The sequence below is a fragment of the Mus musculus genome, chromosome 17, assembly GCF_000001635.26.
Source record: "Mus musculus strain C57BL/6J chromosome 17, GRCm38.p6 C57BL/6J".
NCBI classification, from domain to species: domain Eukaryota; kingdom Metazoa; phylum Chordata; class Mammalia; order Rodentia; family Muridae; genus Mus; species Mus musculus.
This window is the reverse complement of record NC_000083.6, coordinates 17,150,146-17,219,385: the sequence shown is the minus strand read 5'-3', so window position 1 is coordinate 17,219,385 and position 69,240 is coordinate 17,150,146. Positions and strand designations below refer to the sequence as shown.

The 69,240-nt window shown below is 39.3% G+C and overlaps 1 protein-coding gene across 2 annotated transcripts; it reads right to left on the bottom strand.

Moving 5' to 3' along the window:
* Positions 1 to 12,988: 12,988 nt before the first annotated feature.
* Positions 12,989 to 40,475, bottom strand: Gm38396 (predicted gene, 38396). 2 transcript variants are annotated; one of them, XM_030249939.1, is made up of 4 exons: positions 40,387 to 40,475; positions 16,565 to 16,691; positions 16,262 to 16,322; positions 12,989 to 14,968 (listed from the first exon to the last, which is right to left on the bottom strand). In XM_030249939.1, the coding sequence occupies exons 2-4, from the start codon at positions 16,596 to 16,598 to the stop codon at positions 13,282 to 13,284; spliced, it is 1,782 nt and encodes a 593-aa protein (XP_030105799.1). In that variant the 5' UTR covers positions 16,599 to 16,691; positions 40,387 to 40,475; the 3' UTR covers positions 12,989 to 13,281. The 2 variants fall into 2 exon arrangements, with proteins under 2 accessions (XP_030105799.1, NP_001344917.1); NM_001357988.1 differs by lacking the exon at positions 40,387 to 40,475 and adding an exon at positions 39,935 to 40,081 and having other exon boundaries at positions 13,163 to 14,968.
* Positions 40,476 to 69,240: the final 28,765 nt, after the last annotated feature.

The following is a 69,240-nucleotide window of genomic DNA, read 5'->3' as shown; positions in this document are numbered from 1 at the left end:
TATGGATCGATTCGCATTCTTCTACACAATAACAACTAGTTGTGCCAGCACCAATTGTTGAAAATGCTGTCTTTCTTCCACTGGATGGTTTTAGCTCCCTTGTCGAAGATCAAGTGACCATAGGTGTGTGGGTTCATTTCTGGGTCTTCAATTCTATTCCATTGGTCTACTTGTCTGTCTCTATACCAGTACCATGCAGTTTTTATCACAATTGCTCTGTAGTAAAGCTTTAGGTCTGGCATGGTGATTCCACCAGAAGTTCTTTTATCCTTGAGAAGACCTTTTGCTATCCTAGGTTTTTTGTTATTCCAGACGAATTTGCAAATTGCTCCTTCTAATTCGTTGAAGAATTGAGTTGGAATTTTGATGGGGATTGCATTGAATCTGTAGATTGCTTTTGGCAAGACAGCCATTTTTACAATGTTGATCCTGCCAATCCATGAGCATGGGAGATCTTTCCATCTTCTGAGATCTTCTTTAATTTCTTTTCAGAGATTTGAAGTTTTTATCATACAGATCTTTCACTTCCTTAGTTAGAGTCACGCCAAGATATTTTATATTATTTGTGACTATTGAGAAGGGTGTTGTTTCCCTAATTTCTTTCTCAGCCTGTTTATTCTTTGTATAGAGAAAGGCCATTGACTTGTTTGAGTTTATTTTATATCCAGCTACTTCACCGAAGCTGTTTATCAGGTTTAGGAGTTCTCTGGTAGAATTTTTAGGGTCACTTATATATACTATCATATCATCTGCAAAAAGTGATATTTTGACTTCCTCTTTTCCAATTTGTATCCCCTTGATCTCCTTTTGTTGTCGAATTGCTCTGGCTAATACTTCAAGTACTATGTTGAAAAGGTAGGGAGAAAGTGGGCAGCCTTGTCTAGTCCCTGATTTTAGTGGGATTGCTTCCAGCTTCCCTCCATTTACTTTGATGTTGGCTACTGGTTTGCTGTAGATTGCTTTTATCATATTTAGGTATGGGCCTTGAATTCCTGATCTTTCCAGAACTTTTATCATGAATGGGTGTTGGATCTTGTCAAATGCTTTTTCTGCATCTAACGAGATGATCATGTGGTTTTTGTCTTTGAGTTTGTTTATATAATGGATTACATTGATGGATTTTCGTATATTAAACCATCCCTGCATCCCTGGAATAAAACCTACTTGGTCAGGATGGATGATTGCTTTAATGTGTTCTTGGATTCGGTTAGCGAGAATTTTATTGAGGATTTTTGCATCGATATTCATAAGAGAAATTGGTCTGAAGTTCTCTATCTTTGTTGGATTTTTCTGTGGTTTAGGTATCAGAGTAATAGTGGCTTCATAAAATGAGTTGGGTAGAGTACCTTCTACTTCTACTTTGTGAAATAGTTTGTGCAGAACTGGAATTAGATCTTCTTTGAAGGTCTGATAGAACTCTGCACTAAACCCGTCTGGTCCTGGGCTTTTTTTGGTTGGGAGACTATTAATAACTGCTTCTATTTCTTTAGGTGATATGGGACTGTTTAGATGGTCAACTTGATCCTGATTCAACTTTGGTACCTGGTATCTGTCCAGAAATTTGTCCATTTCGTCCAGGTTTTCCAGTTTTGTTGAGTATAGCCTTTTGTAGAAGAATCTGATGGTGTTTTGGATTTCTTCAGGATCTGTTGTTATGTCTCCCTTTTCCTTTCTGATTTTGTTAATTAGGATTTTGTCCCTGTGCCCTTTAGTGAGTCTAGCTAAGGGTTTATCTATCTTGTTGATTTTCTCAAAGAACCAACTCCTCGTTTGGTTAATTCTTTGAATAGTTCTTCTTGTTTCCACTTGGTTGATTTCACCCCTGAGTTTGTTTATTTCCTGCCGTCTACTCCTCTTGGGTGAATTTGCTTCCTTTTTTTCTAGGGCTTTTAGATGTGTTGTCAAGCTGCTAGTATGTGCTCTCTCTTCCGTTTCTTCTTGGAGGCACTCAGAGCTATGAGTTTCCCTCTTAGAAATGCTTTCATTGTGTCCCACAGGTTTGTGTACGTTGTGGCTTCATTTTCATTAAACTCTAAAAAGTCTTTAATTTCTTTCTTTATTCCTTCCTTGACCAAGGTATCATTGAGAAGAGTGTTATTCAGTTTCCACGTGAATGTTGACTTTCCATTATTTATGTTGTTATTGAAGATCAGTCTTAGGCCATGGTGGTCTGATAGGATACATGGGACAATTTCAATATTTTTGTATCTGTTGAGGCCTGTTTTGTGACCAATTATATGGTCAATTTTGGAGAAGGTCCCGTGAGGTGCTGAGAAGAAGGTATATCCTTTTGTTTTAGGATAAAATGTTCTGTAGATATCTGTCAGGTCCATTTGTTTCATAACTTCTATTAGTTTCACTGTGTCCCTGTTTAGTTTCTGTTTCCACGATCTGTCCATTGAAGAAAGTGGTGTGTTGAAGTCTCCCACTATTATTGTGTGAGGTGCAATGTGTGCTTTGAGCTTTACTAAAGTGTCTTTAATGAATGTGGCTGCCCTTGCATTTGGTGCGTAGATATTCAGAATTGAGAGTTCCTCTTGGAGGATTTTACCTTTGATGAGTATGAAGTGTCCCTTCTTGTCTTTTTTGATAACTTTGGGTTGGAAGTCGATTTTATCCGATATTAAAATGGCTACTCCAGCTTGTTTCTTCAGTCCATTTGCTTGGAAAATTGTTTTCCAGCCTTTCACTCTGAGGTAGTGTCTGTCTTTTTCCCTGAGATGGGTTTCCTGTAAGCAGCAGAATGTTGGGTCCTGTTTGTGTAGCCAGTCTGTTAGTCTATGTCTTTTTATTGGGGAATTGAGTCCATTGATATTAAGAGATATTAAGGAAAAGTAATTGTTGCTTCCTTTTATTTTTGTTGTTAGAGTTGGCATTCTGTTCTTGTGGCTGTCTTCTTTTTGGTTTGTTGAATGATTACTTTCTTGGTTGTTCTAGGCGTGATTTCCGTCCTTGTATTGCTTCTTTTCTGTTATTATCCTTTGAAGGGCTGGATTCGTGGAAAGATATTGTGTGAATTTTGTTTTGTCGTGGAATACTTTGGTTTCTCCATCTATGGTAATTGAGAGTTTGGCCGGGTATAGTAGCCTGGGCTGGCATTTGTATTCTCTTAGTGTCTGTATAACATCTGTCCAGGCTCTTCTGGCTTTCATAGTCTCTGGTGAAAAGTCTGGTGTAATTCTGATAGGCCTTCCTTTATATGTTACTTGACCTTTCTCCCTTACTGCTTTTAATATTCTTTCTTTATTTAGTGCATTTGATGTTCTGATTATTTTGTGTCGGGAGGAATTTCTTTTCTGGTCCAGTCTATTTGGAGTTCTGTAGGCTTCTTGTATGATCATGGGCATCTCTTTTTTTATGTTTGGGAAGTTTTCTTCTATTATTTTGTTGAAGATATTAGCTGACCCTTTAAGTTGAAAATCTTCATTCTCATCAATTCCTATTATCCGTAGGTTTGGTCTTCTCATTGTGTCCTGGATTACCTGGATGTTTTGAGTTAGGATCCTTTTGCATTTTGTATTTTCTTTGACTGTTGTGTCGATGTTCTCTATGGAATCTTCTGCACCTGAGATTCTCTCTTCCATTTCTTGTATTCTGTTGCTGATGCTTGCATCTATGGTTCCAGATCTCTTTCCTAGGGTTTCTATCTCCAGCGTTGCCTCGCTTTGGGTTTTCTTTATTGTGTCTACTTCCCCTTTTAGTTCTAGTATGGTTTTGTTCATTTCCATCACCTGTTTGGATGTGTTTTCCTGTTTTTCTTTAATGATTTCTACCTGTTTGTCTCTGTTTTCCTGCTTTTCTTTAAGGGCCGTAACTCTTTAGCAGTGCTCTCCTGTAATTCTTTAAGTGACTTATGAAAGTCCTTCTTGATGTCTTCTATCATCATCATGAGAAATGTTTTAAAATCTGTGTCTAGATTTTCGGTTGTGTTGGGGTGCCCAGGACTAGGTGGGGTGGGAGTGCTGCATTCTGATGATGGTGAGTGGTCTTGATTTCTGTTAGTAGGAGTCTTACGTTTGCCTTTCGCCATCTGGTAATCTCTGAAGCTAGCTGTTTTAGTTGTCACTGTTAAGAGCTTGTTCTTCAGGTGACTCTGTTAGCCTCTATAAGCAGACCTGGAGGGTAGCACTCTTCTTAGTTTCAGTGGGCAGAGTATTCTCTGCAGGCAAGCTCTCTTCTTGCAGGGCAGTTACCCAGATATCTGGTGTTTGAACCGGACTCCTGGCAGAAGTTGTGTTCCACTCACCAGAGGTCTTAGGATCCCGTGGGGAGTTCTGTGTGGGCCCTTGCAGGTGTTGGGCGAGACTCCGCTGGCAAGGTAGCCCGGGGCTCGAGTGGAGGGGAAGGGGCTTGTGCCCCAGATCAGGCCCGGGTAGCCTGCTTCCCTATGTACCGCAGTCTCAGGTTCCGCGCGATTGGATTGGGGCAGGCGCTGTGTTCCACTCACCAGAGGTCTTAGGATCCCGTGGGGAATCCTGTGTGGGCCCTTGCGGGTGTTGGGCGAGACTCTGCTGGCAAGGTAGCCCGGGGCTCGAGTGGAGCGGAAGGGGCTCTAGTGGATTCTTGCCCAACATGTTGATGTTGGTTTGCTACCTGTTTTGGGAAATATTAAAAAAGCTGAGGTGACAAACTCTTGCAGTCTTATGTTAAGTAGGGTTCTTAAGGGAAAATAGACTCTTGAAAATTAAGTACAAAGGAGATGGAAAGACATGGGAGTGACCTATGAAGTTAACAAAAACTATCATAACATCGAAGAATTTAGACCCTGTGATAATACCAGTCACATATGGCAATCTGGTGTGCTCTAAGATATTTACATGGATATGCAGAGAAAAAAAAAAGTGGTACCAAGGACCAGCCTAGGGTAAAACAGGGGCTCTGAAAGAAGGACTGTCTGGGAGCAGCGGAAAGAAGGACTTGAAGTCAAATTGTGAATTCAAGTTGACTAACTGGGTTCTGCTTGATACAGGTTTTCCAGTTTGCTTCTATGTTCTGCTTTTTCCGTCTCTGTGTATATTCTGCTTGCTTACTATTCTAAGAGATTTCTCTGCCCTTGCCCCCTCCCTCTCTCTATCTCTGTGTGTGTGAGTTCTCCAAACATTTCTGGATTTTTAGCCTAATACATTTTTTGGAAATCTCATATGTTGTAGAACACTGGTCCAGGTTTTAATGTTACATAAAAATCTAATCTTTTATTCCAGGTTTCTGTTTGAGTATCTTATTAATCAGCATCTCTTAAGATTTCAAAAGAGCTCACAGATCGGTCTGTATTTGTAAAGGACCCATGATAAGCTAATTGTGTAGATGCTGTCCTGAAAGTACCATTTCTTCCATACCTGCTCCAGTACCTGCTGTGTCCCAGGCTGACCTTGAACTGGGAAATCATCCTGTCTTTGTTTCTTCCTGCCTTGAATCTTTCTGACAAGGTGGGTCATAGTGTAGCTGCGTATGTTCCCTTAGATTCTTGAAGAAACCCCTCATTTATTCAATTATTATATCCTTAGTTTTTCCATAGTTGAGAAATTATATATTTTCAAACTCACATATTTACAGCTCTTCCCCACAGCACGAAATGCTGTTCTGAAATTCCCAGTGTTTATCATTTTGATGAGAAATAGTCACACCCTCAACTTATGTGCTCCTGCTATTTCTAATCATCTTGTAGTCAATAACAATAACAGGGAGGATATTTCTTAGAAGGAAAGAGTATTCCACTGCTAGGGTGTCCAGGAAATATGTACATTTTTACACAAACATTGACACTCCTGGAGGATCACACCTGGCCCTGTCCTGGGGCAGATAAAATGTCACTCTGGCCCCACCAAGGCCATGCCATGCTCAGCAACTCATGGAGGTTCAAACCTGGGTCCTGTCTCAGGTGCAAGAATCATGGGCCACAGCCTACCAACTAACTCCACATAGCTATAACTTGTGGGAAGCCACATGTGCCGTTGCAGGGTGGCGCTAACTACCGCTGGCCACCACACATACATAGGCAGTAAAGTTTTTCTTGCCAAGATGAGGTTTTGAGAATTAACCAATCAGATGAGAGAGAACTTAACCAATCAGATGAGAGAGAACTTAACCAATCAGATGTAGGCATGCAAATGAGGTGGTAAGCATAACCCATGCACAACCAATCCAGGTGTGAGACACACCTCTCCTAGGCCTATATAAGCAGCACCAGTTCTGGGCTTGGGGTCTCTTCGCCTCTGCAATCAAGCTCTCCCAATAAATGTGTGTAGAAGGATCCTGTTGCAGCATCTTTCTTGCTGGCGAGTTGGGCGTGCGCAAGAATAACTAAGCTGTAAGTGATAAGCTAACTTCATATAGCTTATTAAACTGTAGCTCTACATGCAAAAGAATGCAAGTATACCTATATTACTCACCCTGCACAAAACTCAAGTCCAAGTGGATTAAAGACTTAAAGTCAGACAACAGCAAACCTGAGTGAACCCTATGGGGAGAACATCCCCAGCAGCACTGTCACAGCAGACAGCCTTCTGAAAAACACTAATATCGCTGGCATTAAGATCAGCAATTAATAAATTGGAACTCAAGAAATAGTGATGTTTCTGTAAGGCAAAAGCCAAGTTGATTAGAAAATGAAAGAGGGAAATTACGGAATGAGGATACTTTTTTTCTACCGAGCCCTACATGATAGAGTTGTAATATACAAAAATATACAAAGACCTCAAGTAACTACATGTTTTAAAAATATACAAAACAAACAAAAGAACAGATAAAAATTTATGAACACATTTAAACAAAGAATTCAATTCCCAGCAGACAACTTTAAATGGCTGAGAAACACTTGAAGAAATGTTCTCCATCCTTAGCCAATATGGAAATGCAAATAAATACTTCATTATAATTCCATAGTACACATGTCAGAATAAGTAAGATCACACCAATGATTGTTCATATTTGTGAGAAAAAGTAAGTTTGCATCCACTGTTCTGCTTGTAGGTATGCAAATTAATACAAATGTTATGGCAATCAATATCATGATGTCTTAGGAAAGTGGGAGTTTATATACAAGATCCATCTATATCAGTCTTTGGCAAAAACACAGAGGGAACTCCATCCACAAAATGAAAAGACACATGGTCAACTATGTACATAGCAGCTTTATTTGTACTAGCCAGAAGCTAAAGACAACATAGATGTCTTAAAGCTGAAGAATGAATAAAAAAAATGTGCTACGATTATATAATGGAAGTATCATTAACCTACTAAAATAAAACAACATGAAATGAATGCATGAAAACAGGCTAATGAATGCAACTAGAAGAAATATCACACTAAATCAGGTAACCCAAAATGACAGAAATGGTATATATTTACTGATACTAGGCCTTAGGTAAACTATATTAAGCTATCCTCCAGAGATTCAGAGAGGTCATGTAAAGAGAAGAGATACATAGGGGATGCATGGATCTTGTTGGAAAAGGGAACGAGAGTAGACTCTCCAGGTAGACTGAGGTGAATGGGAAATGGATGGGGAGGGAACATTTGGAGGGTGGTATATAAGGAAATAGTATGATACAGGGAGAAAGACCTGGAAGTAGAGGCCATTTGGAGGTTAGTATAGGAAATTAGCGCAGTAGATACCTTTAGGGAAATATGAGGGTGATCCTAGTGACCACTCCTACTAATGAAGGGCAACAGGCTGAACTTGCCAGCCTTTATAGCGAGTAAGGCTTCAGTATTGTGAACAGACCACATTTCCTTGATGAGGTAGCTAGCCAAGAGGCCTCTAAACAATGCATGCTGAGTTCAGGAAAAACATTTTGCTCTATGGACACTGACCAAATGGTTCCATTGCTTTGGACAACTTCCACACAGCTTACTAAATGTGAAAATCAAGTGGATGCAGCCTTGGAGCCTTCACCCCTATCTTCTAGTCTCTCTGTGGAGAGAAGCTGTTCCACAAGCCATAAAAGAAAAACCCAGAAAGAATGCAACCTAGAAAATCAACCTACAATCTCCTGCCTTGTGCTGAGCCTGGGTAGTAACAAATCTTGTTGAGTGCCAACAAATATTTGGTTTGACTTGAGGTGCTGCACTTGAGAGAGAACACTATCCTTACACTGCCTGTATTCTAGGAATCTCACAGAGATGTAAATACCAAAAATGGGGTTTCAATTAGTCTCAGTCAGGTCTGTTGCTTGTATGTTATGGCTATTATCTTTCGATCTGAATAATGCCTTACTCTGGGAACAGATGTAGCTCTGATTCTTTTCCTTGATCTTACTGCTCTTTTCTTCCTATTGTCTTGCCATGTACAGCCTCAAAATGAGGGCTTTCTACCTGTCTTTACTATCTTGTCTTGTTTTGTTTGAATCTCCTCTCTTTGCAATCACCTTTTTCAAAAAGACAAAACAGAAGGTGGGGTGGCATGTCAAGGGAAGGAGAATAGAAGAGGTGGGGGTTATGTAACTGGAACAAGCGAAGGGAGGAGCAACTGTGGTCATGCTATATTGTACAAAAGGAGCAGCTATTTTCACAGTTATTCAGTATTTCTTAAATGAAAATGCAAGGAAGAAGGGAAAGTAAAATGAACAAAGAAAAGCAAAATAGTGAAGACAAGGAAAGCATGATTTGACAGAGAGAGTTCTCATTCTTTTGTGAAGAGGATCACCATCACACAGGACTTCATGACTAGATCATTTCTAGGTCCTGTGTAGGTCTCTGAAATCACAAGTTTTGCACTCTGCAATTTCTCTCTCTCTCTCTCTGTCTCTCTGTCTCTCTGTCTCTCTCTCTCTCTCTCTCTCTCTCTCTCACACACACACACACACAATGTCCTCATTTTGTGGAGAGAAGGAAATCCATAGGACACAGAAAGACAACTTAACTGCTCATTTAATTATAAAAATATCTATCCTTCCCTCTAAGAAAAACTAATATTTAAATGTGTTCCAAAAATAAAAATACATGTGTAAGGCTACCCAGCATTGATGCATTACTTATATATCAAACATTAAATGCTATGTAAAAGACGTTCAGTGTTTAAAAACATTCTCCAAATCAAAAATGAATGGGTTACCATCTAAGACTGGCTATGTACTCAAAAGAAAGAGGTGAGTCACTTGTCTAAAGCTATTGCATTGTTTTTCATCTATCATTTACAGTCATTATTTAGGTTCAAACAAAATAATTCTATCTACTTCTTTTTTCTTTTTAAAAAATTTTTTAAAGATTTATTTATTTATTATATGTAAGTGCAGTGTAGCTGTCTTCAGACACTCCAGAAGAAGGCGCCAGATCTCATTAAGAATAGTTGTGAGCCACCATGTGGTTGCTGTGAAATTAATTCAGGACCTTTGGAAGATCAGTCAGTGCTCTTAACTGCTGAAACATCTCTCCAGCGCCTTCTGTCTATTTCTTAATGTCCTTTCCAGTTTTTCATTCACTCCGACTTATTATCAGAAAAATTCTCATTACACTCAAATAAAACAAATTTCTGGGTTTTTATACTATAGTATAAAAGCTATTTGCTTTTCATCTATCTGAAAACTGTGACTGTAAAAAGCTTAATACCTACATTTTCTACCTCACATACAAAATAAAAGAATATTATAAGAAACCTATGATGTAAATGCTTCAGCTAGATTCTGTGCTTCCTGCCCTTCATTTTCTATTTCAACCTGTAATGCAGACAAGTCGGATGAAGACTCACTTTCATCTGAGAGTGCAATGAGAGTACCATTAGAGATATAAGATGAGAGAGTCAGCTTGACAATGCTTAAGCTGTCATTGTGTTATGAAGTTTCATGACCAATAGGGCATAGAATGTAGGGATCCTTTTTAAGTGTATATTTCTTGAAATATGAACTTGATGAATTTTTAATATCTCTATGTACACAGAAATCAAACAAACAGAAACCTAAAAAGTCTCGCAAAAATAACTCAAAGTGACCTTGAAAATTGTTACACTTCTGTCTTTATATTACTTATCTCTTGTCCCAGTACAGAGGTCCCAGTGTACACATATCACTGCGGTAGCAGAAATTGTAAAAGGTTTCTAATAAAATATTGCTGACGTTAGATCCCTATCATCTTTTTTCTAACAGTTTCTAAACTCTTACTAAAATTTACCATACAAAACTGATTTTGACCTGGTAGTGGTAGTGCATGCCCTTAATGACAGCATTTGGGAGGCAGGGGCAGGAGGATTTCTGAGTTTGAGACCAGCCTGGTGTATGGTGTACAGAGAGAGTTCCAGAACAGCCAGGGCTATACAGAGAATCCCAGTCTTGACAAACAAAACAAAAAGTCCAAAAAAACCCAAAACAACAAAAAGATTGTGGAATGCAATATTAAAGAACTTCTAGAAAACACACATTCAATTTTTAAATCTTTCTTCCCAGGGTGTTTTATTCCCAATTCTAAGAATGGGTGAAGTGCCCACATTTTGATCTTCATTCTTCTTGAGTTTCATGTGTTGTGCAAATTGTATCTTGGGTATTCTAAGTTTCTGCGCTAATATCCACTTATCAGTGAGTATATATCATGTGAGTTCTTTTGTCATTGTGTTACCTCACTCAGGATGATACCCTCCAGATCCATCTATCTGCCTAGGAATTTCACAAATTCATTGTTTTTTTAAAATAATTTTTATTACATATTTTCCTCAATTATATTTCCAATGCTATCCCAAAAGTCCCCCATACCCTCCCCCCTACTTCCCTACCCACCCATTCCCATTTTTTTTAATAGCTTAGTAGTAGTGTAAATGTACCACATTTTCTGTATCCATTCCTCTGTTGAGGGACATCTGGGTTCTTTCCAGCTTCTGGCTATTATAAATAAGGCTGCTATGAACACAGTGGAGCATGTGTTATTACCCATTGGAGCTCAGATGAAAGGATGGACCATCTCGAGACAGCTGCACCCGGGGATCCATCCTACAATCAGCCTCCAAATGCAGACACCATTGCATATGCCAGCAAGATTTTGCTGAACGGACCCTGATATAGCTGTCTCTTGTGAGGCTATGCCGGGGCCTAGCAAACACAGAAGTGGAGGCTCACAGTCAGCTATTGGATGGAACACAGTGCCCCCAATGGAGGAGCTAGAGAAAGTACCCAAGGAGCTAAAGGGGTCTGCAACCCTATAGGTGGAACAACAATATGATCTAACCAGTACCCCCAGAACTAGTGTCTCTAGCTGCCTATGTAGCAGAAGATGGCCTATTCGGCCATCATTGGGAAGAGAGGCCACTTGATCTTGAAAACTTTATATGCCCCAGTAGAGGGGAACAGCAGGTCCAAGAAGTCGGTGTGTGTGGGTAGGGAAGGGGTGAAGGAGGGCATGGAGGACTTTCGGGACTGCATTTGAAATGTAAATGAAGAAAATACCTAATAAAATATTGAAAAAAACCTTTCTTCCTAATGCATACCAAAAGTTACATCTGTTATGTATACTGGGCAGTGATATAATAAGCAACACAGCTTTCTATGATCAGAGCTGTAGAGTCTCTTGTTCTCCAGGGGAAATCCACATTAAATGACCTTCAATGGTTAAGGCCAGGTTTGTATATCTACCAATAGAACCACAGTGATGGTCAACCTAAGTCCTGTCAGAAGGAACTTAGCCATCCTATGTTTCCTGGTGGGGCTCTCTCACACATGACACAGTTTATGGCCTACCTAACACCTCCCTCCAAGTGGATCAGAGGAGAATCCTGGAAAGAACCTGTGAGCTTCTTGTCCAGGTGCTCCTAATTTCTATATCTTTCCAGAACCTTCTCTACCTGTGACCATCCAGCTTGGAAACAGCACAATATCCCCTCACTACTGGAGGATTAGAACCCAAATGAGTCAGACAGAACAGGCCTCCACAGATCTGCCCTTCCACATTATGGGCAGATACAGCCCTTCTCTTGTAAATTTTTAGTTTCATAGAACATCCAAGTATTCATCATCCAATGAGCAGGAATTCTCTGCATTCATAAAATTGAGCAAGTGTCCTAGTGCTAAGATGTAGTATCTGTTGGATTTGTGCCTAAGAATGGATTAGTTGGGTCCTGAGGTAGATAGGTTCACAGACTTCTGAGAAAGCAATAAATAGTACCTCATATGTAAATTTATCTGCCCCCCATTTTAAAAGTACTTGTGTCTAAGATATTACTATTTAATAGTCTTAAAATATTTACCTCTAAAATGCATGTGGTCTTCAACAAATATGTCTTTCGAGTATGCTGAAACTCTTCACATTTGTAAGTGGGGAAACTCTGCTTATTAAGGTTACAGTCCACCAATGTCTAACTAGCCTTTTCTGTCAACACATAATGGAAAATGGCCTTCATTTTTGGGGCTTCTACTTTTCTGACCTTGTCTAGGGAATTTAAAGCCCTTGCAGAGAACTCACCCTGAGGAATGTCACAGTGACTCAACTGGAATATAGGATGAACTAACTTCATCCTGATTAAGAAACCCATACTCCTAGATTCTCAGATTCCTGAAATGCTTGCCCCTGCCAATGAGGCATTTTGGTATTCTCAGCATTCAGCTTTACCCATTCTGGAAGTTCCTATGCCCAGTCCTGCAAATTATATAAGCCTCCAATCACCAAAAAGGTGTTCAGACTCCCTGCCGCTGGTACTGCATTGATCATTCATTGTCCATTTGCACTGGGCTTGTGAACCTCAAGTTTGCTGTGTGCTCCCATTGACCCGATGAACCAATATCACCTTATGATCCTTGAGGGCATGGAGGACATACACTGAAAATTCTATACCTAGGTTATCTTAGCTTGTTACAACTTATTATATACTTAATTCATACCTTGTTTAAAAGGTGTGTGTGTGTGTGTGTGTAAATATGTACAGTTACATTCTTTGTATTTTTTTTTTACCTTGTTCTCATCTCCCACTTTATATCTGGACCACAGTACACATCCCTCCACTTCTCTATATCCCTCCCAAACTAACATCACACCCATATATTCTACCATTTCCCCTGAAAAAAGAGCAGCATACTTGGGGATATCAAATGAACAAGGCATACCATATTTTAATAAAAATAGGCACAAACCCTCATATCAAACCTAGCAAAGCAAATAATTAAGACAAGAACCATCTTGAGAGTAGGCAAAAGAATCAGACACACCCACCCACTATATTCCCATAAACTATGTTGCATCCCTTAGAAGGTGACTGTTAACAAATGGCTTTATTAGATTGATTACATTTACATAGTTCTCACAAGAATTTGTTCTTCAAAGTCCTTTTCAGACCACTATAACAACAACTTTACCACATTCACTGCATTATCAGGGTTTCTCTTCAATATGTATTCTTTTATGTGTTTGAAGCTGACTGTGTCGTGCAAAGGTTTTACCACACTGGTTACATTCATAGGGTTTCTCTCCAGTATGTGTTCTTTTATGATTTCGTAGAGTACTGTGACATGCAAATGCTTTGCCACATTGTTTACATACACAGGGTTTCTCTCCAGTATGGGTTCTTTTATGGATTTGAAGATAGCTGTGACATACAAAGGCTTTGCCACATTGGTTACATTCATAGGGTTTCTCTCCGGTATGTGTTCTTTTATGGACTTGAAGAGTACTGTGAAATGCAAAGGCTTTGCCACATTGTTTACATTCATAGGGTTTCTCTCCAGTATGGGTTCTTTTATGGATTTGAAGATAGCTGTGACATGCAAAGGCTTTGCCACATTGTTTACATTCATAGGGTTTCTCTCCAGTATGTATTCTTTGATGACATTGAAGATTACACACTTGTGTAAAGGTTTTGCCACACTGGTTACATTCATAGGGTTTTTCTCCAGTATGTATTCTTTTATGATTTCGAAGAGTACTGTGACCTTCAAAGGCTTTGCCACATTGATTACATTCATACGGTTTTTCTCCACTATGTGTTCTTTTATGGATTTGAAGATAGCTGTGTCCTGCAAAGGCTTTGCCACATTGTTTACATTCATAGGGTTTCTCTTCAGTATGTGTTATTTCATGACATTGAAGATGAGCAAATTGTGCAAAGGCTTTGCCACATTGGTTACATTCATAGGGTTTCTCTCCAGTATGTGTTATTTTATGCTTTCGAAGTGTACTGTGACATGCAAAGGCTTTGCCACATTGATTACATTCATAGGGTTTCTCTCCAGTATGCGTTCTTCTATGGATTTGAAGATATCTGTGACAGGCAAAGGCTTTGTCACATTGATTACACTGATAGGGTTTCTCTCCAGTATGTGTTCTTTTATGGACTTGAAGAGTACTGTGACATGTAAAGGCTTTGCCACATTGTTTACATTCATAGGGTTTCTCTCCAGTATGGCTCCTTTCATGGATTTGAAGATATTTGTGACATGTAAAGGCTTTACCACATTGTTTACATTCATAGAGTTTCTCTCCAGTATGTGTTCTTTTATGTCTTTGAAGATTGCTGTGTCGTGTATATGCTTTGCCACATTGTTTACATTCATAGGGTTTCTCTGCATTATGTGTTATTTCATGACATTGAAGATGACCAAATTGTGCAAAGGTTTTGCCACACTGGATACATTCATAGGGTTTCTCTCCAGTATGTGTTCTTTTATGATTTCGAAGAGTACTGTGACATGCAAAGGCTTTGCCACATTGTTTACATTCATAGGGTTTCTCTCCAGTATGTGTTCTTTTATGGATTTGAAGATTGCTGTGACCTGCAAAGGTTTTCCCACATTGATTACATTCATAGGGTTTTTCTCCAGTATATGTTCCTTTACGGATTTCAAAATGGGTGTGACATGAAAAGGTTTTACCACATTGGTTACCATCATAGACTTTTTCTTCAGTGTGTTCTCTTCCATGTATTTGATGATCAGTATAAGACATGAAAGATCCAGTGCTCTTATATAACTGATGATGATGGTTTCTTGCAAAGGCTCCATCATATTGAATACATTCAAAGGGTTTCTCTCCAGTATTACTTGGTCCATCCCTTTGAAGATGCCTGTGATATAAATAGAGTTTAACACATTAGATATTTTCAGAGTGTTTCTCTATAGTAAGATTTTATTTAAGACTGTGTATGCAATTGGTAAATGTATAAGTTTTACCCCATTTATTATACCAATGAATCATTCATCTGTATGAATTAGGTTAACAATCTATTCTAACTGTAAAGAGGAATCAGATATAATAAGGTTCTGTCATGGTGTTTTTATCCATGTTGGTTTGATTCATTATGGTTATTATTTACATCTTTAAAAGTACCTGTGATGGAAAGAACATTTATTACATGGCTCAAAGTTAAAATATCTTTTCCTTTATGAGGTTTTTCATATATATGATAAAATGTGCAAGCATTCACAGCTTTACCACAATGATTGGATTCATGAATTTTCCTATAATAAGAGCCATACAACATTTTGGAAGTTAAACAGAGAAACAGAACATTTCTACATTACTAATACTCATAGGGATTTTCTGCAGTCTGAGGTTTTTGATGTATTCACAAAGAAGTTGTGAATTCAATTAATTGTACGCCTTAATAATTTTCAACAAATTTATTCTATGTTGGGAAAATTAACCAATCTTGTAATTGTCCTGAGCGAGCTATATAGGTTTTATGTCAAAATGCCTTAGGCAGAGTATTATATCATTTATGTTCAATGAATAGATGATAGACAGATTAGAAAGACAGACACATAGACAGATATACAGACAAATAAACAGATATATCTGTCCTATATAATACAACTACATAAGGAAGAATAACAAAATATATATACCTTGTATTCACTTAGTTTTAATTTTTGTTCCTCCTAGACATGTGGCATTCAGATTAAGGTTTCACAACAAACTTTTTCACTTCCATGAACTTCCACACTCAATAATAGAAGCAACCTTGCCACAAGTATATGAGTAACATCAGTATACTATGGACTGTTTGCATATCAGACAGTTTTGGATATAAACTGATTTCATACTCAGTGTGTACAGTTTTTATACTAGCTGAGTGGCATGAGACTAAACAGACTGGCAGATCTACACCATAGAATGAATGGGGCTGTGCTTGATAAGGTACTGTCTGTTAAGGCAGTGTTTCCGTGTTTTCTGTCTTAAAGGAAAGCCTTGCAAACACAATCAAATACCTGACACTGAGTTGTCCTTTTTGTGAGTATTTAATAATCAGTATCCATAAAACTGTGCTTATTTACACCCCTGATTTTAACTAAAACTTCAAGAACAAACTAAGATTTCTTCAAAGGCATATTTGGATCAGCATGCACAAGAAAATTACCTAGTGGGTCTTCCAGAATTTTCACAATCTTCTTCAATATTATCTTCTTCCCAGTTATAGCCTAGAAGACAGTACAAGGAAATACATGATATATTTGTGGAATTCAGGCAAAATTTAAGAAACTATCTTCAGTGATCCTCACAAACAAGGCTAATTTATTCTCATCATTCTTCCTCCTTCTCAAATAAAAGTGTAGATGTACATCAATAACAAAAAGAAAAACAAGCAACCACACATACTACCACACAACTAAAATACAGTTGCCCCCTCTTTCAAAAGGAGAAACAACATTCACAATCTTACCTATGGCAGTGAGGTTCCTATAGGTTTCGAGCATCACATCTTTGTAGAGACTCTTCTGGGAAGGATCCAGCAAAGCCCATTCTTCCTGAGTAAAGCTCACCAGTACATCATTGTACGTCACTGCGTTCTAAAACATCCCACATATATGTACAAAAGTAGCATGAGAATGAAATATTAGACATGTACATTTCATTGACAATATTTTCAAATAATGTTGGGAGTTCGCCCACTTGTTTCCTGACACAGAAGATATAATGTATTCATGATCACCAAGTCATTTTTGAAGGAAACCAAATAATGAGTTCTCATCTGTCATTTCTTCACCCTTTGAGTTGGAGAAAGTCTTGGAGGACAAATGCCAATGAATGCACATAAAGAGACAAGCAAAAAGATCAATAGTAGTAAGCACACAGAGATATTGTATGAAATATTCTCATTACAAAAGTAATGAACAAGATGCTTAGATTCGTGAATGCATTTAATTACAGCACTGAGGATACAGAGGCACAAATATCTCATTGTTCTTGCTGCCAGCTTGGTATAGGCAATGAGTTCTAGGATAGTCAGAGTTGTATACTATGATACAGTATCCCTTACCAAAAACAAAATAAAACAAAACAAAAAAAAACAAAAAAAATAATTAAAGAATCAAACCACCTCTAGCCTAGAGACAAAGATCGGTGAAAAAAATGCAAGTATGATTGGATTTTTGACTAAAAATAGGTCAGATTAACTTAGAAGATGTAAATAGAAGAAATCTGCTTAGTTATTGTTCCCTGAAAACTTGATAAATAAATAAATATAATGGTCCAGTTTCAATTATTTAGGAGCTAGCTTTGTTACTACAGGCACTGACATTTGGCATACCAATGCCTGACAAGAATTCCCTTAGAGTAGAAACTCTAAGGGGAGGCTCTGAGGCCCAAATGTGGGTAACCTTAGTCAAATGTGTAACAGAGTGAATATAGAATCTGAAGAGACCACCTCCAGTACATGGACAGGGCCCCAGTGGAGGCTCTCACATCCAACATTTTCACCTCAAAGTTGTTCCTTACTAAAAGGAATGTGGGGACAATCATGGAGCTGAGCATGAACAAATGGCTCAACATTGACTGACCCAACTTGGAATCCATCCCCTGGGTGGTCACCAAACCCTAACTTTATTACTGATGCTATGTTGTAACTGCAGACATGAGCTTAGCATGGGTGTTCTCTGAGAGGCTCTACCAATAGCTGAATGAGACAGTTGCAGATACTCACAGGCAAGCACTGGATAGATAGGATTAACATAGTAAAAATGACCACACCCAGATACCCCTTCTCTCAGAACATCTCTGTAAGCCCAGCCTGGTCTTTTGGCACCTATGAACACATACCTGTAACATATACCATAAAACCCACATGAGACAACAGATACTGAAGAAAAATATCAGATCCTATTACAAAACACTATACTCAACAAAAGTTGAGGAAATGTAGATGAAATGGACGGTTTTCTAGACAGTTACCAATACCAAAGTTAAATCAGAATTAGATAAACCTTCTAAACAGTCGTATATCCCCCTAAAGAAATACAACCAGTCATTAAAAGTCTCTGTTAGCACCCGGACATTCCAAACCTAGGTGCTAAAGATGTGACCCATGTCCTGTGTTGCCAAGCCAACAACCTCAATCTCAGAACCCACTCGGCTCACCTCCCACCCTTACTTGTGTGATGTCATTTTCCATATAAATTAGGAGATCACCCTCTCCTCACTCTCTTTCTTTTCTACCCCTCTACTTGCCTTGCTGCCCGCTTTGTACACAATAATCCTCTCTCATGTGGAACCCCTTGGAGTGGTGTGCTGTTTGGTATATCTGGTAAATATATATGTTAATATTAATATCAATAATATATGAGTCTCCCAACCAGAAAATAATAATAATAAAGCCCAGAACAAGATGGTTTTAATGTAGAATTCTATTAGATCTACAAAGAAGAATACCAATACTCTTCAAACTATTCCACAAACTAGAAACAGAAGGAACACAACCCAGTTTATTCTAGGAGGCCACAGTTACACTGAGTACTCCCCCTTAGAGATGGAGTGGTTTCTGTGTAATCAGGAACTTTTCACAATTTCTTTTCATAGAGGATTCATAAGAGACTTCTTTCTTTCTTTCTTTTTTTCTATCTTTCTTTCTTTATTTCTTTTTTTTGTTGTTTAAGGCACTTTTTTTTATTAGCTATTTTCTTCATTTACATTTCAGACGCTATCTCCAAAGCCCCCTACTATACCCTCCCTACACCGTGCTCCACAATCCACCCACTCCCCCTTCCTGGCTCTGGCATTGCGCTGTACCGGGGCACATGATCTTCGCATGAACAAGGTAGAGATTTTTTTCTACTTCCTACTTCTATCATGTTTAATGTTCCAAATAAATTTTAAAAACTGAAAAAAAAAAAAAGATGCTACTAATCTCTCCTCCAAACAGAAAGGTCTAATGCTCTACAGATCTCTTTGAGAATTCATGTGATCAAAATGGTTTATATGTCTCTGCAGACACTCAGTTCATTATGATTTATTTCAGGATAACAACTGCAGTCCCCACAAAAAACAATGAAGAACAATTTAATGTCTGCTTAGTGCCAAGAACCATGCACACCTGAAAAACCTCTAAAACTCAAAACTCAGCTGGGCAGTAGTAGCGCACACCTATAATCCCAGCACGAGGCAGAGGCAGAGGCAGAGAGGCAGAGAGGCACCAGAGGCAGAGAGGCAGCAGAGGCAGAGGCAGAGAGGCAGAGAGAGAGGCTGCAGAGGCAGAGAGGCAGCAGAGGCGGAAGAGGCAGAGGCCGAGAGGCAGAGGCAGCGAGGCAGAGAGAGAGGCAGACAGGCAGAGGCGGCAGAGGCAGCAGAGGCAGAAGCAGAGGCAGCAGAGGCAGAGGCAGAGGCAGGCAGATTTCTGAGTTCTAGGCCAGCCTGGTATACAAAGTGAGTTCTAGGACAGCCAGCACTATACCAAGAAACCCTGTCTGAAACAAACAAACAACCCTAAAAACTCCCTATGTGCTTTGGAATTTAATTTCCATGAAACACAACCATGTTGCTGGTAATTCAATTAAATTCAAAAAATTAAAATCAAATCAAATTTAATATTCAAAAGAAATGAAATTAAAAATGTTGCAACAATTGAAGGTAGACGTGGCCATAAATGTGAAAACAAGGAATGGTTACTGGGAGGTGAAAGGAAAGGGAAATAAAAAGGAAAGGAACATGGCTATTCCTAGACATGGTGGAATAGAAAGTTTATTGCTGATACATGGGAGAGCAGAGTTAAGAGAAAGACACATCTTAGAGAGTGACCAGAATCAAGTGGAACCTAAGCTATGTGAAGAGAGGAAGGAGAGGAGAGGAAAACAAGACTAAGAGATGAAGTGGGTAAATGACAGATGAAAAAGATATTCTAGGGGCTGGTGAGATGGCTCAGTGGGTAAGAGCACCCGACTGCTCTTCTGAAGGTCCGGAGTTCAAATCCCAGCAACCATATGGTGGCTCACAACCATCTGTAACAAGATCTGACACCCTCTTCTGGAATGTCTGAAGACCGCTACAGTGTACTTATATATAATAAATAAATAAATCTAAAAAAAAGAAAAAAAAAGATATTCTAACAAATTTGGGTGGATTACATAAGAAAGGGGAGCAGGGAGAGTTGCAGACCAATCCCTGGGATCCAGGGTAGGTTATGTGAGCCATATACTATAAAAGGTAGAGACTGGGGGATTTGGGGAGAAACTGACAAACTGGCCTGCTATGATTTGTTAAATAGGCAACTAAGCCTTGAAACATAACAACAGTGAGAAAGGATAAGCCTAAAGGATTTAACTATAATATCAATTTTTTTTCCTTTTCTTCCCTTTTTTTTTTTTTTTTTTTTTTTTTGAGACAGGGTTTCTCTGTATAGCCCTGGCTGTCCTAGAACTCACTTTGCACTGATCTGTGTCTCTAGGCTAGGCGTGTTTTCTCCTGATGATTCCAGAACTGTCTCCAGACTGAATCCCCACTCCCATTATCCTTCTCCATGTTTTGTTTAGAGGAGGTCTTGCATTAGTCTATCACCTACTTAGTTATGGACTTAATAGGTTTATTGAAAAAAATTCAGAAGGAGAAAACACCCCTAGCCGAGAGACACAGATCAGTGAAAAAATGCAATATCACAGTTTTGACTGGGAATTGGTCAGAATAACTCAGAAGATGAAAATAGAAGAAAACTGCTTGCTTATCGTTCCCTTAAAGCTTGATTAATAAATGAGTATAATGGTCCAGTTTCAATTATTTAGGAGCTAGCTTTGTTACTACAAGGCACTGATATTTGATATACCAAAGACTGACAAGAATTCCCTTAGAGTAGAAACTCTAAGGGGAGGCTCTGAGGATACAATGGGGTAACCTTACTCAAAAGTGCAATAGGGGGAGTAAGGAACCTGAGGAGACCACCTCCACCCCAGTGGAGGCCCTCACATTCAAAATTTTCCGTTCAAAATTGTTCCTTTCTAAAAAGAATGTGGGGATAAAAATGGAGCATAGCACGAACTAATGGCTGAATATTTTCTGGCCCAACTTGGGATCCATCTCTTGGGTGGTCATCAAACCCTAACAGTATTACTGATGCTATGCTATGCCTGCAGACAGGAGCTTAGCATGGGTGTTCTCTGAGAGGCTCTACCAGCAACTGAATGAGAGATGGAGATATTCACTGCCAAGCATTGGATAGGTAGGATTAATATATTGAAAATATGCAAGTTACCAAGTGCAATCTACAGGTTCAGTGTAACCCCATTAACATTCTAACACAACTTTTTTTTTTTTTTTACAAATATTGAAAGAGAAATTCTCAATAGGGGGAAAACAAAACAAATCAACAAAACAAGACAAAACAAGGAAAGTCAAAGCAATCTTAAACAGCAAAAGAACTTCAATAGGAATCACCATCCCTCAACTTAAGCTGCACTATTGCTCAAGCAATAGCGATGAAAACTGCATGATATTGGTACAAAAACAGATATGTGGACCAATGGAATCGACCCAAAGACCTACAAACAAACCAATTTGATTTTTTGATAAGGAAAGAAAAGCAAACAATGGAAAAAAGAGGACATCTTCAAGAAATGGTACTGGTCTAACTGGATATCTGCATGTGTAAAAATGAAAATAGATTCATATTTATCACTCTGCACAGAATTCAAGTCTGAGTGGATCAAGGACCTCAACATAAAACTGGATGCAATGAATCTCATAGAATAGAAAGTAGGAATGAAAAGGTCAGCTCAGGAACTTTGGGAAGGTCATGAAGCACATGCGCCTCAGGAAGGGAGAGGCTAGGTACCATTTTTCAGACCACAGGGAGGGAACAGACCTGTGGGTGGGGACACATTCCACAGGATGTACCATTGGCCACCTCAGACAAGGGAAGTCCTTTTCACCTCATTTCCTAAAGACTAATCAGTTTAAGGGTGCACTGTTCAGTCAATCATATTGTGCCTAGTCACTGATGTTCTTCTATTCTGCCCCTGGAAACCATATACAAAACCCGCCAAATCTGTGCTGGGGGTCGCTGCCTCTTCTTTGGGTCTCTGAAGACCCCAATGCACTGTAACAATAAAATCCTATTGCTTTTTGCATCGATCCTGGCTCCACATGGTTCACTCAGGGGGTCCCTGGTAAGCTAAGGCTCCCCAGAGTCTTACAGGAAAAAGACTTGAACTATTTGAACAGGAGACAATATTCTGAGTATAACACCAAAGGCTCATGCTCTAGTCTCAACAATAAATGGAACCTCAGGAAATTGCAAAGCATCTGAAAAGCAAAGGGCACTGTCAATAAAACAAAAAGGCAGCAGACAGATTGGGAAAGATATTCACCAACTCTACATCCTACACAGGGTTACTATACAAAATTCATAAAAGACATGAGAAGTTAAACACCAAGAACCCAACAAACCCGATTCACAAAAGAGCTAAACAGAGAATCAACAACAGAGAAGTCTTGAATGGCTGAAATGAAACTAAAAAATTGTTCAAAGTCCTTAGACATCAGGAAAATGGAAATCAAAACAACTTTTACACCCATCAAAATGACTAATATCAAAAATTCAAGGTATACCATAAGCTGGGAAGAATGTGGAAGAAGGGGAACAGTCCTCCATCTTAGGTGGGAGGGAAAACTCATACGAGCAATTTGGAAATCCAGATTCAGAAAACTGGGAATAGTTCTACCTCAGGAGCCAGCTATATGCCCAACCCCTGATCATACACCCAAAAGAGGCTTCAACATTCCACAAAGACTGAAAAAGTGTAATATATAAAAAAAAGAAAACTAGGCCTTTAGGCCCAGGCTTGAGAATGTGACCTTTGTGACTCAATGCTCCAAGGTATGCTAATCATTAAACAGATACTGACATTCCTCCACCCACCTGCTTCCTGGGTTCAAGGAGTACTTGTTCAAAAAGGTCCGCCCAGACCATTCATGGAACCCGCTATGCAAATGTGCTATTGTTAGAGGCTCATAGAAACTGTCTTGAGAAATAACTGCATAATTAGCAGGTATTCCTTGTGACTTCCTTGTGACTCTTAACTGGTATTTTTGGTATTTTCCAACAACGCCCTTCCCACCCACTTGAGTTGTGGTTTCTTCCTTTAAATAACCCCTCTTCCAGCTACTTGGGGCCCATGGTCTTCTACGCCTCCATGGTGTACAACTGTGGGTCTCAGAGAGCTCTTGGAATAAAAGTCCTCTTGAAGATTGCATCAAGACCATTTCTCATAAGTGATTTGGGGTGCCGCCTCTCCTGAGTCAGAACATGGGGGGGGGGGGGAGGTCCTCATGTTGTGGGTCTTTCAGAACTATGTTCATAACAGCTTTCTTCGTAATAACCAGAAACTGGAACAACCTAGGTGTTCTTCAAATAAAGTGTGGATGAAGTAAATGTGTTACACCTAGGCAACAGAATACTAATCATCTATTATAAGTAAAGACATCAATAATTTTACAGGCAAGTGGATGGATGTTGAAAGTATTATCTTGACTGTGGTAACCCAATTGCAAAAGGACATGCATGGTTTGTACTCATTTATAAGTGGATATTAGCCATAAAATGCAGGATACACAGTTTATACTCCACAGGCACAAAAGAGGTAAAGAACATATAATGCACAAGTGAGGACACTTCAATCTCACTTAGAATGTAGAATCAAATAGTTATGCTTGGCAGGTGGATCAAAGGAACTGGGTGGGAGAGGAGACAAAGGAGGAAATTAGGAGGGTTCAGGATAAGGTTTAGGGAGGGAGAGGACAGATAGCCAAATGGCCATGAGAATGTATGCAACCAAAGGAGGTGGCAAATGTCTGAGATTAACTTCTGCAATGGAAGATCAAGCCTTGCTTGGAGCTAATGAGACTGAGTGACATAGTTTCTGCAACTGGCAGATAGGCCTGGTATCAGCTTCCTAGAGTGTTGAGGGGTGCTGTGGGCAATAAGGTACATATTTCACAATCCTGCAAGGAATGTCCTCAGTGTTAAGGTTAATGACTCCATGATAATTAGAAACAGCTGGAGTCCAGGAGTTAAGGGTGTGTCTATGTCTGCAAAATGGTAAATATTAGGACCTTCAGGACAGCATTTAAGGGAAAGAACCCTCTATACATGAGATTGAATATATATTTTCTCAACTATGAAAAAGTAATGATTCAATATGAACTATGTGAGAGTCTTCACAATTCTGAATGAACAAAAGCAATACACTATGAGCCAACTTGTTAGAAAGTTACATCTATTTGTTTGCTTGTTTGTTTGATTGCTTAAGCTTAGGAAGACAAGACAGGTTCCTGAGTTCAGGATCAAACTAGGACACAGCAAGGTTACCCTCTGGCTTGCTGGAAATGATAAATTCAGGGCAGGGTCACACCCAACTAGCCTATCATCTGTGTTTAACAAAGGCAGACAGAGCTTTGAGTTATTTTGCAATGCTAAGAAAAAATGTACACCTGAGTCTCCTAAGAATCAAAGGCTTGGGGTCATGGAATGCTGATTCCTAAGATTAAAAAAAAACCTAAAACCTGGAGTAAATGAGTAGATTGATAGGTAAAATAAAACAAACAAACAAAACAAAACTGTACTTGTATTCTGTTGGAGATGAGCTTACCAGAGAAATGTTTAAACCGAAGAGAAAATTGCTAGAAGAATGAGTACACATGCATACACACACAGAGAAAGGGGGGGGGGGTAGGGAGAGAGGCAGAGGGGGAGAGGGGGAGAGAGGAAGAGAGGGAGAGAGGGAGACGGGGAGAGAGAGAGAGAGAGAGAGAGAGAAAATGAATCAAGAAAGCAGGATATAGACATAGAGGTCTCTCAGAATAGCAATCGGGCAGAATATAGACAAGGAAATCTCCAGCGATCCACAGAGCAGCACAGAAACATTAGAGAAGGAAAATCCTTATCCAGAAAAATAAATGTCATCCACTTTGGATCCATGCTTTTTCTTTTCACAAGTGACAGACACCCTTTCTCTCAGATCATCTCTGAAGCTGAGCCTGGTCTATTACCACATATGAACACATACCTGTAACATATACCATATAACCCACATGAGACCCCAGGCTTTCTGAGCCACAGGAATACCACCCTATCTCCCACACTATTCCCACTTCTACACTCACTCCCACTGCAAATTTACCCCCTCAAATCTTCCAAGGCTTTCCTCAAGTTTTGCCATTTTTGTATCCAAGAGAGACAGCCTGAGAAATATGTATATACATATCTTTTTGCAATCACAGAGCAATCAAATTCAGTGGTTTTGCAGTGTCCTTGATTATACTCACAATACATAATTCCAAATTTATTCATTATATATATATATATATGTGTATATATATAAATATATGTGTGTGTATATATATATGTGTGTGTATGTATATATATGTGTGTGTGTGTGTGTGTGTGTGTGTGTGTGAATGTTAGCATTACTAATATTTTTATACTATTGACCTGGAGATATGGACTGTGAGGATTTGGAAGATTAATTTGTATTCCTGAAGGACTGAAAATCTGTCAAAGTAGATTATATTTGTCACAAAATTGCGAGAAATGATACAAGTATGTATTCATATTTATTACTAGTTGTGAAAATAAAAGTTTAAATTCTTCATAGTGGAAGCTTTACCTTCATGACATGCTACTCTAAATGTGGACACTCCTACTACGACTCATGCATTGCATACCCCTCGTTTACTCAATATGTATCTTGACTGTTGACTGGACTTCCAATTATTCCTGAAGCTATTACAGAAGTCATCACATTCCTGCTGAGTGACAGCAGCAGGATATCCAGTCCAAATATTCATAGTCTTCTTCAACTCTTCTGATCAACCTATTAATTTTTATTTTTGTGTGTTCCTTTCTGTTTATCTTTATCTATACCTGCATATTTTGGTTGTTGTTGTTGTTTTGAGACAGGTTTTTTTCTGTATAGCCTAGGCTGTCCTGGAACTCACTTTGTAGACCAGGCTGGCCTTGAACTCAGAAATCTGACTGCCTCCGCCTTCCAAGTGCTGGGATTAAAGGTATATGCCACCACGCCCGGTCTATACCTGCATCTTAAGTCTTATGTTTTTCTTCTTTTTTTCAACCATATTTTTATCATTTATTTATTTATTCATTTTAATCATTTACTTTATAAGTATTGAAAATGGATTTATTAGAGTGGGTCTCATGCTGTGGGCCAATTAATCCAAACAGAGGTGTAAATCAATGAGAATTTGAAAAATCCAGTAGTGCTTCAGTACTTGTGCCTGAGTATCAATATCTCAGCTGGTCTTCAGTATATACTGGAATCCATATAGAAAAAAAAATACAAGTTAAAAGAATGTACAAAGTATTTTACCAATACCTCACATATTCAAATTCACCTCAAAATCCATACTGAGGAGAAACTTTAAGCATGTAAAGAATGTATGACAGTCTTCACTACTATCTCTCATGTTCAAGACAAAAATCATTGATAGTATTTTTGAAGAACAAGATATTCTCTTCTGTGTGAAATGATCATACATTTTGTAGCCAATATAGGATTGACATTATAGTATGTTCTTGAGACAATAGTAAAGATTGTTTTCAATTTCAAATTTATTCATTCTTTGTCTCAATCCACAGTAAAAGTATTATTCCAATGCCTTCTTTAATTTCTTTCTGCCTTCTGATCATGAAGCTCTGACTATTAGGATGGCATGATGAAATTTATATATTCCATGAATAACAGTGCTAATAAAATATATAATGAAATTACTAATAGGAGTATTTTAGAACAGTCCTATGGATAGTATCAGAAAGGTCAATATAACTCAAACTTTGTATATTTCAATTACATCATGTTCTTGTGTTCTCATCAAAAGCAGAAACTGCCAACATGTTGAGAATTGAGTTTCACAGTACATTCTCCACAATATAATTTTTCCATGGAGAAATAATCATGAAAACCCACCAGCAAGATTTGTCCTATATTTAGAAACGTAGAACACTGAATTATAACATATATACCACAAAGGCTAATAGCTTTGATTGAGAGAGTCTTAAAAGTTGTCAAAGGCTCACACTAGGCAATATGGAAAGTGGGATTTCTGTCTATCTTGCGATATGTGTAATACATGTAAATGTGAATTTAATATGGTTAGTGGTATAGGAAATTCAAGTTGTGGTAATGAATAAAAATTAATTATTCTTAATGATATAAAGCAAAATATCTTTATGAATGCAAGATGACTGATAACATATAACTATATCAACCTGTTTCAATGTAACCACTGTAATGTTAATTCTCTCTCAGATCCAATATAATTGAGAGAAATTAGCTACTTTCTTTAGAAATTTATTTCAAATACAATGCAACCTGAAATTATTTGTACAATATCATTCTCAATGGCTGTATCACATATTCTAGTCATTGTATCATACCTAATGATGTAGAATATTAATTTAATGTATATATAGCTTTTATAAAATACATTTTTAATCATTACTTCAAAAATATTATTTCCTATCTTATATCATAGAATAGATCTTGATGCTTTCAAAATAAGTCAGTGTATGGAAGGTGCACAGAGCACCTCTCACACTAGAACAAATGTTGATTTATTACTTGAACTGAAAAATAAATCCACCAGTTCAAATAACATAAACTTTGACATGAATTTATAATACACACCCCATTTGCTCTAATAACAATGGTGGCAAACTTCCAAATTTTACAAGAGTACATCGTTTTTTTTTAGGGAGAGGACATGTAGATTTACTTGTTTATCTTTTGATACAGGGTCTACTTTTATTTCAATATATATGTGCAGTATTTTCCAAGGGATATGTAACCCTCAAAACACAATTGAGAACACTGTAAGCAATGAAAGATGATTTATACAAACAATTTCAGATGGTGAAGTGTACAGGGGTCTGTGTTAGTAAGAATGATATTTTTATGCCATTCTACAAAGTAATATAGAAGCAAATCACAAAAGTTCCTAAGACATTGGGAAAATAAACTACATAAAAGAAAGGCCTATTGTGGACCACATGACTGGCATCACTGTCCAAATCATGTTAGCTCCATAGCTATAGGCCTGCCTTGATTCACAATTGTTGATTTTAGGTGCCAGTAGTGGAGAAGGGAGCTCAACAAATTGCTAAGCCTTCATTTTGCCAAAGGTGCAGAGAGGTTCATCCTCCTTGGAAACATTGACACCCAGCTAGCTGACTCAGTCCTTTTTTTCAAATATTATACAAGGTTACTTGGAGCTGGGAAAGTTCAAACTGCTAAAGTTTTATTGCCCTTTCTGTCTGTGAGAACACACAAGCCACAAAAGTCTCAAGGCAAAACCAAAAGTGAGAACTTCAGGATTGCCCACGAGAGTCTTAGAAACAAATTCTGTGCAAGTTCCACCTATAACCAAGTGTGTATTTCTACCGAGACAATATTTCCTCAAAGTTCAAACAGTCTCAAAACCATTTCTCAGCCTATACTTATTAAACCAAACTTACTGATTAAGCAAATGCTTCACCAAAACATTTCACTCATCCAAACACAAAGGATTTACTCTGCATTTCATTTAAAGCCAGACATAAAAGCTTTCCTTTACATAACATTACACACAATTGAATGTTGATGAGAGCATATGGACTAATTCATAAGTCTTTGAAATGGCAGGTCCATTCAATGATTTCTCCAGTTGTGGAGGTAATTTCAGATTTAACTAGAATTTGATACACTTGATGGCAAATTCAATGTATAAACATCAAAATTAATTGTAACATTCTACGGTAAGGTTTTCATAATTACTTAGCTATTATAAAATTGTATGTGTCATCTCCAAGAAGCTGTTAAGTATGATGCGAGGACAAGGCCTTTAAATGCCCTGTGTTCTTGATCCTCAAGAGTACACCAAGACCTCCAAATACTTGGGTGTTGGCTGGTCTGAAGATTTTATATTGATAATAAATTGTGTGGAGTATTTAGGTCTTATGGGCTATCCAAAACAGTATTATTTGCTTCACCTACATGGACTCCACCTCTTAATTGATGGTTATTTTTCACAGGTAACTACCAAATCTCAGTGTCACAGAAAGCCAGAAGAGTTGGATACCATACTCTAAAGACAGATGTCAAATGATTTGTATGCTAGATATTTAATTTGGGTCTTCAGTAAAAGCAGGGAGCATTCTCAAATGCTCTGGAAATTTTACTTTTCACGTTTTACTTTTATATATGTGGAATTCTTGAAAGGGCATGATCTTGCATGCCTGTGTGCACACTCATACTCACACACACATACACACAATCATTTTCACAAGTACAGAAAACACCCATTAGAAACAGTGACATAAGACTGTGTGCTCCAGCACCCCCTTCCCTCCCATGCATACATCTCACAGCATGACTCCCAGAAGTTCTGACATTACCAGACTCACAGCTGAGTCTTCCACACCTGACCTAACTGGGATCCCCATCCTGGGCCCCAGAAGACACAGTAACTCCCACCCTGCCAGAGATACACACTTCTAGTCTGAAACAGTGCCCTGGAACAGCACCAGGACACTAACTCCGCCTAGACCCAGAGTCAGCTTGTCTCCCAGGATGTCTGCCACAGCCAGGCTCACAGATCAGGTGCTCCAGACCCCCCTCCCACACCGAGATACTGCGTGAACCAAGGAGGCCCAACATAACCAGGTTCTAAGGAGGGACAAGCACCAGTCAGAGGCAGCAATGTCACATAACAACAGAGATAACAGGATGGTGTGAGGCAAACACAAGAACATAAGTTACAGAAACCAATGGTACTCGGCAACATCACAACCCAATTCTCCCAATACAGTAAATGCTGGATACCCTAGCCCATCTGAAAAGCAAGATTATGATCTAAAATTCCCAATTCATGGAAATGATAAAGGATCTTAAGGAGGAAATAAATATCTCCCCTAAATAAATAAAGGAGATTCTTAGAATTGGGAACAAAATACCCATGCAAGGAGCTACAGAGACAAAGTTTGGAGCTGAGACGAAAAGATGGACCATCTAGAGACTGCCATACCCGGGGATCCATCCCATAATCAGCCTTCAAACACTGACACCATTGCATATACTAGCAAGATTTTGCTGAAAGGACCCTGATATAGCTGTCTCTTGTGAGACTATGCTGGCACCTAGCAAACACAGAAGTGGAGGCTCACAGTCAGCTATTGGATGGATCACAGGGCGCCCAAATGAGGAGCTAGAGAAAGTACCCAAGGAGCTAAAGGGATCTAGAACCCTACAGGTGGAACAACAATATGAACTAACCAGTAACCACTTTAAAACAGGAACTGAAGTACATGCATGATAAAAAGTTCAACTATGCCAGGCAGTGGTGGCACACGCCTTTAATTCCAGTGCTTTAGGGGGCATAGGCAAGTGGATTTCTGAGATCGAGGCCAGCCTGTTCTACAGCGTGAGTTCCAGGACAGCCAGGACTGGACAGATAAACCCTGTCTAGAGCAAAACAAACAAACAATCAAACAAAAATAAAATAAAAAATAATAAAAAAGTTCAACTATGTGAAAAAACTGAAGCAGATATAGGAGGATGGGAAAATCTCTCATGCTCGTAGATTAGTATGATTAATAGCCATCTTGCCAAAAGTATTCTACAAATTCCATAAAATCCCCTTCAAAATTAAAAGAGTAGCTTGTAATAGACCTTGAAAGGATAGTTTCTAGCTCCCAGGACAAAAACCCTGGAGAGCCAAAGCCATCTATTACAATAAAATACCTGCAATATAGCCAAGTAGTTGGTGGCGCATGCCTTTAATCCCAGCACTTGGAAGGCAGAGGCAGGCAGATTTCTCAGTTGGAGGCCAGCCTGGTCTACATAGTATGTTCCAGGACAGCCAGGGATACACAGAGAAACTCTGTCTCAAAAAAAACAAAAAAACAAAAAACCGTGCAATTTATTGGGACACAAATAGACAGTTGATTAATGGAATAGAGGTATAGACACAGATATAATTCCTATGACATACACACACCTGGTGATTGCTAAGGAATCAAGAAACATACAAAAAAGCCAACAAGAATAAAAAAAGAAACAAACAAAACATACCAAAAACCCCACAGCACCTTCAACAAGTGGTGCTTGTTAAACTATAAAATGCTCTACATGCAGAAGAATGTGCAAACAAATCTATATTCTTTATCCTGAACAAAATAGAAGTCCACTTAAAACCAGACACACAGGCCCTGATAGAAGAAAAAGCGGGCAATGGCCTTGAGTGCACGGTCACAGGAGACACATTACTGTTCTTATGGGAAGAACACGAATAGCTCAGGCAATAAGATCAGTAATTAGTAAATTGGACATCATGCAACTGTGATGTTTCTGGAAGGCAAAAATCCAGTCAGTGGGACAAGAGACAGTCTACAAAATGGGAAAAGATTTTTGCCATATCCATATCTCATAGTGTTATATAAGAGAAAAATATGAGACATAATATACAAAAATATATACAGACCTCAAGAATCTAGATAGTCTAAAAATAAAAACAAACGAAAGCAGATAAAGATCAGGGTTCATATATAAACTGAGACTTCTCAACAGATGAATCTTCAATGGCTTAGAAACAAGTATTCAACATTATAGAAATGGAAAGGAAACCTTTTATGTCATTAAACATGTCAGAATAGTTAAGATCAATAACAGAAGTGACTGTTCACATTACAGAGAATATACCTCTACAGCTTATGAGAGACTGCAAACTAAAACAGACACTATGTAAATCAATATCATGGTTGTCAGAAAAAGGGGAATCCATCTACCTCAATACCCAGATATACCACTCTCTTGGTCATTGTGGTGGTTTGCATATTCTTGGCTCAGAAAGTGGCCTTATAAGGAGGTGTGGCATTGTTGGAGTAGGTGTGGCCTTGTTGGAGCAGGTGTGCCACTTTCTGGCTTGGGCTTTAAAATCCTTATGCTAGCTGCCTTGGAGACAATCTTCTCCTAGGAGCCTTCAGAGGAAGATGTAGGTACTCTCATGTCCTCCTGCACCATGCCTTCGAGGACGCTGGTGCTCCTGCCTTGATGATGACAGAGAGAATCTCTGAATCTGTAAGCCAGCCTCAATTAAATGTTGTCCTTATAAGAGCTGCCTTGGCAGACTGGAGAGAAGGCTCAATGGTTAAGAGTACTGACTGCATCTGAAGGTCCTAGGTTCAAATCCCAGCAACTGCGTGGTGGCTCACAACCATCAGTAACAAGATCTGACGCCCTCTTCTGGAGTGTCTGAAGACAGCTACAGTGTACTTACATATAATAAATAAATAAAAATCTAAAAAAGAGCTGCCTTGGTCATTGTGTCTCTTCACAGCAATAAACACCTAAGACAGGCATACATGCAAAAGTTTCTCCATCGACAATAGACTTGATCAACTCTGTTGATAGATTTATTTGTACTAGCCAGATACTAAAAACAAGATTATATGTCCCACAGCTGAAGAATGGATAAAAAAAAAGGTACATTTACACCATGGACTATCACTCAGCTGCTACTTTCTACAGACCCTGCATGCACCTTTCTGGGAAGGGGAAAAGGAACAGACTCCATGGTAAGATTGGGGTGAATGTGAAAAGAAGTGGGAGGGATCATTTAGATGGGAATGTAGGAAGAGAGCAGGAGATGCAAGAAGAAAGAGCTGGAATTATGGGGACTTTCCAGGTTAGTATAGGAACCCAGTGTACTGAAAACCTTCAGGAAACAATGAGGGCGATCCTATTGACCACGACTAAAGGAGTTTCTGAACTGGCCATCTTTATAGCCAGCACTGTGATGAAAGGTTTGCATTTCCTTGAGGTGTTGGCCAAAGAGGCCTCTAAGGATCTCATGCTGACTTTAGGGGGGAAAATTACTCACTGAAAACTCACCTCAGGGACTCATTCTTGAAGACAACTTTGACACAGCCAAATCAAACTGAAAATCAAGTGTGTAAAGGCTTGGGTCTTTCACCCCTATGTTCGAAAAAAGAGCTGAAAATATGTTCTAGTCTCTCTATGGAGAGAGGGTACTCCCCGGCCACAAAAAGAAAATCTTAGACATAATAAAAGCTACAAAACCTTCAAACTGAAATCTCTCCAGCCTGAATATGTTCTGAGTTAAGGTTGTGACAAACTTTTTTGAGTGGCTAGCCAATATTTGGATTAACTAGAGGAGCTGGACATCAGAGGAAACCCACGGCTTACACTGTCTGGATTTCTAGGAATCCTCACATGGACTTATTAGGCAAAAATGGGGCTGGCATGTGTGTTAGCTAGGCCTTATTCCTCTATGTCGTGGCTATTAGCATGGGCATTTGAATAATTTCTCTCGCTGGGAGCAGGTGTATCTCTGCTTCTTTTGCTTGGTCTTGACCCCCTTTTCTTCCCATTTGCTTGCCATGTCCAAGCTCAAAAGGAGAGCTTTCATCATGGCTTTTCTATCTTGTTTTGAGAGAACAGAAAAAGGGGAGGGGATCTATGGAGGAGGAGGATAGAAGAGGGAGAGGGTAAGTGAATGGAGTGAAGGGAGGAAAACAGTGGCCTTGGTACACTGTATGAGAGAAGAATCTAGTTCCAATTAAATGAGTCCAACATTTCCTAAGTGAAAATTCATGGAAGAAGGGAAACAACAATAAACAAAGCATAAAATGGAGACAAGGGAAGCATTATTTTGACAGATACAGTTCTCATTCTGTTTGGGTACAAGATGAACATTATGCAGGAGTTCATGACAAGCACATTCCTAGGTCCTAACTTAATGCAGGAAATCAAAGTTTTGCCCACCTCAAAGTGAGAAATACACACACACACACACACTCACACACACACACACACACACACACACACACACACACACACACACAAAACATATAACATAAAACTTACTCATGTCATTTTCTTGTGTTATTTTTCAATAGTTGGAATAGTGGAATTACAAAGGTAACTGCTCACTAAATTCTAAAATATTCTTGCTTCCCTTTAAGAAAACCTAATGTTGAATTAATGTTCAAATGAAAAATACATCTTTATGGCCAGGCAGTGGTGGTGCAAGCCTTTAATTCCAGCACTTGGGAGGCAGAGGCAGGCAGATTTCTGACTTCCAGGCAAGCTGGTCTTCAGAGTGCGTTCCAGGACAGCTAGGGTACACACACACACACAAAACTGTGTATCAAAAAACCAAAAAATGAAAAAATAAAAACAAACAATCAAAAAATCATCTTTAATGTTACAGAGTATTGATGATACATTCACTATATAATACATTAAGTCTTTTTTTAGTCTGAGCCAGTCCCTGAGCAGACCTGGCTGCTAGCTGTGCACCCAATCCCACAACACCTAGAGGAAGCTGCACTCCCAGGTGCTCTAACACACCCAGGATTATAGGATAATAGAATCACAGGATGGCAAAACTTGGTCACACCAGGATTTCAGGATCCCAAAGGCATCTTGACTCCCAGGAGCTCTTACACCCAGGATCTCAGGATCACAGACAGAGCTGGACTCTGAGTTCTGACACAACTACAAAACAGGAGAGACAGGCTCCAGTCAGAGACAGTGAGTGCAAGTAGCAATAGAGATAATCAGATGGAGAGAGGCAAGAACAAGAACATAAGCCACAGAAACTAAGGCTATCTGGCATCATCTGCACCCAGCTCCCCCAGCATAGCAAGTCCTGGATACCCCATCACACTGGAAAAGCAAGGTTTAGGTTTAAAATCACTTCTCATGATGATAATAGAGGACATTTTTTATTGGATATTTTCTTAATTTACATCTCAAGTGTTACCCCCTTTCCCCATTTTCCCCCCCTACTAAAAGCCCCTTATACCATACCCCATCTCCCTGCTTTGCCCTTCACCATCAACTACCATAGATGGAGAAACCAAGATATTCCTTGAAAAAAACAAATTTACACCATATCTTGCCACAAAGCCAGCCTTACAAAGGATAACAGATGGAAAATATAAATCAAGGAGGGAAACTACACCCTAGAAAAAGCAACAAAGTAATCTTTCAACAAGCAAAATAGAAAATAGCCACAGAAACATAAAAATAGTATCAAAAATAACAGGGAGCAGCAATCACTACTCCTTACTATATCTTAACATCAATGGGCTCAATTCCCTAATAAAAAGATATAGGATAACAGACTGGATGCATAAACAGGACCCAACATTTTGGTGCAAACACGAAACTCACCTTAGTGTCAAAGAAAGCTACTTACCTCAGAAAAAAAGTGCTGGAAAACAATTTTCCAAGCAAATGGTCCCAAGAAACAAGCTGGGGTAGCCATTCTAATATCGAATAAAAGCAACTTTCAATCAAAAGTTATCTAAAAAGGATGAGGAAGGACACTTCATATTGCTGAAAGGGAAAATCTACCAAGAGGAACTCTCTAGTCTGAATATCTACCCTCCAAATGCAAGGGCAACCACATATATAAAAGAAACGCTACTAAGCCTCTACACACACAACTAAGCCTCCGCACACGTTGCACATCAACAATAATAGTGGGAGAAGTCAAAACTGCACTCTTATCAGTGAACTAATCATGAAAACACAAAATAAACAGACACACTGAAACAAAGAGAAGTTATGGACCAAGTGGATTTAATAGATAGCTATAGAAGATTTCATCCTAAAACAAAAGAAAATACCTTCTTCTCAGTACCTCATTGTATCATCACCAAAATTGACCATAGAATCAGTCACAAAACAGTCCTCAAAAGATACAAGACTGAAATAATTCCATGCATCCTGTCAGATCACCAAGGACTAAGGGTGGTCTTCAGTAGTAATAAAAAACACCAGAAAGCTGACATAAACATGAAAGCTGAACAATTCCCTATTTAATGATAATTTGGCTAAGGAAAAAAAAAAGAAATTAAAAACTTTGGAGAATTTAATGAAAATGAAGGCACACCATACCAAAACTTAGGTGACACAATGAAAGCAATGCTAAGAGGAAAACTCAGCTCCGAGTGCCTCCAAAAACAAACTGGAGAGAGCATACACTAGCATTTTAACAGTACACCTGAAAATTCTAGAACAAAAAGAAGGAAATAAACCCAAGAGAAGTAGACAGGAAATAATCAAAATCGGGGCTGGAATAAACCAAACAGAAAGAAAAGGAACTATGCAAGTAATCAACAAAACTGGTTCAAAGAAGCTGGTTCTTTGAGAAAATGAACAAGATAGGTAAACCCTTAGCCACACAAACTAGAGGGCACAGAGACAGTGTCCAAATTAACAAAATCAGAAATGAAAATGGAGATATAACAACAGAAACTGAAGAAATTCAAAAAAATTATTCAGATTCTACTACTAAAACCATATCTTACACAAAACTGGAAAATCCGGATGTAATGGACAAGTTTTTAGACAGATAATAAAAACCAAAGTTAAATCAGGATCAGATAAATCATGAAACAGTCCCTTAAGCCCCTAAAGAAATACATGCAGTCATTTAAAGTCTCCTAAACAAACAAACAAACAAAACGCCCAGGACAGGTTTTAGTGCAGAATTCTATCAGACCTTCAACGAAGACATACTACCAATACTCTTCAATCTAGTTCACAAAGTAGAAACAGAAGGAACACAACCAATTCATTCTATGAAGCCACAGTTACGCTGAGTATTCTCCCTTGGAGATGGAGCGGTTTCTGTCTCTTCAGGAACTTTTCACAATTTTCATTCAGAGGACTTCATAAGAGATTTTTTTCCACTTGTACCATGTTTAGTGGTGTTTCAACCAGATTTTAAAAACTGGAAAAAAAAAAAAGATACTACTGATCTATCCTCCAAATAGAGCAGCTCAATATTTTACAGCTCTCTTTGTGAATTCAGATGAGCAAAAGTGTTTGTATGTCTCTGCAGCCACTCATACTTCTTTGTAATTTCAGGACAACAACTGAAGCCCACATGCAAAACAATGGTAAAGAACAATTTAATGTCTGCTTTGTGCCAAGCACCACGCACACCTGAAAAACCCCTGAAACTCAAAACTCCGTATATGGCCTGGAATTTAATTTCCATGAAACACAACCATGTGGCTGGTAATTCAATTAAATTCAAAAAATTAAAATCAAATCAAATTAAATATTCAAAAGAAATGAAATTAAAAATGTTGCAACAATTGAAGGTAGATGTGGCCATAAATGTGAAAACAAGGAGTGGTTAACAGGAGGTGAAAGGAAAAGGAAATAAAAAGGAAAGGAACATGGCTGTTCCTAGACATGGTGGAACAGAAAGTTTATTGCTGATACATGGGAGAGTGGAGTTAGAGAAAGGAACATCTTAGAGAGTGACCAGAGTCAAGTGGAACCAAAGCCATGTGAAGAGAGGAAGGAGAGGAGAGGAAAACCAGACAAAGTGATGAGGTGGGTAAATGATAGATGAAAAAGATATTCTAACAAATTTGGGTGGATTACATAAGGAAGGGGAGCAGGGAGATGTATATGCCAATCCCTAAGATCCAGGGTGTGCTTTGTTAGGCATACACTGTAAAGGGTAACTGGGGGATTTGGGGAGAAACTGACATTCTGGCCTGCTTTGATTTGTTAAATAGGCACCTAAGCCATTTGTGCTGGGCCATAAGACTTAACAACAGTGAGAAAGGATAAACCTAAAGGATTTAATTATAATATCAAAATTTATTTTTAAAAGCTGAAATTGGCTTTATGATTGAAAAGTTATCCAAGTATTAGACGAACCAGGTATTACTCATACATTTCTCTCCCAATGCACACTGTAAAATTGGGATAGTAAAATTCCTACTAGTCATAGACACAGAAATTTGTCAAGCACTTAAGTGTTGGTTGAATTCACGTACCTACAGATATTTAGTGTCTAAAAATTAATTCATTTCCTTATCTAAATTCTTGATCGTCTCATTCTATGAACCACGTAAATTTTCAAGTTTGGACTTTTGTTGATCATCTAACATTGATAACATCAGTATTCACTGATAATAGAAGGTATTTTCAAAGAAAGCTCCCTCCATCGTTCTTCCCACTCCCTTTGGTTGCTGTGAATACACCATTATCAAAGTTGGTCAGTGAAATCAATTGTTACCAATGTCCCTCTTGATCTATAATTTCCCCTAGAAAGTGGTGGAGGTAGGAGATCATTCATTCCTTCATTCATATCTCTCTGTCTTTTTCCCTCATTGACCAGTCAGGGCTCATCCTGGAAGAATTTATATGATTCTCTTCAGGCATTGGACAGCAGAAGCAGGATTAGGTGTTCAAAGAAATTACATAGCAAAAGGCAAGCCTGGGCTATGGAAGAAATTCCTCTAAAGAGAAACAAATAATCATAGCAGTTGAGAAAACGGATAAAATACTTAAATCTCCAGAAACACTAAAGAGAAAAAAAAAATCTAGATGTTCAGAGAAATTCTAAGAAAATAAAACTTAAAAAGTGTTATCAAGAATTGACTTCTTTAAAAGATAGATATTATTGAAAGTATGAATAGGTACAGTGTCCTTCAACAAGAGCAGGCCATTACCTCGTAGGCAAATACAGCAAACCAGTAGCCAACATTAAATTAAATGGAGAGAAACTTAAAGCAATCCTACTAAAATCAGGGACTAGACAAGGCGGCATACTTTCTCCATAACTATTGAAGTCCTAGCCAGAGCAATTCCACAACAAAGAAGATCAAGGGGATACAAATTGGAAAAGAAAGAGTCAAAATATCATTTTTTGCAGAGGATATGATAGTATCTATAAGTGACCCTAAAAATTCTACCAGAGAACTTCTAAACCTGATAAACAACTTCAGTGCAGTAGCTGGATATAAAATGAACTCAAATAAATCAGAGGCCTTTCTCTACAGAAATGATAAACAGGATGAGAAAGAAATAGGGAAACAACACCCTTCACAATAGTCACAAATAATATAAAATACCTTGGTGTGACTCTAACTATGGAAGTGAAAGATCTGTATAAGAACTTCAAGGCTTTGAAGAAAGAAATCAAAGAAGATCTCAGGAGATGGAAAGGTCTCCCATGCTCATGGATTGGCAGGATTAGTATAGTAAAAGTGACTATCTTGCTGAAAGCAATCTACAGATACACAGCAATCCCCATCAAAATTGGAACTCAATTCTTCACAGAATTAGAAAGGGCAATTTGCAAATAAATCTGGAATAACAAAAATCCTAGGATATCAAAAACTATCTCAACAATAAAAGAACCTTTGTTGGAATCACCATTCTGAAACTCAAGCTGTAGTACAGAGCAATTGTGATAAAACAAAACAAAAACAAACAAACAAACAAACAAACAACCCCCTGCATGTTACTGGTACAGTGACAGTCAGATCAATGGAGCTGAATTTAAGACCCAGAAATAAACTCACACATCTATGCTCACTTGATCTTTGACAAAGGAGCTCAAACCATCCAGTGGAAAGAGGACAGCATCTTCAACAAATGGTTCTGGCTCAATTGGCGGTTAGCACGTAGAAGAATGCGAATTGATCCATTCTTATCGCCTTGTACAGAGCTCAATGCTAAAGGCCAAGAGAACAACTTGTAGAATACACGAAAGAAACTTAGCCTGTCTGACTTTGGCATCCTGCTAAGGGTGTTTCTATACACAGGACCCTGCTCGAAAGGTTTTGTGAATATTCAGCCCAGATAGTTAAGTTATGCAAGAGCCACCGTTGGGTCCAGAAGCGGCTAAAACCACGAGGCAACTCGCAGGTGTCTGCATGTAGCTGCTGGTTCCGACCCAGCCTTCCGTAGGACCCAGCACACCCGATCCCGCTCCTCACCTCTGTGGGAAGTGACAATATCCTCATCATGTCGCACTTTCAGAACTTGCCTGAGCTTCCTTCACAGTACCCAGCAGCACACAGGACAAATCACTTAAGCCTGCTTAATTACAGGAAACCAGCGAAAAGGATTCCGGAAGAAACACCCTCCTCTTATGACTGGCAGATCCCACAGGGAAACAGGAAAATGCATTCCGGAAAAACCACCCTCCTCTTATGACTGGCAGATGCTACTTGATGCTGTGATTGGCTAGTAAATCTTGAGTGACAGGGAGCAACTCTCTCAGGTTGAGAGGGTGCAAACGCAACTCGGAATAGTGGTTCAGTGCACAGGCTTCCAATCTAGACCCACATCTATTCCAGATCACCAGAGATTTGTATTTTGGTAGCAATTGTCCCAGGTTTCCGATAGCCTACACCCCAGCCTTTGCCGCCCCATCTCTCCAGCTCACCTCTGATTGGCTGCCTGCTCCTCCCCTTTGTGGGCTGTGACCTTGTTCTCAAGAGCAAGGACTCAAATTCTTGCCTGTGAGTCCACTGCCCTCTGAAGGCACTTCCTCTTATTGCTAGTGGAATGAAGCATATTACTAAAGTTGCAGTGGAGTGAAAAAACTGTCTCACAAGTGGAAGGGTTCCCAGTTTAACTGCTAATTAAAGAGTGACTTTAAGAAACAACGTTTTGTATTGTGGCTTCTTACTGGGTTCAGGTAAATTGCCCAAACTTTCCAGCTGGAGCTCTATTGTTATTCTATAATCTACTATTCTATTGTCTTTTCCTCTGTAGAAAAGTGCCAAAAAATAAAATAAAATTATAAAGTAAAACCAAAAACACAGGTGTACTAGGAAAATGCTCTAGGGTCTCTCTATGTATGTGGAAAGTGGATTTATTAGTATGGCTCCCAAGCTGATAGCCAACTCTTCCAACTATAACTCTATACCAATGGGAAGTTGAGCAATCCAGTGGTTGTTCAGTCCATGTGGCTGAATGTCTCAGCGGGTTTTCAGTATATATCATAATATGTATAGGAATAAAACGTAACAACTGTAAGGGACCTAGAAACATGTAACGAATACATGAAATCATAAAAGTCGCCACAAAATCCATACTGGAGGTAGACCTTAAGCATTTAAAGAATGTGGGAGAGCTAGCACTACAGTATCCCTGACTGAAGACATAAGAATTTGTATGCCAGCCGGGCGTGGTGGCGCACGCCTTTAATCCCAGCACACCGGAAGGAAAAGTCAGGCAGATTTCTGAGTTCAAGGCCAGCCTCATCTACATCCAGAGTGAATTCTAGGACAGCAAGTGTTACACATAGAAACCCTGTCTTGATAAAAAAATAAAATAAAATAAAAATAAAGAAGAAGAAGGGAAAGGAGAAGTAGAACACAAAGAAGATGAAAAAGAAGACAAAGAAGGGAAATATAAGACTTAAATAGTTGAAAAAAGAAGCATAAGACTTAAGATGTAGGAATAGATGAAAAGGAACAGAGAGGAACACCCCCTCCACCAGCACCCCTACACAAAATACATAAATAAAAATGAATAAGTTGATCCGAATAGTTCATTAAGACTATGACTATTTTGAATGGATACAGGTCTGCCATTGATCAGGAGGAATGTGATGACTTCTGTAATAGCATCACCAATAATTAGAAGGCCAGTTAACAGTCAATGTGCATTCTGAGTAAACAAGAGTGGTGTGTAATGCAGCAGATGTGGAAGGAGTATTTACTTTTAGTGTAGTGTGTCATGAAATTAAAGTTTCCACTGTGAAAAATTTAAACTTTTTTTGCATAACTAGTACTAAATAAAAACAAATACTTGTATCCTTTCTTGGAATTTTGAGATAAATATAATCTACATTGATAGAGTTTTTTTTTTTCCATTTTTTATTAGGTATTTAGCTCATTTACATTTCCAATGCTATACCAAAAGTCCCCCATACCCCCCCACCTACTCCCCTACCCACCCACTCCCCCATTTTGGCCCTGGCATTCCCCTGTACTGGGGCATATAAAGTTTGCAAGTCCAATGGGCCTCTCTTTGCAGTGATGGCCGACTAGGCCATCTTTTGATACATATGCAGCTAGAGACAAGAGCTCCGGGGTACTGCTTAGTTCATATTGTTGTTCTACCTATAGGGTTGCAGTTCCCTTTAGTTCCTTGGGTGCTTTCTCTAGTTCCTCCATTGGGGGCCCTGTGGTCCATTCAATAGCTGACTGTGAGCATCCACTTCTGTGTTTGCTCGGCCCTGGCATAGTCTCACAAGAGACAGCTATATCTGGGTCCTTTCAGCAATATCTTGCTAGTGTATACAATGGTGTCAGCGTTTGGAAGCTGATCATGGGATGGATCTCTGGATATGGCAATCACTAGATGGTCCATCCTTTCGTCACACTTCCAGATTTTGTCTCTGTAACTCTTTTCATGGGTGTTTTGTTTCCTATTCTAAGAAGGGGCAAAGTATCCACACTTTGGTCTTCGTTCTCTTGAGTTTAATGTTTTTAGCAAATTATATCTTATGTCTTGGGTATCCTAAGTTTCTGGGCTAATATCCACTAATCAGTGAGTACATATTGTGAGAGTTCCTTTGTGATTGGGTTACCTCACTCAGGATGATGCCCTCCAGGTCCATCCATTTGCCTAGGAATTTCATAAATTCATTCTTTTTAATAGCTGAGTAGTACTCCATTGTGTAAATGTACCACATTTTCTGTATCCATTCCTCTGTTGAGGGGCATCTGGGTCCTTCCAGCTTCTGGCTATTATAAATAAGGCTGCTATGAACATAGTGGAGCATGTGTCCTTCTTATCAGTTGGGGCATCTTCTAGATATATGCCCAGAAGAGGTATTGCTGGATCTTCCGGTAGTACTATGTCCAATTTTCTGAGGAACCGCCAGACTGATTTCCAGAGTGGTTGTACAAGCTTGCAATCCCACCAAAAATGGAGGAGTGTTCCCCTTTCTCCACATTCTCGCCAGCATCTGCTGTCACCTGAATTTTTCATCTTAGCCATTCTGACTGGTGTGAGGTGGAATCTTAGGGTTGTTTTGATTTGCATTTCCCTGATGATTAAAGATGTTGAACATTTTTTCAGGTGCTTCTCTGCCATTCGGTATTCCTCAGGTGAGAAATCTTTGTTCAGTTCTGAGCCCCATTTTTTAATGGGGTTATTTGATTTTATGGAGTATACCTTCTTGAGTTCTTTATATATATATTGGATATTAGTCCCCTGTCCGATTTGGGATAGGTAAAGATCCTTTCCCAATCTATTGGTGGTCTTTTTGTCTTATTGACGGTGTCTTTTGCCTTGCAGAAGCTTTGCAATTTTATGAGGTCCTATTTATCGATTCTCGATCTTACAGCACAAGCCATTGCTGTTCTATTCAGGAATTTTTCCCCTGTACCCATATCTTCAAGGCTTTTCCCCACTTTCTCCTCTATAAGTTTCAGTGTCTCTGGTTTTATGTGGAGTTCCTTAATCCACTTAGATTTGACCTTAGTACAAGGAGATAGGAATGGATCAATTCGCATTCTTCTACATGATAACAGCCAGTTGTGCCAGCACCATTTGTTGAAAATGCTGTCTTTTTTCCACTGCTTGGTTTTAGCTCCCTTGTCAAAGATCAAGTGACCATAGGTGTGTGGGTTCATCTCTGGGTCTTCAATTCTGTTCCATTGTTCTACTTGTCTGTCATTATACCAGTACCATGCATTTTTTATCACAATTGCTCTGTAGTAAAGCTTTAGGTCAGGCATGGTGATTCCACCAGAGGTTCTTTTATCCTTGAGAAGACTTTTTGCTATCCTAGGTTTTTTGTTATTCCAGATGAATCTGCCGATTGCCCTTTCTAATTCGTTGAAGAATTGAGTTGGAATTTTGATGGGGATTGCATTGAATCTGTAGATTGCTTTTGGCAAGATAGCCATTTTTACTATATTGATCCTGCCGATCCATGAGCATGGGAGATTTTTCCATCTTCTGAGATCTTCTTTAATTTCTTTCTTCAGAGACTTGAAGTTCTTGTCCTAGAGATCTTTCACTTCCTTAGTTAGAGTCACGCCTAGGTATTTTATATTATTTGTGGCTATTGAGAAGGGTGTTGTTTCCCTAATTTCTTTCTCAGCCTGTTTGCCCTTTGTGTAGAGAAAGGCCATTGACTTGTTTGAGTTAATTTTATATCCAGCTACTTCACTGAAGCTGTTTATCAGGCTTAGGAGTTCTCTGGTGGAATTTTTAGGGTCACTTATATATACTATCATATCATCTGCAAAAAGTGATAATTTGACTTCTTCCTTTCCAATTTGTATCCCCTTGATCTCCTTTTGTTGTCTAATTGCTCTGGCTAGGACTTCAAGTACAATGTTGAATAGGTAGGGAGAGAGTGGACAGCCTTGTCTGGTCCCTGATTTTAGTGGGATTGCTTCAAGCTTCTTACCATTTACTTTGATGCTGGCTACTGGTTTGCTGTAGATTGCTTTTACCATGTTTAGGTATGGGCCTTGAATTCCTGATCTTTCCAAGACTTTTATCATGAATGGGTGTTGGATTTTGTCAAATGCTTTCTCAGCATCTAACGAGATGATCATGTGGTTTTTGTCTTTGAGTTTGTTTATATACTGGATTACGTTGATGGATTTCCATATATTGAACCATCCCTGCATCCCTGGGATGACACCTACTTGGTCAGGATGGATGATTGTTTTGATGTGGTCTTGGATTCGGTTAGCAAGAAATTTATTGAGGATTTTTGCATCAATATTCATAAGGGATATTGGTCTGAAGTTCTCTATCTTTGTGGGGTCTTTTTGTGGTTTAGGTATCAGAGTAATTGTGACTTCATAGAATGAGTTGGGTAGAGTACCTTCTGTTTCTAGTTTGTGAAATAGTTTGTGAAGAACTGGGATTAGATCTTCTTTGAAGGTCTGATAGAACTCTGCACTAAACCCATCTGGTCCTGGGCTTTTTTTGGTTGGGAGACTATTAATGACTGCTTCTATTTCTTTGGGGGATTTCGGGCTGTTTAGATCATTAACCTGATCTTGATTCAACTTTGGTACCTGGTATCTGTCTAGAAACTTTTCCATTTCATCCAGGTTCTCCAGTTTTGTTGAGCATAGCCTTTTGTAGAAGGATCTGATGGTGTTTTGGATTTCTTCAGGATCTGTTGTTATGTCTCCCTTTTCATTTCTGATTTTGTTAATTAGAATGCTTTCCCTGTGCCCTCTAGTGAGTCTGGCTAATGGTTTGTCTATCTTGTTGATTTTCTCAAAGAACCAGCTCCTCAATTGGTTGATTCTCTGAATAGTTCTTCTTGTTTCCACTTGGTTGATTTCGCCCCTGAGTTTGATTATTTCCTGCCGTCTACTCCTCTTGGGTGAATTTGCTTCTTTTTCTTCTAGAGCTTTTAGGTGTGCTGTCAAGCTGCTAATGTATGCTCTCTCTAGTTTCTTTTTGGTGACACTCAGAGCTATGAGTTTTCCTCTTAGAAATGCTTTCATTGTGTCCCATAAGTTTGGGTATGAAGTGGATTCATTTTCATTGAACTCTAAGAAGTCCTTAATTTCTTTCTTTATTCCTTCCTTGACCAAGGTATCATTGAGAAGAGTGTTGTTCAGTTTCCACGTGAATGTTGGATTTCTGTTATTTATTTTGTTATTGAAGATCAGCCTTAGTGCATGGTGATCTGATAGGATACATGGGACAATTTCAATATTTTTGAATCTGTTGAGGCCTGTTTTGTGGCCTATTATGTGGTCAATTTTGGAGAAGGTACCATGAGGTGCTGAGAAGAAGGTATATCCTTTTGTTTTAGGATAAAATTTTCTGTAGATATCTGTCAGATCCATTTGTTTCATCACTTCTGTTAGTTTCAGTGTGTCCCTGTTTAGTTCCTGTTTCCATGATCTGTCCATTGGTGACAGTGGTGTGTTGAAGTCTCCCACTATTATTGTGTGAGGTGCAATGTGTACTTTGAGCTTTACTAAAGTTTCTTTAATGAATGTGGATGCCCTTGTATTTGGAGCATAGATATTCAGAATTGAGAGTTCCTCTTGGAGGATTTTACCTTTGTTGAGTATGAAGTGTCCCTCCTTGTCTTTTTTGATGACTTTGGGTTGGAAGTCAATCTTATCAGATATTAGGATGGCTACTCCAGCTTGTTTCTTCATACCATTTGCTTGGAAAATTGTTTTTCAGCCTTTCATTCTGAGGTAGTATCTATCTTTTTCTCTGAGATGAGTTTCCTGTAAGCAGCAAAATGTTGGGTCTTGTTTGTGTAGCCAGTTTGTTTGTCTATGTCTTTTTATTGGGGAGTTGAGACCATTGATGTTAAGAGATATTAAGGAAAAGTAATTGTTGATTCCTGTTATTTATTTATTTTTTTTTTTGTTAAAGTTGGCATTCTGTTCTTGTGGCTGTCTTCTTTTAGGTTTGTTGAGGGATTACCTTCTTGTTTTTTCTAGGGCGTTGTTCCCGTTCTTGTATTGGCTTTTTTTCTGTTATTATCCTTTGAAGGGCTGGATTCATGGAGAGATAATGTTTGAATTTGGTTTTGTCGTGGAATACTTTGGTTTCCCCATCTATGGTAATTGAGAGTTTGGCTGGGTATAGTAGCCTGGGCTGGAATTTGTGTTCTCTTAGTGTCTGTATAACATCTGTCCAGGCTCTTCTGGCTTTCATAGTCTCTGGTGAAAAATCTGGTGTAATTCTGATAGGCTTGCCTTTATATGTTACTTGACCTTTTTCCCTTACTGCTTTTAGTATTCTATCTTTATTTAGTGCATTTGTTGTTCTGATTATTATGTGTCGGGAGGAATTTCTTTTTTGGTCCAGTCTATTTGGAGTTCTGTAGGCTTCTTGTATGTTCATAGGCATCTCTTTCTTTAGATTTGGGAAGTTTTCTTCAATAATTTTGTTGAAGATGTTTGCTGGTCCTTTGAGTTGAAAATCTTCATTCTCATCCACTCCTATTATCCGTTGGTTTGGTCTTCTTATTGTGTCCTGGATTTCCTGGATATTTAGAGTTAGGATCTTTTTGCATTTTCCATTTTCTTTGATTGTTGTGCCGATGTTCTCTATGGAATCTTCTGCACCTGAGATTCTCTCTTCCATCTCTTGTATTCTGTTGCTGATGCTCAAATCTATGGTTCCAGATTTCTTTCCTAGGGTTTCTATCTCCAGTGTTGCCTCACTTTGAGTTTTCTTTATTGTGTCTACTTCCCTTTTTAGGTCTAGTATGGTTTTGTTCATTTCCATCACCTGTTTGTATGTTTTTTCCTCTTTTTCTGTAAGGACTTCTACCTGTTTGATTGTGTTTTCCTGTTTTTCTTTAAGGACTTGTAACTCTTTAGCAGTGTTCTCCTGTATTTCTTTAAGTGAGTTATTAAAGTCCTTCTTGATGTCCTCTACCATCATCATGAGATATGCTTTTAAATCTGGGTCTAGGTTTTCGGGTGTGTTGGGGTGCCCTGGACTGGGCGAAGTGGGAGTGCTGGGTTCTGATGATGGTGAGTGGTCTTGGTTCCTGTTAGTAAGATTCCTACGTTTACCTTTCGCCATCTGGTAATCTCTGAAGTTAGTAGTTATAGTTGACTCTGTTTAGAGATTGTTATTCTGGTGATTCTGTTACTGTCTATCAGCAGACCTGGGAGACAGATTCTCTCCTCTGAGTTTCAGTGCTCAGGGCACTCTCTGCTGGCAAGCTCTCTTACAGGGAAGGTGTGCAGATATCTTGTGTTTGGACCTCCTCCTGGCCGAAGAAGAAGGCCCAAAACAGGACCTTTCTCAGAAGCTGTGTTGTTTTGGCAGGTCCCAGAAGCTGTCAGCTTCTGTGGTGCAGACTCTCACCTGTGCAGACTAAATTCCTAAGTTCTGCGGAGTCCTGGAACCAAGATGGTGACCGCTGCTCCTGAGGCTGAGGCCGCCTCCCGAGCCAGGCAGAGACCGGTCCTGTGGTCCGGACGGTGGCCGGCTGTCTGTGGCCCGCATAGGGTGCGGCCTCAGCAGCTCTGTGCTTCCACCTGTCCCAGAAGCTGTCCGGTTCTCTGGCGCACCCTCTCACCTGTTCAGACTAATTTCCTAAGTTCTGATAGAGATTTTTTAAGTACTTCAGGAATACAAAATAATCCTCGAAGTCTATATTTCCTGGTCAATTTTATTTATTTATTTATTTATTTATTTATTTATTTTGGTTTTTCGAGACAGGTTTTCTCTGTATAGCCCTGGCTGTCCTGGAGCTCACTTTGTAGACCAGGCTGGCCTCGAACTCAGAAATCTGCCTGCCTCTGCCTCCCAAGTGCTGGGATTAAAGGCATGTGCCACCACGCCTGGCTCCTGGTCAATTTTAAAGAAACCTTAGTAATAGTATCATTGCCTTATGTAAAATGAATTAATTGGGAATAATGTATCATGAGTATAAGCAAGGACACTGCAAAACCACTGAACTTGACTGCTCTGGGATTGGAAAAATATATGTGTTTTCATACTTTTCAGGCTGCCTCTTTGGGATAGAAAGATTGGCAAAACTTGAGGAAAGCCTTGCAGGGTTTGAAGAGGTAAATTTGCAGTGGCCATTGAGGGTATAATTGGGGATAGTGTGGGTGATAGGGTGTTATTCCTGTGCATCAAAGAGCCTAGAATCTCTTCTGGGAAACATGGAATATGTTACCAATATGTGGATATGTGTTTATAGGTGACAAAGACCAGGCTTGGCTTAGAGAGAGTTTCTGAGAGAGAAAGAAGTGGTGTCTGGATAAGAAAAATGGTGATTCCAAGCTGTTGACCTGTGTTCTGCTTGATACAGCTTTTCCAGTCTGCTTTCTATTGTGTTTCCTCTCTGGAGATTTCTCTGTCTATATTCTGCTTGCTTGCCATTCTTAAAGATCTCTCTGTCCAAGCCCTGCTTTCCTGCTTGCTTGCTTCTCTCTCTCTCTCTCTCTTTCTCTCTCTCCTCCCTTTCTCACTGTGTGTGTGTCTCACTCCCTGTCTCTCACTCTTTGTTCATGTGTGTGTGTGTGTGTGTTTGTGTGTTCATTCTCCAAGCAGTTCTATTTGTCCTAATATTTTTCTGGATGAATCATCTCAAGGGGAAGACAGATGCAGTCTTTTATTTTACCTATCAATCCAGTCATTTACTGCAGGTTTTCCTTTTGATTAGCTCATGAATCAGCATCCAACCCCAATGCTTTGATTCTTAGAAGATAGGAGACATACATTTTTTCTTAAAATTCCAAAAAACTCAAAGATCTGTCTGACTTTATTAAGCAAGGATGATAGGCTAGTTGAGCAGGACTCTGCTCTGAAATTACTATTTTCACCAGGTCTTAGGGTAACCTTGATCTGTTTTTGGCTGATCCTGAACTCAGGAATTTATTTGTCTTTGTCAGCTTAACCAGACAAACAAACAAGTAAACAAGCAATCAAAAACCTGGGTGAAATCTCCCTCAATTACCACTCCCTAAATCTCTTTACTTCCTTCCTTAGTAATTTTCTGACATGTTGGTTCACAGTGCAGCTCCTTTTGTTTCTTCAGATTCATGAAGATCCTCATATAATTTGAACTGAATCATTAGTTTTGCCTGTTTGAAAAATTATACATTTTCTAACTCATGTATTTAGAACTCTTTTCCTTAAGTGCTTGTCTGAGGTTCCAGTGGTCACCATTTTGCTGAGAGGTAGCCACACTCTAAATCTGGGATTTCAGCTTTTAATTAATGTAGAGTCATTAATCTTAACAGGGAGGAGTTTCCTCAGAGGAATGTGAAATATTTACATTATTATGCAAGTAAGTTTTTGGCCACAGCAACCCTGAACTCTCCAGGAAGCTCACATCAGGGCCCTGTCTTAGGGGCAAGCAATATGCCACTCTGTCCCAGCAGGGCCAAGCCAGGCTTGGCACATAGGGAACTTGATGCGCCATTGCAGAAGGTAGATTGAGATGTTTGCCACCTCCCAAGCTCCTTCAGTTACAGATTTCCATACATTCTCATGGCCATGTGGCTATCTGTCCTCTCCCTTCCCACACCTGATCCTGAACCCTTCCATTGTCCTCCTGTTGTCTCTTCTCCCACCCAGTTCCTTCCCTCCACCTGCCAACTGGGACTAGAGGTGGTCTCTTTTTATTTCCATATTCCCACTATTTCAGCTAATGTTACCCATATTGAGTCCATGCCAGGTCTCTAATTTTCTAATTATTCCCCTTTCCCTCACCCATCAGATGCATATTTCCTTTCATATTGCTAGCTCTCTGGGCTTTTCTACTGTCTCTCCCATGCCTGATCATGTCCCCTTTCCAGATTCTTTTATCCTGTCCCACAGAACTCCCTCCTTCTCCTTACCATGTCAATTTTGTTTTCCCTTCTAAGTGGGATTGAAACATCCCCACTTGGGATTTCCTTAACTTCTTGGATTCTGTGGCTGGTATTATGGGTATTTTGTAACTTTTGGCTACTATCTTTTTCTGGGTTTCTGTGACTACATACTTTGTATGTCTTTTGGTCTGGGGTACCTCACTCAGGCTAAAATTTTCTACTTTCACCCATTTGCCAGTAAAACTAGTGATGTCTTTGTTTTGGAAGCTGAAAAGCCTTCTGTTGTTTAAATGTGTTCTTCAGATAAGGTACAATCTGTTTGCTTCTAGTTTCTAGCTATTACTAATAAGGCTGCTATGAACATACTGGAGCACATGTCCTTGTGGTATTGTGGAGAATCTTTTGGGTACATGTCCAGGAGCAGTATAGTAAGGTATTCAGGTAGAACTAATTCCAATTATCTGATTAACTTGCAGGTTGTTTTCCAGAGTTTTTGTACCAGTTTGTAAACTCACCTGCTTTGGAGGAGTACACCCACCCCTTGTTCCACATCCTCACCAGCATGGACTGTCCCTTGTGGTTTTTCTTATCTACTTTCTGATGGAAGTAAGATGAACTCTCAGTGTTGTTTTGATTTGAATTTCTGTCATTATTGAAAATCGTGACCATTTCTTTAAGTGCTTCTTAGCCATTTAGATTTCTTGGTAGAGTTCTCTATTGTTAGGAGCAGGTGTGGCGGCAGTCCTAAAGGAGCCAGAGACTGCAGCTAAGTCATATGACTTGCACCTGACTTCCTCATATAAGACACAAACATCTTGAGTGCTGCGCAGGTGTACCAGGATACAGGTGAATCCAATTTGGTGGAGATTTGCCCCTGCTGCCCTGATTAGCTGAAGCTGCGTGCCTGGTGAAGTGGCGTGGCCTGCTGTGCGTGGATGGGAACTGAGAGTATATAAGAGTGAGAGGCCCGGGTTAGAGGAGGATTATTATTCGAGAGAGGATTACTATTAGGGGGGAGATATAAAAACAAGGGAGATATAAACAAGGGAGATATATGGAGAAAGAAGAAACAGGACTGAATAAACGTGTGCAGAAGGATCCTGTAGCAGCGTCGTTCTTCCTGGCCTGTTGAGCGCGCGCAACAGTTGGTGCCGAAACCCGGGAAGAAAAACTCGGGACGGGACGAGAAAACCCGGGACGAGAAAATACAAGAAAACCCGGGACAAGAAACATCTTCAGACAAGAGCGAAGACCCCCTGCTACAGGAAGGATTCAGAACTGCATAACGGGGAAGAAGTGGTTAATAAAGGTTCCCGTAAAACAGACTGTTGAGAAGGATCCGGCGTGGATTCAGAACTCTTCAGCTGGGGAACGGTACTGATGAAGAGAAAGAAGAAAGATGAAGACTGAATAAACTGCTGTTAGAAGGACTGGTGGTCGCATCGTTCTTGCTGGTCGAGAGCGGGCGCGACACTCTATCACTGGATCACAGTTTTTATTTTCTTATATTGTAACTCTTCTTCTTCTTGTTTTTTTTTTTAAGATTTATTTATTTATTTCATGCATGTGGGTACAATGTAGCTGTCTTTAAACACACCAGAAGAGGGCATCGGATCCCCATTAAAAATGGTTGTAAGAGCCACCATGTGGTTGCTTAGAATTGAACTCAATAACTCTGAATACACTCTATACACTAAAACTGGCTTTGTTGTTTTTTTTTTTGGGTGGGGGGAGGGGTTAAGTGCACCTACTGCTCTTCCAAAGGTCCTGAGTTCAAATCCCAGCAACTACATGGTGGCTCACAACCATCTGTAATGAGACACTCTCTTCTGGTGCGTCTGAAGACAGCTACAGTGTACTTAGATATAATAATAAATAAATATTTAATATTTAATATTTAAAAAAAATAGTGTCAGGCCCTTGGACCTCCCTTGAGCTGGATCCCTCTTTGGGCCTGTTGTTGGACCTTTTTTCTTCAGGCTCTGCCTCAGACCCTCTTTATTCTTTTGTCTGCTTGGAATGGGTCTCTGGGGCAGGTGGGCAAAGCCTTGGATGGAATGACAGACAGATGCACATAGGAGAGGTTGTGTAGAATCTGAATGTAATTTGTCAAATCGAGCATCAAACTTTTTATGCTGAAGAAAATAGGGAAGTTGGGTGACACACCAGCAAGGTACAAAGAGGTTACTGGATTCTTACACAAAACAGGAATATAAACACAGAAGGTCTAACAGGAACCACCTGGGATAGAATTCATTGTTAACAACTGGGATCAAAAAGAGCTGCACCTAAGATTCACTTAATCTTAGAAGCCAGGGTCAAAGGCTTCGTGCCCTTGCCATAGTTCCTATTTTAGTCTATTGTATAGTCTACCTTTCCCCTAGGCCATTGTAAATACCTGTGTATGGGTGTAACTCAGCTATCTCTAGTTCTAAGTATCTATTCTGGTTTCTCTTTAGGTCTCAAACTTCCTTCTTGCTAGATGATGGTAAATTCTTGTGTAGAGCAGTGACTTAGCTTTTATTCAAAGTGATAGTGTAATGCCAGAGGCAATTCTGAATGTCACTGAATAGCAACATTCTTACTGAATTCCAAGCCCTTTGTCTGCTCTAGGACTTTCTAGGACTGTTGGAACACTGGTGAAGGCTTGGCTATGTGAGAATTCAATCCTAAAAGGCACTTATAATAGGATAATACTAAAAGAGAGCACATGGATCCATACACCAGACTAACTCGGGAATGGAATATTAATGTATAGTTTAGAGAGAACGCCAGATTCCAGGAAGTGAGTTTCCGTGAAACTCTTTGCCTCGTGAGTTTTAGGCCTCTCGGCCTGTCAAGCTGACTCAACCAGAGTGCGTGGCAAGGCTCCTCTCCATTTCCATTCCTATAATTCTAACAGAAAGAAACTATTATGGGCCAGTTTAAACATATGATAATTTTACAAGAGTTATACATACAAAGTGAAAGATATTTTATGCAACCTATTGAAGGACTGCATAAATATGCTTCTCGACCAAATAGTGGAATTGGATTTGTATGCCTTCACATATTCAGACCATTTGAAAGCTATGAGATTCCTAAGTTTTGGGAAACATATCAATTTTATATTTGTCGGTATGTGGATTTGGGGAAGGTGGATTTGGGAAGCCCTGGAATGATTTAAATGGGGTTCAATGGATCATCAACAGCAACACGGAAGCTTTGCTGCTGAGGATGATTTGATACGTGCAGAACCAAAATCTTTTAGTGAAATACAATTCTACTATGTCACCTAGAGAGTTCTGTTTTGATATCTTGGTGAAGAATGGAACTATTTTCCCCCCGCATGTGTGAAGAGTATACCTGGGGTTAAGACAGATTAAAATTAAATATTTTTACAAAAGAAGTCTCAAAAAAGCCCAGCATAGAGTAGTTTACTCTCGCAAAGAACGTTCTGATCAAGTATAGCAAATATGAAATGTGTGATTCAAATAATAAAAGGGCATGGAGAAGTGCAATAAAACTAAATTCTTTGATGAACAGAACATTCTAGTCTTCTTAGGGATCCAACTGTAGTTGAGGGTGTCCCTTTAGATTAGTTAGGGAAGTGAACCACGCTAAGAGATAAGCATGAAAACTTGGTACATAAGACTTTGTCAATCTGGGACAAACATGGGGAGTATAATTCCACACAAATCATTGCCAGTATAATTAAAATACAGTACAGTTTATGGAACAATTTCCAGGAAACAATCAGTCCAATCACTATATCTAAGTGCATGATATAGTTTAAGTATGCACTACATAGAAACCATTTTACAAAGTACATCTGACCATGAGAGTGGGTTCTATATATAAAGCACCCTAGAATTTAATGTTGTGTATTACTTATAGAGGTCAGCCTGCTGTAAAGAACACTGACCATTCCCTCCAAGGATGTTTAACAGGTAAGAGAAGAAAAAGTCTGAAAAAATCCATCTGCAGAAGTTACGTAAGGTTTCCTCTATAGATAAAAATAGGTAAGGTCTGCCTTCAGATAGCAATGAGGTTCCCATGTCATTAACAAATTCCACTCTGAGCCTTTTGGATTTATTGAGGGTCTTTTTCCTACTTCCTCGAGGAGAGTCCCCTATATGATTAATATTCCGACATTCTGTAGTGACCTGTGTGTTCAACGTTGGCCCCAATATTCTCATGATCATTGAAGAGTAAAAATCTCCAGCAATTGTAAGAATTAGCCTCAGAGAATAATGAGCTCCCTGTTTGACTATTCAGTGCAACCTGGCCCATCCTGAACTGTTATTCATGCACACAAGAAAATGTACTCAGAAAATTTTATTCATATATATGTGCATGCTAACTTGTAAATACTTAACAGAAAACAAATCAGCTGGGAAAATATTTGGAAGGGATTTAGAAAAGATTAAGGGGAAAGCTGACCTAAAATATTCTTTTTTTTAAAAAAACTTTTCCAATTTTTTATTAGGTATTTTCTTCATTTACATTTCAAATGCTATCCTGAAAGTCCCCTATACCTTCTTCACACACTGCTCCCTTACCCACCCACTCCCAATTTTTGGCCCTGGTGTTCCCTTGTACTGGGTCATATAAAGTTTGGAAGACCAAAGGGGCCTCTCTTTCCAATGATGGTTGACTAGTCAATCTTCTGCTACATATGCAGCTAGAGATACGAGCTTTGGGGTTATTGGTTAGTTCATAGTGTTGTTTCACCTATAGGGTTGCAGACCCCTTCAGATCCTTGGGTACTTTGTCTTGTTCCTCCATTTGGGGCCCTGTGTTCCATCCAAGAGATGACTGTGAGCATCCATTTCTGTGATTACCAGGCACTGGCATAGCCTCACAAGGGACAGCTATATCAGGGTCCTTTCAGCAAAATCTTACTGGCATATGCAATAGTGTCTGCATTTGGTAGCTGATTATGGGATGGATCCCCGGGTGGGGCAGTCTCTGGATGGTCCATCCTTTTGTCTCAGTTCCAGACTTTGTCTCTATAACTCCTTCCATGGGTATTTTGTTCCAAATTCTAAGAAAGGGTGAAGTATCCACACTTTGGTCTTCTTTCTTCTTGAGTTTCATGTGTTTTACAAATTGTATCTTGGGTATTCTAAATTTCTGGGCTAATAACCACTTATCAATGAGTGCATATCATGAGTTCTTTTGAGATTGGGTTGCCTCACAGGCTAGTTAGAGGCTAGCCTGGTCTACAGAGTGAGTTCCAGGACAGCCAGGGCTACACAGAGATACCGTCTCTCAAAAACATCAACAACAACAACATTAAAAAAAAACAAAAAACCAAAAATAAAACCAAAACTCTTTTATCTCAGATATAAATTGAGCACAACTATTTCCATTTCATAATTTATAAAGTACAAGACACAACTAAAACTCCGTCCATCATTTTTGTCAATTAAATACTCTTGTCATCTACCCTTACTTATAAGACTATATAAATTCATAAGTTATGTCTTGTTTTAGCTTGTATACTCTCTGAAAATTATCTTCTCTAATACATCATCTCAATGTTCAATAGCCTGTGTTGACTATGAGACTGTAAGTAGCCTCTCAACCCTGTCAGAAATACAGAAATGACCAACACTATCTGAAAATATAGGAAGCCTAACACAGCTTCCAGAACTGAGACAAATCTTAGAGACAGCTGCCTACATATACAACCCCAGTAGGTCAGGAAGTTGGAGCATCAGTCTTCAGCCCTCTGGCCCAGGATATTCTGACAGACCATGAAAAGCAGGGATTACTAAGGACTAGCTTATTCTGTCTTGGCAGAACTCCAATCCTGTAACTTGTGTCCTCTCAAGGATGGTACAGGTCTGCAGGAGAGACAGGAATTTCTGTCCATTGGCTACTGGGCCACAATGCACTATGTCACCTAGAGATAGAGATGCTCCATTTCTTCTTTTAAATCCACAAAAGGGGAGCTGTTAGGAGCAGATATGTCTCAACAACAAAAGAATAAAAAAACATTAGATGTCACATTCTGTGTATTGCTGGTATTTTATAAAACCAAGTATCTATGTAAAGTAATCTGGACTGTTTTCATTAACTACTCCCAGCTATTTCTATCTAAATTATCTGAAAACACCATAACAATAAACTCAGAGCCATGAATTTGCTGTTTAATACACAGGTTTAAACATCTCAGATCAGTTTATAACAACAGCTATAGAAGAAGTGGCTCTAAGCCTTCCACTGTAAAAAGTTTTGTAACAATAGAAGAAATTTGAACAAATGAAAACCTTGATTTTCTATCAAAATAAATTCTGTACCAAAATCAGAAAAAATCCTAAGCCTGATAAAACCTCAATGAAGTAGCTGGATATAAAATTAACTCAAACAAGTCAATGGCCTTTCTGTACACAAATGATAAACAGGCTGAGAAAGAAATTAGGGAAACAACAGCCGGGCGTGGTGGTGCACACCTTTAATCCCAGAACTCGGAGGCAGAGGCAGTCAGATTTCTGAGTTCGAGGACAGCCAGGGCTACACAGAAAAACCCTGTCTCAAAAAAAAAAAAAAAAAAAAAGAAATTAGGGAAACAACACCCATCTCAATAGTCACAAATTATATAAAATGCCTTGGCATGACTCTAACTAAGGAAGTGAAAGATCTGTATGATAAGAACTTCAAGTCTCTGAAGAAAGAAATTAAAGAAGATTTCAGAAGATGGAAAGATCTCCCATGCTCATGGATTGGCAGGATCAACATTGTAAAAATGGCTATCTTGCCAAAAGCAATCTACAGATTCAATGCAATCCCCATCAAAATTCCAACTCAATTCTTCAACGAATTAGAAAGGGCAATCAGCAGATTCATCTGGAATAACAAAAAACCTAGGATAGCAAAAACTCTTCTCAAGGATAAAAGAACCTCTGGTGGAATCACCAAGCCTGACCTAAACCTGTACTACAGAGCAATTGTGATAAAAACTGCATGGTACTGGTATAGCGACAGACAAGTAGACCAATGGAACAGAATTGAAGACCCAGAGATGAACCCACACACCTAAGATCACTTGATCTTTGACAAGGGAGCTAAAACCATCCAGTGGAAAAAGACAGCATTTTCAGCAAATAGTGCTGGCACAACTGGTGGTTATCATGTAGAAGAATGCAAATTGATCCATTCCTATCTCCTTGTACTAAGGTCAAATCTAAGTGGATTAAGGAACTCCACATAAAACCAGAGACACTGAAACTTATAGAGGAGAAAGTAGGGGAAACCATCGAAGATATGGGTACAGGGGAAAAATTCCTGAATAGAATAGCAATGGCTTGTGCTGTAAGATGGAGGATCGAAAAATGGGACCTCATAAAGTTGCAAAGCTTCTGTAAGGCAAAAGACACCGTCAATAAGACAAAAAGGCCACCAACAGATTGGGAAAGTATCTCTACCTATCCTAAATCAGATAGGGGACTAATATCCAATATATATAAAGACCTCAAGAAGGTGGACTCCAGAAAATCAAATAACCCCATTAAAAAAGGGACTTAGAGATGAACAAAGAATTCTAACCTGAGGAATACCGAATGGCAGAGAAGCACCTGAAAAAAATGTTCAACATCCTTAATCATCAGGGAAATGCAAATCAAAACTTCCCTGAGATTCCACCTCACACCAGTCAGAATGGCTAAGATCAAAAATTCAGGTGACAGCAGATGCTGGCAAGAATGTGGAGAAAGAGGAACAATCCTTCATTGTTGGTGGGATTGCAAACTTGTACAACCACTCTGGAAATCAGTCTGGTGGTTCCTCAGAAAAATCGACATAGTACTACTGGAGTATCCGCAATACCTCTCCTGGGCATATATCTAGAAGATATTCCAACCGGTAAGAAGTACACATGCTCCACTATGTTCATAGCAGCCTTATTTATAATAGCCAGAAGCTGGAAAGAACCCAGATGCCCCTCAACAGAAGAATGGATACAGAAAATGTGGTACATTTACACCATGGAGTACTACTCAGCTATTAAAAAGAATGAATTTATGAAATTCCTAGGCAAATGGATGGACCTGGAGGGCATCATCCTGAGTGAGGTAACCCAATCACAAAGGAACTTATACACATGTACTCCTGATAAGTGGATATTAGCCCAGAAACTTAGGATACCCAAGATATAAGATACAATTTGCTAAACGCATGAAACTCAAGAGGAACGAACACCAAAGTGTGGACACTTCTTAGAACTGGGAACGAAACAGCTATTGAAGGGGTTACAGAGACAAAGTTTGGAGCTGTGACAAAAGGATGGACCATCTAGAGACTGCCATATCCGGGGATCCATCCCATAATCAGCTTGCAAACGCTGACACCATTGCATACACTAACAAGATTTTGCTGAAAGGACCCAGATATAGCTGTCTCTTGTGAGAGTATGCCGGGCCTAGCAGACACCGGAGTGGATGCTCACAGACAGCTATTGGATGGATCACAGGGCCTCAAATGGAGGAGCTAGAGAAAGTACCCAAGGAGCTAAAGGGATCTGCAACCCTATAGGTGGAACAACATTATGAACTAACCAGTACCCCGGAGCTCTTGACTCTAGCTGCATATGTATCAAAAGATGGCCTAGTCGGCCTTCAATAGAAAGAACGGCCCATTGGACTGGCAAACTTTATATGCCTCAGTATAGGGGAACGCCAGGGCCAAAAAGGGCGAGTGGGTGGGTAGGGGAGTCGGGGGGTGGGTATGGGGGACTTTTGGGATAGCATTGGAAATTCAAATGAGGAAAATACCTAATAAAATATATTTAAAAAAAGAAAACTTTGCATCAGATTTTCATTATGACATCCTTTATCCATGTGAAAGAAAAAGAAAAAGAAATTTGCACGAATGAAAACCTTGATTTTCTATCAAACTAAATTCTGTACCAAAATCAGAAATTACAACTTAAAGAGTTCTACCAAGTGAGATAATGGCTGCACAATCAACTGTAGTTTTATCATCCCTGTCAAATTCTTATCACTTCTAAGTTCCCCCAGAAAGACAATGTTAGGATAATCACCTCTAGACTCCCAAGTCCTAGAAACTGGGATGACAAATCTTTATAAGTTCTTCAAGCTGAATATGGGTGTTGACATATCTTAAGGAGAGAGAGGGTAGGAAAAAATGAGGGACTTGATTGGACTTAAGAAAGCCAGAGCAGCCATATTATTAAAGTCTCTGATGTCTATGTCCTGACTGGATCCTGCTGAAAATCCATGAGATGAGGAGTTTAACTGGGTCATGTTTGACAATGGATCTCACCAAAGCTGTATATTCTGTAATATATAAATCTGAAAACAAAATTTTAGTATCATTAAGATAACTTTTTTGTTCGATTTTCTAGAATCTAGTTTTCTGGGAGATCCCTCTATCAAATCTGACCCATATAGCTCTGGAAGATGTCCAGAGCCTAATCATCTTTTCTAAAAAACATAGAGAAGACCTTTCTCCCAAATCAGCATATCCTTGAGACACTAACTAGAAAACCCTGTATTTTGACCTCTTTCCCAGAGGAATAATATACCCACCAAATTAAAAAAATCACATCCATTTTGAATATTAAAATAATCCAAAACAAATTAAGTAAACTAAAACATTGTATGTGAGTATTCTTAGGCTTTTTCTGTTTATTCATGTCAGAAAATTAACCAACAATTTCCATGGAACCCATGTTCAAAGAGTATGATATCCTGCAATTTTTTTTTTTTTTTGGTTTTTCGAGACTGGGTTTCTCTGTATAGCCCTGGCTGTCCTGGAACTCACTTTGTAGACCAGGCTGGCCTTGAACTCAGAAATCTGTCTGCCTCTGCCTCCTGAGTGCTGGGATTAAAGGTGTACACCAACATGCCTGGCTCCAGCAGACTTTTTAATACACCATTTATCTGTTATAGTCTCTATCTGGAGACACAGATTTCAATCAGTAACTGTTCATTCCAGGAAATTATCACTGCCCCCTCTACTTGGAGGCAGTGACTGATTTTCCCTATCCTAGAAATGCAAGGCAGGTGAAATTCTCCACAGTGGAATACTACTCTGCTATTAAGAACGAGGACATCCAAGCCGGGCATGGTGGCACACACCGTGGGACGATGAAAATATGGAGTGTAAAATAAATACATAAATAAAAAATACTTTATAAAATAAAGGAAATGAAACTCAGGGACTGGAGAGATGGCTCAATTTAAAGAGCACCAACTGCTCTTCCAGAGATCCTGAGTTCAAATCCAAGAAAGCACATGGTGGCTCCCAACCATCTGTAATACGATCTGAAGTCTTCTTCTGGTGTGTCTGAAGACAGCTACAGTTTATGTATATATTATAAATAAATAAAATCTTAAAGAAAAAAAAGAAAATAAAACTCTAACTCTCGGGCTAATTAACTTAAATTTCTAGTGGATTCTTGCCCAACATGTTGGTGTTGGTTTGCTACCTGTTTTGGGAAATATTAAAAAAGCTGAGGTGACAAACTCTTGCAGTCTTATGTTAAGTAGGGTTTAAGGGAAAATAGACTCTTGAAAATTAAGTTTAAAGGAGATGGAAAGGCATGGGAGAGACCTATAAATTCAACAAAAACTATCATAAAATCAAAGAATCTAGATCCTGAGATAATACCAGTCACATATGGTTATCTGGTGTTCTCTAAGATATTTACATGGATATGCAGAGAAAAAAAAAGTGGTACCAAGGACCAGCCTGGGGTCAAACAGGGGCTCTGAAAGAAGGACTGTCTGGGAGCAGCAAAAAGAAGGACTTGAAATCAAATTGTGAATTTAAGTTGACCAACTGGGTTCTGCTTGATACAGCTTTTCAAGTTTGCTTCTATGTTTTGCTTTTCCCCTCTCTGTCTATATTCTGCTTGCTTACTATTGTAAGAGGTTTCTCTGTTCTTGCCCCCACCCCCACCCCTGTGTGTGTTCTCCAAACATTTCTCGGTTTTTATCCTAATACATTTTCTGGAAATTTCATCTGTTGCAGAACACTGGTCCAGTTTTTAATGTTACATAAAAATCTAATCTTTTAGCAGGGCAGTGGTGGCACACGCCTTTAATCCCAGCACTTGGGAAGCAGAGGCAGGTGAATTTCTGATTTCAAGGCCAGCCTGGTCTACAAAGTGAGTTCCAGGACAGCCAGGGCTACACAGAGAAACCCTGTCTCGAAAAATCAAAAAGAATATTAGCCCAGACACTTAAAATACCCAAGATATAAGATACAATTTGAGAAACACATGAAACTCAAGAAGAAGGAAGTCAAAACTATGGACACTTTGACCCTTCTTAGAATTGGGAACAAAACAGCTATGGAAGGAGTTACAGAGACAAAGTTTGGAGCTGAGACGAAAGGATGGACCATCCAGAGAATGCCATATCCGGGGATCCATCACATAATCAGCTTCCAAACGCTGACACCGTTGCATACACTAACTAGCAAGATTTTGCTGAAAGGACGCTGATATAGCTGTCTCTTGTGAGACTATGCTGGGGCCTAGCAAACATTGAAGTGGATGCTCACAATCAGCTATTGAATGGATCACAGGGCCCCCAATGGAGGAGCTAGAGAAAGCACCCAAGGAACTAAAGGGAACTGCAACCCTATAGGTGAAACAACAATATGAACTAACCAGTACCCTGGAGCTCTTGTCTCTAGCTGCATATGTATCAAAAGATGGCGTAGTAGGCCATCAGTGGACAGAGAGGCCCATTGGACTTGCAAACTTTATATGCCTTAGTACAGTGGAATGCCAGTGCCAAAAAGGGGGAGTTGGGGGGTAGGGGAGTGGGAGGGGTGGGCATTGGGGACTTTTGGGATAGCATTGGAAATGTAAATGAGGAAAATACGTAATAAAAAAAAGACCTAATCAAAATGTCCTAAAAATATTCATCAAAAAAATAGAAAGCCACAGTAACCATACTATTAAAGTTTCTGATGTCTATGTCCTTACTGGATCCTGCTGAAAATCCATGAGATGAGAAGTTTAACTGAGTTATGTTTGACAATGGATGTCACCAAAGCTGTATATTCTGTAATATATAAATTTGAAAACAAAATTTTAGTATCATTAAGATAACTTTTTTGTTCGATTTTCTAGAATCTAGTTTTCTGGGGGATCCCTCTATCAAATCTGATCCATATAGCTCTGGAAGATGTCCAGAGGCTAAACATCTTTTCTAAAAACACAAACAGAAGACCTTTATCCCAAATCAGCATATCCTTGAGCACTAACTAGAAAAGCCTTTATTTTGACCTCTATCCCAGAGGAATAATATACACACCAAATTCAAAATCACAGCCATTTTGAATATTAAAACAATCCAAAACAAATTAAGTAAACTAAAACATTGTATGTGACTATTCTTAGGCTTTTTCATTTTATTCATGTCAGATAACTAACCCACAATTTCCATGGAACCCACGCTCAAAGAATATGATTTGCTTCAGACTTTTTTTTCTTGGTTTTTCGAGACAGGGTTTCTCTGTATAGCCTTGGCTGTCCTGGAACTCACTTTGTAGACCAGGCTGGTCTTGAACTCAGAAATCCGCCTGACTCTGCCTCCTGAGTGCTGGGATTAAAGGCATGCACCACCAAGCCCTTCTCCTGCAGACTTTTTAATAAACCATTTATCTGTTATGCTCTCTATCTGGAGACACAGATTTCAATCAGTAACTGTTCATTCCAGGAAATGATCACTGCCCCCTCTACTTGGTGGCAGTGACTGATTTTCCCTATCCTAGAAATGCAAGGCAGGTGAAATTCTCCACAGTGGAATAATATTCTGCTATTAAGAACGAGGACATCCTGAGTTTTGTTGGCGAATGGATGGAACTAAAAAATATCATTCTGAGTGAGTTTACTCAGACCCAAAGAACATGCATGGTATGTACTCACTAATAAGTGGATATCAGCCAAAACCAACCAAACAAAAAAAGTACAGAATACCCAAGATATACTCCACAGAACTCAAAAAGGTTAGCAAGCTGAAGTGCCCAAATGAAGACCCCCCACACCCCCTCAGTCCCACTTGGAAGAGAAAAGAAAGCAATCACAAGTGTGGAGGGATGGAGTGATCTGGGAAGGAAGATGGACTGGGAGGATACGTGGGGGGGAGGGTGGGGAAGAAGGGAACCTGATATGGTATTGGGTGAGGGAAAAGAACAGAAGACCTGAAGGCCAGCAGAAAAACTGGAAAAAGGCAACCACTGGACATAGGAGGTTGGGGACCCTCCAAAATTCACCAGAGACCTGGTTGGTGTACAACTCACAGGACTCAAAGGGATGGACATTAGATGAAATGCCAGACAGTAGGGAGAGGGACATGATAGAGCCCACCTCAAGCTGGAAGACAGAGCATCAAATGAGCGAGAGGGGGCCATCCCACAGTCACGACTCTGACCCACAATTGTTCCTGCCTGAAAAAATTACAGGGATGGAAATAGAGAGGAGCCTGAGGAAAAGAAGGCCCAGCAACAGACCCAAAGAGAAATCCAGCTCAAGGGGATGTTTGAAGGCCTGACATTATAATGAGGCTAAGGAGCATTCACAAAGGGACCTAGCATGACTGCACTCTGAAAGACCCCACAAGCAGCTGAAAGAGTCAGAGGCAGATAGTTGCACCCATTCAATGGATGAAAGCATCTGACACCTGCTGTTGAATTTGGGAAAGACTGAAAGAAGCTGAGGAGGACATCCCTTTAGGATCAGCAGTCTCAATTAATCTGGACCCCTGAGATCTCTCACACCCTGGACCAGCAAACATGCAGCATACACCAGATGAGGTGAGGCCACAGACACATACAGCAGAGGACTGCCTGGTCTGTGTTCATTCAGAGATGAAGAACCTAACCCTCAAGAGAATGGAGGTACCAAGGAGTTTAGAGGTCAGGTGGCATGGGGGTGGGGATATTCACATGGAGATAGGGGGTGGGAAGAAGGTATGGGGTGTGGAACAGTAGGAGGGTAGACAAGGGGGACGACTAAAATATGGAGTGTAAAATAAATACATAAATAAAAAATACTTTATAAAATAAAGAAAATAAAACTTGGGGGCTGGAGAGATGGCTCAATGTAAAGAGCACCAACTGCTCTTCCAGAGGTCCTGAGTTAAAATCCAAGCAAGCACATGGTGGCTCCCAACCATCTGTAATGCGATCTGAAGCCCTCTTCTGGTGTGTCTGAAGACAGCTACCTTTTACCTATATATTATAAATAAATAAAATTTTAAACAAAAAAATAATACTCTAGCTCTCGGGCTAATTAACTTAAATTTCTACTGGATTCTTGCCCAACATGTTGGTGTTGGTTTGCTACCTGTTTTGGGAAATATTAAAAAAGCTGAGGTGACAAACTCTTGCAGTAGGGCAGTGGGGGGGGTTATGGGGGACTTTTGGTATAGCATTGGAAATATAAATGAGCTAAATACCTAATAAAAATGGAAAAAAAAGAAAAAAAAGAATTGGGAACAAAACAGCTATGGAAGGAGTTACAGACAAAGTTTGGAGCTGAGACGAAAGGATGGACCATCTAGAGAATGCCATATCCGGGGATCCATCACATAATCAGCTTCCAAACGCTGACACCATTGCATACACTAGCAAGATTTTGCTGAAAGGACCCTGATATAGCTGTCTCTTGTGAGGCTATTCTGGTGCCTAGCAAACACAGAAGTGAACGCTCACAGTCAGCTATTGGATGGATAACAGGGCCCCCAATGGAGGAGCTAGAGAAAGTACCCAAGGAGCTAAAGGGATCTGCAACCCTATAGGTGGAACAACAGTATGAACTAACTAGTACCCCGAAGCTCTTGACTCTAGCTGCATATGTATCAGAAGATGGCCTAGTCAGCCATCAGTGGAAAGAGAGGCCCCTAGATCTTGCAAACTTTATATGCCTCAGTACAGGGAAACGCCAGGGGTAAGAAGTGGGAGTGGGTGGGTAGGGGAGTGGGGAGGAGGGTATGAGGGGCTTTTGGGATAGCACTGGAAATGTAAATGAAGAAAATACCTAATTAGAAAATGTATTTATAAAACAAAGAAAAACCATAAAGAAAAAAAAATTTTTAAAAATCTAATCTTTTACTCCAGGTTTCCTTTAGAGTATCTTATTAATCAGCATCTCTTAAGATTTCAAAAGAGCTCACAGATCTGTCTGCATGATAAGCTAATAGTGTAGATTCTGCCCCGAAATTACCATTTCTTCCATACCTGCTCCAGTACCTGCTGTGTCCCAGGCTGACCTTGAACTGGGAAATCATCCTGTCTTTGTTTCTTCCTGCCTTGAATCTTTCTGACAAGGTGGGTCAAAGTGTAGCTGCGTATGTTCTCTTAGATTCTTGAAGAAACCCCTCATTTATTCATTTATTATATCCGTATTTTTTCCATAGTTGATAACTTATATATTTTCAAACTCACATATTTACAGCTCTTCCCCTCAGCATCAAATGCTGTTCTGAAATTCTCAGTGTTTACCATTTTGATGAGAAATAGTTGTGCCCTCAACTTATGGGCTCCTGCTATTTCTAATCATCTTGGAGTCAATAACAATAGCAGGGAGGATATTACTTAGAAGGAAAGAGTATTCCACTGCTAGTGTGTCCAGGAAACATGTACATTATTATACAAACATTGACACTTCTGGAGGATCACACCCGACCCTGTCCTGGGGCAGATAAAATGTCACTCTGGGCCCACCAAGGCCATGCCATGCTCAGCAACTTATGGAGGTTCAAACCTGGGCCCTGTCCCAGGTACAAGACTCATTGGTCACACCCCACTATGTCCATACCTAACTTCATATTGCTTATTAAACTGTAGCTCTACATGCAAAAGAATGCAAGTATATCTATATTACTTACCCTACCCAAAACTCAATTCCAAGTGGATTAAAGACTTAAAGCCAGGGCTGGCGAGATGGCTCAGTGGTTAAGAGCCCCCACTGCTCTTCCGAAGGTGCTGAGTTCAAATCCCAGCAACCACATGCTGGCTCACAACCATCTGTAATGAGATCGGATGCCCTCTTCTGGAGTGTCTGAAAATAAATAAATAAATAAAATCTTAAAAAAAAAAAGAGTCCATCCAAAAAAAAAAAAAAGACTTAAAGCCAGACACAGTGACCCTGAGTGAACCCTAAGGGCAGAACATCCCCGGCAGCACTGTCACAGCAGAGACTTCTGAAAAACACTAATGTCGAAGGCATTAAGATCAGCAATTAAAGAATTGGAACTCAAGAAATAGTGATGTTTCTGTAAGGCAAAAGCCAAGTTAATTAGAAAAAGAAAGAGGCAAAGTATGGAATGTGAGGATAGTTTTTTACCAATCTCTACATGATAGAGTTGTAATACACAACACATTTCAACAAAGAATTCAGTTCCCAACAGACAACTTCAAATGGCTGAGAAACACGTAGAGAAATGTTCTCCATCCTTAGCCAAAATGGAAATGCAAATTAATACTTCATTAGAATTCCATAGTACACATGTCAGAATGGGTATGATCACACCAATGATTGTTCATATTTGAGAAAAGGTAAGTTTGCATCCACTGTTCTGCTTGTAGGCATGCAAACTAATACACATGTTATGGAAATCAATATCATGTCTTAGGAAAGTGGGGGTTTATATACAAGATCCATCTATATCGGTCTTGGGCAAAAACAGAAAGGGAATTCCATCCACAAAATGAAAAGACACATGCTCAACTATGTACATAGCAGCTTTATTTAGCTTTAGCCAGAAGCTAAAGACAACATAGATGTCTTAAAGCTGAAGAATGAAAAAAGAAAATGTGCTATGATTATATAATGGAAGTATCACTAACCTGCTAAAATAAAACAACATGAAATGAATGCATGAAAACAGGCTAATGAATGCAACTAGAAGAAATATCACATAAATCAGGTAACCCAAAATCTCGAATGACAGAAATGGTATATATTCAGTGATAAGAGGATATTAGGCTTTAGGTAAACTATAATCAAGCTATACTCCAGAGATTCAGAGAGGTCATGTAAAGAGAAGAAATATATAGGGGATGCATGGATCTTGTTGGAAAGGGGAACTAGAGTAGACAATCCAGGTAGACTGAGGTGAATGGGAAATGGATGGGGAGGGAACATTTGGAGGGTGGTATATAAGGAAAGAGTATGATACAGAGAGAAGACCTGGAAGTAGAGGCCATTTGGAGGTCAGTATAGGAAATTAGCGACCTAGAAACCTTTAGGGAAATATGAGGGTAACAGGCTGAACTTGCCAGCCTTTATAGCCAGTAAGGCTTCAGTATTGTGAACAGACCACATTTCCTTGATGAGGTAGCTAGCCAAGAGCCCCTAAACAATGCATGCTGATTTCAGGAAAAACATTTTGCACTATGAACACTGACCAAATGGTTCCATTGCTTTGGACAACTTCCACACAGCTCACTAACTGTGAAAATCAAGTGGATGCAGCCTTGGAGCCTTCACCCCTATCTTCTAGTCTCTCTGTGGAGAGAAGCTGTTCCACAAGCCATGGAAAGAAAAACCCAGAAAGAAAGCAAGGTACAAAATCAACCTACAATCTCTCCTGCCTTGTGCTGAGCCTGGGTAGTAACAAATCTTGTTGAGTGCCAACAAATATTTGGTTTGACTTGAGGTGCTGCACTTGAGAGAGAACACTATCCTTACACTGCCTGGATTCTAGGAATCTCACAGAGATGTAAATACCAAAAATGGGGTTTCAATTAGTCTCAGTCAGGTCTGTTGCTTGTATGTTATGGCTATTATCTTTCGATCTGAATAATGCCTTACTCTGGGAACAGATGTAGCTCTGATTCTTTTCCTTGATCTTACTGCTCTTTTCTTCCTATTGTCTTGCTATGTACAGCCTCAAAATGAGGGCTTTCTACCTGTCTTTACTATCTTGTCTTGTTTTGTTTGAATCTCCTCTCTTTGCAAGCACCTTTTTCAAAAAGAGAAAACAGTAGGTGGGATGGCATGTCAAGGGAAAAATAGAAGACATGGAGGTTATGTAACTGGAACAAGGAAGGGAGGAGCAACTGTGGTCGTGCTATATTGTACGAAAGGAGCAGCTATTTTCACACAGTAATTCATTATTTCTTAAATGAAAATGCAAGGAAGAAGGGAAAGTAAAATGAACAAAGAAAAGCAAAATAGTGAAGACAAGGAAAGTACGATATGATATAGAGAGATACCATTCTTTTGTGAAGAGGATCACCATCAGACAGGACTTTATGACTAGATCATTTCAAGGCCCTGTGTATGTCTCTGAAATCACAAGTTTTGCACTCTGCAATTTCTCTCTCTCTCTGTCTCTCTCTCTCTCCCTTTCTGTCTCTCTCTCTCTCTCTCACACACACACACACACACACTATGTTCTCGTTTTGTGGAGAGAAGGAAATCCATAGGACACAGAAAGACAACTTAACTGCTCATTTAATTACAAAAATATCGATCCTTCCCTATAAGAAAAATTAATATTTGATTAAGGGTTCCAAAAATAAAAATACATGTGTAAGGTTACCCAGCATTGATGCATTACTTATATTTCAAACATTAAGTGCTATGTAAAAGACGTTCAGTGTTTAAAAAACATTCTCCAAATCAAAAATGAATGGGTTACCATCTAAGACTGGCTACCTACTCAAAAGAAAAGAAAGAGGTGTGTCACATGCCTAAAGCTATTGCATTTTTGTTCATCTATCATTTACAGTCATTATTTAGGTTAATTTAGGTAAAAAGCTTAATATCTACATTTTCTTCCTCACATACAAAATAAACGAATATTATAAGAAAGCTATGATGTAAATGCTTCAGCTAGATTCTGTGCTTCCTCCCCTTCATTTTCTATTTCAACCTGTAATGCAGACAAGTTGGATGAAGACTCACTTTCATCTGAGAGTGCAATGAGAGTACCATTAGAGATATAAGATGAGAGAGTCAGCTTGACAATGCTTAAGCTGTCATTGTGTTATGAAGTTTCATGACCAATAGGGCATAG

Excerpts from the sequence above, each read along its gene's own strand:
- Gm38396 (NM_001357988.1), bottom strand. The coding sequence starts at position 39,964 with ATGATGAGGATATTGTCACTTCCCACAGAG. Across the intron at positions 16,692-39,934 it reads TATTGTCACTTCCCACAGAG|AACGCAGTGACGTACAATGA; the intron begins GTGAGGAGCGGG and ends GGGATGTTTTAG. Across the intron at positions 16,323-16,564 it reads TAGGAACCTCACTGCCATAG|GCTATAACTGGGAAGAAGAT; the intron begins GTAAGATTGTGA and ends ACTGTCTTCTAG.